The sequence below is a fragment of the Mobula birostris genome, chromosome 20 (assembly GCF_030028105.1).
Source record: "Mobula birostris isolate sMobBir1 chromosome 20, sMobBir1.hap1, whole genome shotgun sequence".
In the NCBI taxonomy this organism is placed as follows: Eukaryota; Metazoa; Chordata; class Chondrichthyes; order Myliobatiformes; family Myliobatidae; genus Mobula; species Mobula birostris.
The window spans coordinates 3,076,884-3,148,972 of record NC_092389.1 but is presented as its reverse complement, the minus strand read 5'-3'; the positions used below and the strand labels follow the sequence as shown (position 1 = coordinate 3,148,972).

Genomic DNA, 72,089 nt, shown 5'->3' with positions numbered 1-72,089 from the left:
TGGAGCAGCATGCTCCATAGAATAATGACCTAGCTTGTCTAACCCCTCCCTATAATTCAGAAGACATTGGAACAGAACTAGGCTTATGGGCCCATCAAATCTGCTCCACCATTCAACCATGGCTGATTTATTTTCCCTCTCAACCTTGATTTCCTGCCTTCTCTCCTGACTAATTAAGAACCTATCAACCTCGACTTTACAGAAACAAAACACTTTCAGATTGGCAAAGACATCTCCTCCACAATCTCCATCAGAACAGGAGCACTGCAGGGATGTGTACTGAGCCCCCCTGATCCACTCGCTTTATGCCTATGACTCTGTGGCTAAGTACAGCTCCAGCACCATCTATAAGTTTGCTGACAACACCACTGTTGTGGGCCGTATCAAAGGGGGTGATGAATCAGCATACAGGACAGAGATTGCAAACTTGGTTGGGTGGTGTAATAACAACTTAATGTCAACAAAACCAAGGAACTGATTGTAGACTTCAGGAGAGCGAAACCAGAGGTCCATGAGCCAGTAATCAGAGGATCAGAGGTGGAGAGGGTCAGTAACTTTAAATTCCTGGGTGTCACTATCTCAGAGGACCTGTCCTGGACCCATTATTTAAATATTACTGTGAAGAAAGCACAACAGTATCTCTACTTCCTCAGGAGTCTGCAGGAATTGGGGATGTCATCAAAAACCTTGGCAACCTTCTATAGATGTGAGGTAGAACATGTGCTGACTGGCTGCATTACGGCCTGGTATGGAAACACCAATGCCTTTGAGTGGAAAATCCTACAGAAAATAGGATTTGGCCCAGTACATCACGGGTAAAACCCTCCCAACCATTGAGCACATCTACATGAAATCTTGCTGTAGAAAAGCAGCATCCATCATCAAAGATCTTCACCACCCAGGCCACGCTCTTTTCTCACTGTTACCATCAGGTAAAAGGCACAAGTGCCTCAGGACTCGCACCACCAAGTTCAAGAATGGTTACTGCTCAACCATCAGGCTCTCGAACAAAAGGAGATAATTACACTCATTTAAGGACTCTGTTATATTGTTATTTCATGCTCATTATTGTTGTACGTGATGACATATATGTACTCTGATAATAAATTTTTCTTTAAACTTTGCCTTCACAGCTGTTTGTGGCAATGAATTCCACAGATTCACCCCTCTCTGGCTAAAGAAATTCTTCCTCATCTCTGTTCAAAAGGGACATCCTTCTGTTCTGAAGGTAGTGCTATTTAGCCCCAGACTCTCCCTCTGTTGAAAACATCCTCTGCATGTCCACTCTTTTAAGGCCCTTCAATAAGGCCACACTTAGATCCCCTCCAGTTCGCCTACCAGCCCCAACTAGGAGTCGAGGATGCCATCGTCTACCTGCTGAACCGTGTCTACGCCCACCTGGACAAGCCAGCGAGCACTGTGAGGGTCATGTTTTTTGACTTCTCCAGTACGTTCAACACCATCCGTCCTGCTCTGCTGGGGGAGAAGCTGACAGTGATGCAGGTGGATGCTTCCCTGGTATCATGGATTCTTGATTACCTGACTGGCAGACCACAGTACGTGTGCTTGCAACACTGTGTGTCCGACAGAGTGATCAGCAGCACTGGGACTCCACGGGGGACTGTCTTGTCTCCCCGTCTCTTCACCATTTACACCTCAGACTTCAACTACTGCACAGAGGCTTGTCATCTTCAGAAGTTTTCTGATGGCTCTGCCATAGTTGGATGCATCAGCAAGGGAGATGAGGTTGAGTACAGGGCTACGGTAGGAAACTTTGTCACATAGTGTGAGCAGAATTATCTGCAGCTTAAGGTGAAAAAGACTAAGGAGCTGGTGGTAGACCTGAGGAGAGCTAAGGTACCGGTAACCCCTGTTTCCATCCAGGGGGTCAGTGTGGACATGGTGGAGGATTACAAATACCTGGGGATAGGAATTGACAATAAACTGGACTGGTCAAAGAACACTGAGGCTGTCTACAAGAAGGGTCAGAGCCGTCTCTATTTCCTGAGAAGACTGAGGTCCTTTAACATCTGCCGGACAATGCTGAGGATGTTCTATGAGTCTGTGGTGGCTAGTGCAATCATGTTTGCTGTTGTGTGCTGGGGCAGCAGGCTGAGGGTAGCAGGCACCAACAGAATCAACAAACTCATTCGTAAGACCAGTGATGTTGTGGGGCTGGAACTGGACTCTCTGACGGTGGTGTCTGAAAAGAGGATGCTGTCTAAGTTGCATGCCATCTTGGACAATGTCTCCCATCCACTACATAATGTACTGGTTGGGCACAGGAGTACATTCAGCCAGAGACTCATTCCACCGAGATGCAACACAGAGCGTCATAGGAAGTCATTCCTGCTTGTGGCCATCAAACTTTACAACTCCTCCCTTGGAGGGTCAGACACCCTGAGCCAATAGGCTGGTCCTGGACTTATTTCATAATTTACTGGCATAATTTACATGTTACTATTTAACTATTTATGGTTCTATTACTATTTATTATTTATGGTGCAACTGTAATGAAAACCAATTTCCCCCGGGATCAATAAAGTATGACTATGACTATAACTAAAGATCAGATTCATTAAAGATTCAATAAAATCAGCTATATTCAGGACATATAGAAGGACTCCTCCTATGATGCAATATAAAGAGATGAAAAATTAGAAGGGTGGAAAACAAAGTCCCCGTTGCAGATTGATCAGAAGATTAAGGTGCGTGGGGTCCACAGTGACTTGGTAGTTTGGTTACTAGTGGAAAGGTGTTTTTTTCTGTAGGTAGGTGACCAAACTGCACACAATACTCCAAATTAGGCCTCACCAGCGTCTTTATACAACTTCAATATAACATCCCATCTCCTGTACTCAGTATATTGATTTATGAAGGCTAATGTGACAAAAGCCTTCTTCATGACCCTATCTACCTTTGATGCCACTTTCAATGAATCATGGACCTGTATTCCCAGATCCCTTTGTTCTACCATATTCCCCAGTTCCCTACCGTTCACTGTGTAAGACCTACCCTGGTTGGTCCTACTGAAGTGCAATATCTTGCTCTTGTCTGCATTAAGTTCCATCTGCCATTTTTCAGCCCATTTTTCCAGCTGGTCGAGAACCCGCTGCAAGCTCTGATAGTCTTCCTCGCTGTCTACTTGATGTCATCCGTAAATTTCCTGATGAGTTAACCACATTATCATCCAGATCGTTGATATTGATGACATTTTGCCTTACCTCTAGACTGTGTCCGTCTTCTGAGTAAATAAAGATGGAAAAAATGCATTTAGGGTCTCCCCGATCTCTTGGCTCCACAAGTGGATTACCATTCTGATTTTCCAGAGGACTAATTTTATCCCTTGCAATCCTTTTGTTATTAACATATCTGTAGAATATGTTATGATTCTCCCTCACCTTGTCTTCTAGGACAACCTCATACCTTCTTTTAGCTCTCCTGATTTCTTTCTTAAGTGTCCTCTTGCATTTCTTATACTCCATAAGCACCTCGTTTGTTTTTACCTGCCTATATCTGCTATGCACCTTCTTTTATTTCATAACCAGGGGCTCAATATCTCTTGAAAACCAAGGTTCCCTACATATGTTATCTTTACCTTTTATTCTGAAAGGCACATAAAAGCTTTGTACTCTGAAAAATTCACTTTTGAAGGCCTCTCACTTACCAAGTACACCTTTGCCAGAAAACATCCTGACTCAATCTACACTTGCCAGATCATTTAATAATAATAATAAGTACTTTATTGATCCCAGTGGAAAATTCTTTTGTTACAGCAGCAACATTTAAAAACACACTTAGCAGTGTGCTGGTTTAACTAATAAAGTACAAAATAATATACACAATATACCAATGTGCAATAATAATGTACAAAATAAGAAAGCAGAGACTATTGTACTATGATGTGGGCTCTCCATTCGCACGGAGATGAACCGTTGTATATGCATTGCATTTGGAAGGAAAGATTTTTTTGCAATGATCTTTGTGACAGTAGAGCTGATTGAGTCTGTTTGAAAGGGTGCTCCACTGCCTATTCAGTAGGTCATGGAGAGGATGTGCCAGATTGTCCATAATGGATAACAGTTTGTTTAGTAACCTCCTCTCCACCTCTAACTCAAAACAGTTCGGATTGTAGTCAAGGATGGATCCAGCCTTTCTGATGAGTTTATTTAGTCTTTTTGCATCACCAGCACCAATTCTGCTCCCCCAACATAAAGCCACAAAGAAGACTGCACTCGCTACAACAGACTGGTAAAAGATCTGGTAAATTTCTGATGCCATCAAGATAGACTTTCCTTTAATTTAGAATCTCAACCTGTGGACCAGACCTATCTTTTTGCATATTTACTTTGAAACTAATGGCATTGTGGTCACTGGATGCAGTGTTCACCTCCACAAACTTCTGTCACCTGCCCTGTCTTATTCCCTAATAGCAGGTCCAGTATCACACACACTCTCTCGTTGGGACTTCAACGTACTGATTAAGGAAATTTTCCTGAACAGATTTGACAAACTCTATCCCATCAAGTCCTTTTACAGTATGGAATTCCCAGTCAATATGTGGACAGTTAGAATCACCTACTATAACAACCTTGTGTTTCTTACAACAGTCTACAGTCTCTCTACAAATTTGTTCCACTAAATCCCTCTAAAGTAGATGCATCATAAAAGATATTTTAGTTCACTGATTATTTCAATGATTTGCCAATTAGTTTGAGTTGAAATTTGAGAAGTGAAGATCTCAGAATGGGTAGTTCCCTTCGATCGCTCACATACGCAAAAATAGGAGACTATCAAATTGTAGATTATTTGCACACTCTCCAACATAATTCTTCAGAGTAGAGATTCACCTTCCACAGAAGATGGTGCATATGCACCCATCATTTAAGTTAGTTCAGAGATCTACACTCTGTAACTACTTTATTAGGTAGACCTGCTCATTAATGCATTTATCAATCAGTAACTCAATGCATAAAAGCATGCAGACATGGTCAAAAGGTTCAGTTGTTGCTCAGACCAAACATCAGAATGGGGAAGATCTGAGTGACTTTGACCGTAGAATAATTGTTGGTTCCAGATGGAGTGGTTGGAGTATCTCAGAAACTGCTGACCTCCTAGGATTGTCATGCACAACAGTCTCTGGAGTTTACAGAGAATGGTGCGAGAAACAAAAAAAAAATCCAGTGAGCAGCAGTTCTGAGGGTGAAAACACCTTGTTAATGAGAGATGGTGAACGCAGCAGGCCAGGCAGCATCTCTAGGAAGAGGCGCAGTCGACATTTCAGGCCGAGACCCTTCATCAGGACTAACTGAAGGAGGCCATGTATGGACATATCCGAATGGGAATGTGAAGCAGAGTTGAAGTGGGTGGCAACCAGGAGATCCTGTCTGTTGCGGCGGACGGAGCGGAGGTGCTCGATGAAGCGGTCCCCCAGTCTGCGTCGGGTTTCACCGATGTAGAGGAGGCCGCACCGCGAGTACCAGATGCAATAGATGACCCCAACAGACTCACGAGTGAAGTGTTGCCTCACCTGGAAGGACTGTTTGGGGCCCTGAATGGTGGTGAGAGAGGAGGTGTAGAGACACCCTGAATGGTGGTGAGAGAGGAGGTGTTGTCCTCCTCTACTGCCATGATGAGGCCAAACTCAGGTTGGAGGAGCAACACCTCATATACCATCTGGGTAATCTCCAGTCCCTTGGCATGAACATTGAATTCTCCAACTTCCGGTAATTCCCTCCCCCTCCCTTCCCCTATCCCTATGTCACTCTGCCCCCTCCCCCAGCTGCCTATCACCTTCCTCACAGTTCCACCTCCTTCTACTACCCATTGTGTTTTCCCCTATTCCTTCTTCATCTTTCCTGCCTGTCATCTCCCTGCTTCCCCTCCCCGACCCCTTGATCTTTCCCCTTACTGGTTTTTCACCTGGAACCTACCAGCCTTCTCCTTCCCACCCTCTCCCCACCTTCTTTATAGGGCCTCTGCCCCCTCCCTCTTCGGTCCTGACAAAGGCTCTCAGCCCGAAACGTTGACCGTTTGTTTCCACGGATGCTGCCTGACCTGCTGAGTTCCTCCAGCGTGTTGTGCGTGTGAATGATAATACTTGCAGCAACACCCAATAGGCCTTACAATAGCCATGATATAAATCATGCAACCATTAAAATTTCTTTCTTGCCTTTTTGCTGCACTCAGCAAATCATCACTCACCAGTTACAAGCTGATGTGTTTGCCTTAGGCATTTCTTTGTAGAAATCTGTGGGTTTAGACTGCGATGCCACTCACAGAACAAAGGTAAATTCATCATATTCGTAGAAATCAGTTGCAATAAACACTCAATGGAAATTCGAGGAATTTTTACGCAACATGTTGCTTGGAAGCAGCAACCATGTGGTCTTTCTAGAACCTGAACGGCAAGAACAGAGGGAGTGAAAACATAACCACTTTAAAAAGAAAGCATTGCCAAGATACTTGACAATTTCATACAATTAGATTTAAGGCTTTGACAGCTAGCTCAGGATCAACTCTCAATTAATGACAAACTACAAGCTGCAAAGAAGGTTCAGAAATTAGGTAGTGCTTACAAAAGTAAAGTTCCTGATTAGACACAGATTTTACAATTTCCAGTTGATTGCATGGAGCCGATTGCATAACTCTTGTTACTTACATTGCTAATGTGTTCATTGGTGTTAAAGTACCAGTCAGCCAATGCTTTTTGAAACTAACTTCAATTATTTTATGTATAATAGATGGACGGTGGTGTCAGAAGAACAATGAACTTTACCCTGTGGCACATATTTTTCCATTTGTAGAGCAACATGTCATATTATTGGGTGTCTTAACATTCAATAGTGTGAAGTACTTAATCAGCACTGAGAGAAGCCATGTTTTTTTCCTTTCCTCTTGCAAGTCTGTTGGGGCCATCTATTATAGCTGGTGCTCACAGTGCATCCTCCTCTACATCGGTGAGTCCTGATGAAGGTTGCGGGATCACTTTGTTGAGCTCCTTCGTTCTGTCTACTACAAAAGGCAGGATCTGCTGGTGGCTACCCATTTCAATTTTACTTCCCAGCCCCATTCTGACATGTCTGTCATGATTAGATCAAACTCAGCGATACAGACAAATTCTTCCATGGACTCACCATACATTTGAGCAAAGATTCGTTCCCCATTCCAGATTGCTTCATTCCTGCTGGAAAATATATCTTCCCCCTTGTGGGCTCCTGGCAACTGTGAAGATTAAAAAAAGGCCTCAGGAAATCATCAGGAAAAAACACGGAGCATAGCAAAGTAAGGTCTAGAGCGGGCCATTTGGCTGCTTGGATCCTTTATCATTCAATATGGTCACAGCAGATCCTCATGACAGATTCAATATGAGCATGGCTGACTGCAAACATGAAGAAGACACACCAGTAGTTTAGAAGTTTTGGAATGTCAACAAAGACTCTTGCAAATGCCTACACAGTGGAGAGCAATTTGACTGGTGGTATCACAGCCTGGTACGGGGGCTCCAGTGCACAGGATGAGAAGATGCTGCAGAGTTGTAGATTCAGCCAGCTTCATCACTGGCACAACCGCCCCTACTACTGAGGACATCTTCAAGAGGAGGCACCTCAAGAAAATAGCAGCCTGTATGAATGGTGTTCAAGACAAGCTTTTGACTGAATTTCATTACTTGTGACAATAATAAACCAATTTCATTTCTAATTCTAATGCCATTTCCAATTTCATCCATCAATAAGGACCCACACCCAGATGATTAACATCAGGGAAGTGGTACAGGAGACTGAAAACCTACACTCAGCGATTCAGAAACTACTTTTTCCCTCCCACAACCAGATTTCTGAATGACTCAGGAACTTACACACACTACCTTGTTATTTGTTTCTTTTGCACTATTATTTATTTTATAGTAATTTATTTCTCCTAACAATTCTTATCCTAATGCTGTGGTAACTCCTGCCTGCCTGGGGTCAAAGAGACTGTGGGACGGATGGGATAAATCATTGTCAATGCTAAGGGCCCTGCTTACACAGCACTCCTGATAAATATCTCTAATGGGTGGAAGAGAGACTGCCAGACAATCCTCTCAACAGTCCCCGCAATCCTTTGTAGGGACTTGCGGTCAGATGCCTTGCAATTCCCGTACCAGACCGTGATGTAGATGGTCAGGACACTCTCAACGATGCTCCTGTAAAAATTGATTAGAATGGGGTGGGAAGCTTCACTCATCTCAACCTCCTCAGGAAGTGGAGTACTGAGGTAGTTGATTCTCAGCTGGCTCCTCACTTCAAAGCGAATTAGGGATGGCCAAGAACTGCTATTCCAAATGACATCTTTTCCCAAAGTCAGGCACCAACCTGTTCAAGTTCAGTGCTTTGGGCTGGGTGATGTCACAGATCTAGGATGCCTTGACTGTTGGCTCCATCTCAGGGCAATATTGATTGCCATCTTGAAATTCAGTTTCTTCTCACTGAGCAGCATATCACACCTCCTTTAAGCTTGTGGCATACAACAGAGTTTAACAACTCACTTTAAACCTGCAACGTTCCTCCTCTCAATTATGTATTGTTTGCAATAAAGGAGGTAATGTTGTTCAACCAGTTTAACAAACTCCTTTTTATTTCTTTGGCTGGAGCCAGCAAGGTTTTAATCAAGCCGCCAAAAATAGTGTGGACATGATTATAAAGAACGTCTTCCTTCTGCACTGCTCCTTGCAGTGGAAAAGAAAACACTCCATCTACATTCTGTGGTTACTTTATTAGTTACACCCGTCCACTTGCTTATTAATGCAAACATCTAATCAGCCAATCATGTGACAGCATAAAACCATGTTGATCTGGTCAAGAGGTTCAATTGCTGTTCAGACTAAACATCAGAATGGAGAAGAAATGTGATCTAAATGACTTTGACCATGGAATGATTGTTGGTGCCAGACAGGGTGGTTTGCGCATCTCAGAAACTGCTGATCTCCTGGAATTTTCACACATAATAGTCTCTAGAGTTTACAGAGAATGGTGTGAATAAAAAAAACAACATCCAGTGAGGGACAATTCTGTGGGTGAAAACACCTTGTTAATGCGAGAGGTCAGAGGAGAATGGCCAGACTGGTTCAAGCTGACAGGAAGGTGACAGTAACTCAAATAACCACACATTACAACAGTGGAGTACATAAGAGCATCTCTGAATGCACAACATGCTGAACCTTGAAGTGGATGGGTACAGCAGCAGAAGACCATGAACGTACACTCAGTGGCCACTATATTAGGTACAGGAGGTTACTGAGTATATGTTACACATTCAATCCTTGACTGAACTATTGCAAGAATTTAAAGTGCCAGTGTATAGCACTTGCAATACAAAATATGTGGAACCTTGTGCAAGAACTTATATTTGGTCTCCAATTTTTTCTCAATTATTAACACAAAGAGATTATGAAGTGGTTCCTCACTAACATTAGAGACCATCCAATCACGTGCTTGTTTCCCAGTGTGCTGTTTACCTAGGCAACTCCACCCCCACCCCTGCACTTTGCCCCGTTCTGTCATTAACTCTAATATATTCCCTGCATTTTTCTTTTGTGCACTCATCCCTGAAGGTGATGGTAACAGTGGGTTCATATTGCAAGTTTCCCCTGTCATTCGGAGTCTGCCATGGTTCATTTGCATCTTGAGGTTGATGCAGCTGTACATTGCTTTCCCAGGAAACGCACTGCAGATAGTTGAGACTAATCAATCTTTCTTACCTGTTAAGTGGACCATCAGAAGTATGAAATTTCATTCCCTTAAGTTGTGAATTGCTGGAGGTTTTAGAAATGGTAACAGAGGTGTGAGGCACTCCTTCCCTCCGCTAACCCATAGGTCATCCTTAGGCAAGGTGTACCACCGGTTTAGCCCTCCTCCCCACCTCACCCCGATCAGGGTCATGTGAAACCATGGGAACAGGTGCTGCATATTACAAGTCCTGGTTACGCATCCACTAATGGCAGGTAGACAATCTCTGAAGAGCACTGATGATGCCTGGGGCACCTGTCTTATAAGACACTGTCCAGAAGGCAATAGCAAACCACTTCTGTAGAAAAATTTGCTAAGAACAATAATGGTCATGGAAAGACCTCGATCTCCCACATCATGGCACATAACAAACAAACAGAGGTATTGGAAATGCTAATGGTAAATTGTTCAGTGAGAAAAACCAATTGGAGAAGTATGGATGAACTAAAGAGAAAAGTGTGGATAAAGTAAAAGCAAAAGTTAAAAAAGAGAAAAGTAAGTGTGGAGTGTAGAAAAGCCAAGTGTGTGAGAAACAAAAATTAGTAGATCTTAAAGGCACAATGAGTGTAAGGGCACTTTATCTGAATGTCCATAGTATTCGTAATAAGGTCAGAGAACTTGTGGCACAAATCCTTCAAAAGGTGAATGATTTAGTGGCCATTACAGAGATGTGGTTGCAGGGTGGAGAGGATTGGGAATTAAATATCCAAGGATATCAGGTAATACGGAAGGGTTGGCAGGAATGTAAGGGAGGTGGGGTATCGCTCTTAATTAAAGATGAGATCAGGGTGATAGTGAGAGATGATACAAGATATAAGGAGCAGAATGTTGAATCCATCTGGGTAGAGACTAGGAATAGTAAAGGGAAAAAATTACTTTTGTGAGTTGTCTATTGGCCACTGAATAATAACATTACAGTGGCACAGGCAATAAACAGAAATATCTGAGGCATGTAAGAATGGAACAGCAGTTATCGTGTGGGACTTTAACTTGCACATAGATTGGGTGATTGAAATTGGTTGAAACCGTCTTGAGGAGGACTTCATAGAATGTATCCGTGATAGCTTTCTTGAACAACATGTTACTGAACCTACAGGGGAACGTGCTGTCTTAGATCTGGTCCTGTGCAATGACACAGGTAAAATTAGTGCTTTTGTAGTTAGGGATCCTCTTGGAAAGAGTGATCACAGTATGACTGAGTTTCTCATACAAATGGAGGATGCAATAGTTCAATTGAAAACAGTGTATTATGCCTAAACAATGGAGACTACAATGGGATGAGGGAGGAGCTGGATAGGATAGACTGGGAACACAGGCTATATGGTGGGACAGTTGAGGACAGTGGAAGACTTTCAAAGAGATTTTTCACGGTGCTCAACAAAAATATATTCCAGTTAAAAGCAAGGACAGTAAGGGTGGGCAGAGCCAGCCTTGGATAACGAAGGAAATAAAAGAAGCACTGATTCTTGAGAATTTGGATAAAACAGATTTTGATTATGAAAAGAAAAAAAACTTAAATGTTACGAAATCTAAACTTATATGTTTATAGAACAAGGTCTCAGCAATCAAGCAATATTTCAGTGCAACCTCCTGATTTTGTAATTATTTCATAAAATGTGTTTTTCCTGTCATTACTCAGTTTTTGTCAACACAGTCAGACAAAATAAAAAGCTAATTATTCCTATTTATTTAGTCTTATATAGATTTAGAACTTTTAAATCAATGTGTCTACACCATAGATACACATATATGCTGTTAAATGTTGAATATTCACTGTTGTTCATTTTTATACTATTTCACGCATACTCCTTTAAAAACTCTTACATCATGCAACTTTTATCATTAGCATTAAATATACAAGATAACAATTTTGGACTAAAAACACATTTTTAATTTTAAAGAGACAGTTGCTTTAATAAATCAACTGTTTTGGAGGAACAGATTGTAAACATGTTAATTTAAAACAAAGGAAGTTCCATCTGACGGTGGTGACTAAGACCTGACGGTGGTGGCTGAGACCTGACGGTGGTGGCAGTGGCCTAATTACAACAAACAATTCCAACCTTGTCACCACTCAAGTCAGTGCTTTCTTGCTTAACAACTTTATTTAACAATTTGGTACAACAAATAACAATTTGTCATGTACATTTCATCCTTCTGTAAATATTAACAACAGTAAACAGCAAAATAAAAACTACATACAACTGCAACATTTAAGCATAAACATCAGAAAACACACCAGGAACTAAAAAAAAATTCCATCTATTTCTAGGCTTGAAAATCTTCGAAAACTTTCAGTCAGCTTTATCAGGAAGTAGACGGTTAATATGCTCCTCCTCTATGAAGTCCATGACTTCAGCAGACAGGTGGCAGATCTCCCTCGTCCTGCTTGCATGACCCGGTGATGATGGCTCCATCAGTTTGACCAGAATATCTTCAACTGGTACGAAGCAGATATCCTTTCCACCTGGTTTTGGATGGAATCGTGCGTTGGGCCCATGAGGGTGGAGAAACTTCACTTGAACATCTTGATAATGAGCATCCACAGTGACAGCCTTTGCTAACCACCAATCTTGGTCACAAATGACTGCAAGCCAACCTCCACAATTAATGAAACCAGCAGATGTATCTGGCGTATTTCTAGTTTGCTCTTGTCACCAACACTTTTTCAGTCTGTTCCTATCTTTTATTATCTCTTGAAGTTTATTTTTCAAAGCTTTCATCTCTCCCAAGTATCTCGCTCTTGTTTTCTTCCTTTCCCTTTCCCCTGCTATAGACTGGCTACTGCGAGCTGGCTCCTGTATAGTCTGATCCAATTGACTATCTGGGGCAGTTTCTGGGCGTTCTGGGCCCTTTCTCTTAGGCTCTCTTGACTCTTGCTGTCTACATTTCCACGCCTTTCTCTTACTCCTCTTTTCCCTTTCATTCAAACCACTGATAGTTTTTATCTTCCCATCTTCTACTCTCTTCTTCCATCTTTGTTTTTCCTTTCTCAGGTATTCCTCCTTTAACTCTGGCTCACTATATATTTTCTCTCTTTGTTTTTTTTGGTATTCCCCATTTCTTCTCCTTCACTCCTCCACTGATAGCTGCTGCCTAGCCATAACTTCCTAAAAATACATAAAAGGAAGGTCAGAATTTAATGGAATTACTATGAAATTGTGCAAAATTACTATGAATTTAATTATGTTTGATTTGGTGAAATTTTATAAAATGATTATGAAATGGTGCAACTAAGTTCCTTTATGGTTTTAGTCATTGGGGATACATAATAGTAAGGAAATATTGTAGGCCTGTGTGTGGAAGAAGTAAAGGGGAAATTAGATATATTATCAATAAAGAGGTTAATGAAACATTACAAGCCATATTACTATTTATTGTGACTATAAATTATATTCAAGCCTCCACTGAGGATGATTTGGATGTTTTTGTCACCACTGTCAGACAGGAAACCTGACGGCATTGACGTCTGACGGTGGTGACAAAAACACACTTTATCACACGACATGCATGAGCCATCTTATTTTCCCTCTGTTGCTAGCTGCCTCTGGCCTCTACTTAAAATGCATAAATTTATGTCATAATTTAAAATAACTCTTTCTATACAAAAGAGACAGTGTTGACACATCATGGTTGTGACAGTAGCAACATCAATAAATATGTAAAGGTTATTGAAAGAATAGCAAACTTACAGGAGCTTGTTTGATCTTGTTGCATTTAACAGATGAGGAGGGTGGAAAGGGGGTCCCCAGGAATATAGTTGACCATGTGGTTGCCTGATTTTATTGTTTTTTTTATGAATCTCTGACAGTGCTGACAAAAACTTGGGATACATTTTGAGCAACCACAAAATAAGAGTAAGTATTGTTGAAAATCTACTGCTTTTAGTCTTAAAGAGGTTTTTCACTCTACTCTTTCATCTGGCATATATTATACATTTTAAATGATTTTTTCACACTTTTTTATCAAATTGAAATGATAATCTCTTGTCTGAGGACAACTGATTTTGTGGGTACTAGGCTATCATATAATAATATAATTTATAAAATTAAAAACAAGCATATGAAAAAATGTTGCATTTGTGCAAAAGATCCATAGATGATCAACCCTGATTATCTTAAATAAGAAAATGTTATTCATTTTCAATGGAATTAGCACTTTTCTTAGTGGGACATGTTTTCGCCAAAGTCTCAAGAATCAGTGGAAGGCATCAAACTAAAAGCCGTGCATACAAAGTTGCCACAAGTAGTGGGAAAATGGAAAATCAGGAAAACTTTAAAAAGCAACAAAGAACCACTAAGCGAGCAATAAAGGAAGGGAAGCTAGATTATGAAAATAAACTGGGACAAAATATACAAATGGACAGTAAAAGTTTTTATAATTATATACAGCAGAAAAAGGGGTTAAAGTGAATATAGGACCCTTGGAGGACAAGAAGGGGGGAATTGATATTGAGTAATTATAAATTGGCTGAGGCTTTGAATGACTATTTTGTGTCGGTCTTCACAGTGGAGGACTCATCTAATATGCCAAAGAGAGATGCTATGGATGCAGTGGGAGGTGAGGAGCTCAATACAATAACTATCACTCACAAGGCAGTGCTGAGCAAACTTGTGGGCCTGAAGTTCCCTGGTCTTGATGGAATGCATCCCAGGGTACTGAAAGATATGGCAGAAGCTATAGTTGAGGCTTTGGTGATAATTTACCAAAATTCTCTGGACTCTAGGCAGGTCCGAGTGGATTGGAAGAAGGTAAATGTCACGCCACTTTTCGAAAAAGGATTTAGGTCAGTTAGTTTAACATCTGTAGTTGGGAAAACGAACATAGAAATTTACAGCACATTACAGGCCCTCCGGCCCACAATGTTGCGCTGACCATATAACCTATTCTAGAGACCGTCGAGAATTTCCTTAGCACATACCCCTCTATTTTCCTAAGCTCCATGTACCTATCTAAGAGGTTAAAAAGACCCTATTGTATCCACCTCTAAAATCACCACTGCTGGTAGTGCATTCCACACACCCACCACTCTCTGTGTGAAAAGCTTACCCTGACATCCCCTCGGTACCTACTTCCAACCACCTTAAAACTGTGCCCCCTCACATTAGCCATTTCAGCCCTGGGAAAAAGCCTTTGGCTATCCACACGATCAATGCCTCTCATCATCTTAAACACCTCTATCAGGTCACCTCTCATCCTCTGTCGCTCCAAGGAGAAAAGGCCGAGTTCACTCAACCTGTTCTCAAAAGGTATACCCTTCAATACAGGGAACATCCTTGCACATCTCTTCTGCATTGTTTCTATAGTTTCCACATCCTTCCTGTAGTGAGGCGATCAGAACTGAGCACAGTACTCCAAGTGGGGTCTGACCAGGGTCCTACATAGCTGCAACATTACCTCTCGGCTCTTAAACTCAATCCCACGATTCATGAAGGCCAATGCACCGTACGCCTTCTTAACCACAGAGTCAACCTGCGCAGCAGCTTTGAGTGTCCTATGGACTCGGACCCCGAGATCCCTCTGATCCTCCACACTGCCAAGAGCCTTACTATTTATATTATATTCTATCTTCAAATTGGACCTACCAAAATGAACCACTTCACACCTATCTGGGATAGATTATGAGAACACTCAATCCTCCTTCATTGTCATTTAGAAATGCATACATGCATTAAGAAATGATACAATGTTTCTCCGGAGTGATATCACAGAAAACAGGACAAACCAAAGACTAACACTGACAGAACCACATAATTATAACATATAGTTACAGCAGTGCAAAGCAATACCATAATTTGATGAAGAACAAACCATGGGCACGGTAAATAAAGTCTCAAAAGTCCAAGAGTCGATCGACTCCCGAGTCCCCGATAGCAGGCGGCAAAAGGGAGAAACTCCCTGCCATAAACCTCCAGGCACCATTAACTTGCCGATACCTTGGAAGCACCAGACCACAGGCGACACTGAGTCCATCCGTCCGAAAACTTCGAGCCTCCTACCAGCCTCTCCGATACAGCCTCCCCAGCGCCATCCTCTGCCGAGCACCTTCAACCTCGCCCCGGCCGCTGAAGCACATAAAGCCGAGGATTTCGGGGCCTTCAGCTCCAGAGATTCCGGTTACCACACAGTAGCAGCGGCAGCGAAGTGGGCATTTCAGAAGTTTTCCAGATATTCCTCCGTACTCTCACGCCTGTCTCCATCAAATCAGGATTGTGCACGGTCCCCTACTTGACAGATAACAGACATCACCACTGAGGTGGCCAGGCACGCTGCCGTCACACCGCCATCTTCTCCTCTTTGAAGAGGAGATGGTTAAACTCCATCTGCCACTTCTCAGCCCAGTTCTGCATCCTATCAATGTCCCGCTGTAACCTCTGACAACCTTCCAGACTATCCACAACACCCTCAACCTTCATGTCATCAGCAAACTTACTAACCCACCTTTTTACTTCTTCGTCCAGGTCATTTATGAAAATCACAAAGAGGAGGGTTTCCAGAACAGATCCCTGCGGAACACCACTGGTCACCGGCCTCCATGCAGAATATGACCAGTCTACAACCACTCTTTGCCTTCTGTGGGCAAGCCAGTTCTGGATCCACAAAGCAATGTTCCCTTGGATCCCATGCCTCCTTACTTTCTGAATGAGCCTGGCATGGGGAACCTTATCAAGTGCCTTATTGAAATCCATATACACTACATCCACTGCTCTACCTTCATCAATGTGTTTTGTTACATCCTCAGATAATTCAATCAGGCTTGTAAGGCACAACCTGCCCTTGACAAAGTCATGCTGACTATTTCTAATCATATTATGCCTCTCCAAATGTTCATAAATCCTGCCTCTCAGGATCTTCTCCAACAGCTTGCCCAGCACTGAAGTAAGACTCATTGGTCTATAATTTCCTGGGTTATCTCTACTCCCTTTCTTGAACAAGGGAACAACATTTGCAACCCTCCAATCCTCCGGTATTTCTCAAGTCCCTGTTGATGATGCAAAGATCCCTGCAAGCTGTCTCTACTTGTGCTGCAACCTCCCCATCCTCTGCCTCTTCACATTGGTTCCCACTCCCCTGCAAACCTAAGCTTAAGCCCTTCCCAATAGCCTTCACAAACTTCCCCTCCAGGATATTGGTCCCCCTCGGATTCAAGAGCAACCCATCCTTTTTGTACAGGTCACACCTGCCCCAGAAGAGGTCCCAATAAATCAGAAATCTGAATCCCTGCCCCTGGTCTAATCCCTCAGCCATGCATTTATCCTCCACTTCATTCTATTCCTATACTCACTGTCACGTGGCACAGGCAGCAATCCCAGAATTGCTGCCTTTGAGGTCCTGCTTTCCAGCTTCCTTCCTAACTCCCTGTATTCTGCTTTCAACACCTCCACCCTTCTTCTACCTGTGTCGTTGGTACCAATATGTATCACAACCTCTGGCTGCTCACCCTCTCATTTCAGGATATTGTGGACATGCTCAGAAAGATCACGAACCCCTGGTACTTGGGAAGCAAACTACCATCTTTTTTTCTTTTTTGTGCCCACAGAATCGCCTATCTGACCCCCTAACTATAGAGTCCCCTATCAATGCTGCCATCCTCTTCCATTCCCTACCCTTCTGAGCCACAGGGCCAGACTCTGTGCCAGAGGCACGACTACTGTTGCATCCCCCAAAATCACTCAAAATGCTTGAAGCTATCATGAAAGAAGAAATAGCAAGGCGTCTGGAAAGGAGTGGATCCATCAGGCAGACGCAATGTGGATTCAGCAAAGGTAGGTCCTGTTCGACAAACTTACTGGAGTTCTTTGAGGATATAATGAGTGCAGTCGATAGAGGGGAACAGATGGACGTTATTACCTGGATTTCTAGAAGGCATTTGCTAAGGTGCACATAAAAGACTTATCCATAAGATAAGGATGCATAGAGTTGGGGGTGATGTATGAGCATGGAGAGAGGATTGGTTAACTGATAGAAAGTAGAGAGTCGGGATACATGGATGTTTCTCTGGTTGGCAATCAGTGGTGAGCGGTGTGCTGCAGGGGTTGGTGCTGGGCCCACAACTGTTCACAATATGCATTAACGATCTGGAGGAGGGGACTGAGTGTAGTGTATCTAAGTTTGCTGATGACATTAAATGAAGTGGAAAAGCAAATTGTACAGAGGATACAGAGAGTCTGCAGAGAAATATAGAAAGGTTGAGTGAGTGGGCAAGGGTCTGGCAGATGGAGTACAATGCTGGTAAATGCTGGATCATCCACTTTGAAGGGTAAATGGAAGATCAGATTATTATTTAAATGGTAAATGATTGCAGCATGTTTCTGTGCAGGAGGACTTCTGAGTGCTTGTGCATGAATCGCAAAAGGTTGGTTTGCAGGTGCAGCAGCTATCAAGAAGGCAAATGGAATGTTGGCCTTGAATTTAACAGCAGGGACGTCATGCTGCAACTGTACAGGGTACTGGTGAGGCCGCGTCTGGAGTACTGTGTGCAGTTCTGGTCTCCTTATTTGAGGAAGGATATCCTCCACCATCAACTCTGCTCTCAAACGCATCTCCCCCATTTCACCCACATCTGCTCTCACTCCATCCTCCCGCCACCCCACTAGGAATAAGGTTCCCCTTGTCCTCACCTACCACCCCACCAGCCTCCGGGTCCAACATATTATTCTCCGTAACTTCCGCCACCTCCAACGGGATCCCACCACTAAGCACATCTTTCCCTCCCCCCCAGCTTTCCATAGGGATCGCTCCCTCCGTAACTGTCTTGTCCATTCGTCCCCCCCATCCCTCCCCACTGATCTCCCTCCTGGCACTAATCCTTGTAAGCGGAACAAGTGCTACACATGCCCTTACACTTCCTCCCCTACTACCATTCAGGGCCCCAAACAGTCCTTCCAGGTGAGGCAACACCTCACCTGTGAGTCGACTGGGGTGATATACTGCGTCCGGTGCTCCCGATGCGGCCTTCTATATATTGGCGAGACCTGACGCAGACTGGGAGATTGTTTTGCTGAACACCTACACTCTGTCCGCCAGAGAAAGCAGGATCTCCCAGTGGCCACACATTTTAATTCCACATCCCATTCCCATTCTGACATGTCTATCCACTGCCTCCTCTACTGTAAAGATGAAGCCACACTCAGGTTGGAGGAACAACACCTTATATTCCGTCTGGGTAGCCTCCAACCTGATGGCATGAACATTGACTTCTCTAACTTCCGCTAATGCCCCACCTCCCCCTCGTACCCCATCTGTTATTTATTTATTTTTATACACACATTCTTTCTCTCTCTCTCCTTTTTCTCCCTCTGTCCCTCTGACTATACCCCTTGCCCATACTCTAGGTTTCCCCCCCCACCCCTTTCCTTCTCCCTGGGCCTCCTGTCCCATGATCCTCTCATATCCCTTTTGCCAATCACCTGTCCAGCTCTTGGCTCCATCCCTCCCCCTCCTGTCTTCTCCTATCATTTTGGATCTCCCCCTCCCCCTCCCACTTTCAAATCTCTTACTAACTCTTCCTTCAGTTAGTCCTGACGAAGGGTCTCGGCCTGAAACGTCGACTGTACCTCTTCCTAGAGATGCTGCCTGGCCTGCTGCGTTCACCAGCAACTTTGATGTGTGTTACTGGCTTTGGAGGTGGTGCAGAGGAAATTCACCAGGTTGATTCCAGAAATGAGGGGTTAGACTCTGAGGAGAGATTGAGTCGCCTGGGACTGTACTTGCTGGAATTCAGAAGAATGAGAGGAGATCTTATTGTACGGGGTCAAATTATGAAAGGGATGGATAATATAGAGGCAGGAAAGTTGCTTCCACTGGTAAATGAGAATAGAACTAGGGGACATAGCCTCAGGATTTGGGGAAGTAGATTTCGGACGGAGATGAGGAGGAAATGCTTTTCCCAAAGAGTGGTGAATCTGTGGAATTCTCTGCCCAATGAAGCAGTGGAAGCAAACTCAGTAAATATATTTAAGACAAGGTTGGATAGATTTTTGCATAGTAGGGGAATTAAAGGTTATGGGGAAAAGGCAGGTAGGTGGAGATGAGTCCATGGTCAAATCAGCCATGATCTTATTGAATGGTGGAGCAGGCTCGACGGGCCAGATGGCCTCCTCCTGCCCCTATTTCTTATCATTGGATATCATTCCCTTCATTCATTGTTTCCAGTTCATCCTGTCAGTGGGGGCAAAATGGTTTAACAGCCAGAGTCACATCAATTATTTTTAGAAGATGGCAAATGATGACAAATTGAATTACAAGATACTTGGTGTTGCCAAATGAATTAAATTTTGCCAGGTGAAGCCATGTAGTTAAAAAGGAAAATCAAGTTCTGAGATTTTGACAGCTGATGGTTTTGAATCCAAGAAAAACATTCATTACTGATGCTTAACTATGTTAGCCCATGATGTTGTAGATAAACAGTATGAATCTTTCTTCAGACATGTGCTTCAGCAAGATTTCTGCCAGAGTATTTGCACCTGTTAATTCATTATCAATCTATTGAGATCATTAAAGTATCATAACTCAATAGGAAAAGTAAGAAAAATCACTCACATCATTCCCCACATTTCCAAAACTGTTTTAAGTGACTAAAAGCATATTTCAACATTATTTCATTCACAAGTTACCTTTCGAATGTGTCGGTTAAAACAGTGTCTACAGCAATTAATTGTCAGTGGCCAAGACTTTCCAAATCACCCATGAGTCAGTTTGCAGCTACTTTTCCTTATTTATTTTATTGCCAATTATTTTTGTTACTTATTTTTCTGAGTTTTTTGTTCTTTTAGCCTGTTGAAATTTTAATTTAAAATGTTAAGTAAAGTGACAAATAGCTGAAATTATTTTGCTCTCAACTCCGTTTTCCTGGCAGTGCCTAAGATCCTGAAGCCCTCTCTAACTCCACAAAGCTACATTGCAGGAAGGGGCAACAGAAACAGATAATTGGTTAATGATTAAAGGTTAAGGCTTAGCACATGTACATTAAAGCTTAAGTGAAATGCATCATTTGCATCAATGACCAACTCAGTGTGGCAAGGGAAGCCTGCAAGTGCCACCGTGCTTCTGGCGCAAACAAAGCATGCCTCCAATTTACTAACCCGAATCTACATGTGGTTGGATTGTGGGAGGAAACCGGTGCCGTCATGGGGAGAATGTACAAATGTCTTAAAGTCAGTGGTGGGAATTGAACCCCGATCTTCTGATTGATCGTTGGCACTGTAAAGTGTTATGCTAACTGCTAAGCTACTGTGAGCTTATATTTAATCTGTGGCTCAACTCTATTTATTACATTTGGTTTCCAAGTATATTTCTCATTTTGTTATGATTATGAGCTATCACTTCACTAACATCCAATCACATGCATGTTTCCCAGTGTTTTCCCAGTGGGAAATTGATATTGGGTGATAAAGAAAAGGCTGGGGCATTGAACGACTATTTTGTGTCGGTCTTCAAGGTGGAGGACACGTCTAATACGCCAAAGAATGATGCTATGGACGGAATGGGAGGTGAGAACCTCGATAAAATCACTGTCACTAAAGAGATAGTGATGAGCAAACTACAGGCCTGAAGGTAGATAAGTCCCCTGGTCCTGATGGGATGCATCCCAGGGTGCTGAAGGAATTGGCAGAGGTTATAGTTGATGCATTGGTAATCATTTATCAAAACTTTCCAGACTCTGGGCAGGTCCCGGCGGATTGGAAGACAGCGAATGTCACGCCACTTTTTAAAAAAGGATGTAGGCAAAAGACGGGCAACTATAGGCCAGTTAGCTTAACATCTGTAGTCGGGAAAATGCTTGAAGCTGTCATTAGGGAAGAAATAGAGAAACATTTATAAAGGAGTAGTTCCATTAGACAGATGCAGCATGGATTCAGAAAGGGCAGGTCCTGTTTGACAAACTTACTGGAGTTCTTTGAGGACAGAATGAGTGCAGTGGACAGAGGGGAACAGGTGGATGTCGTATACTTGGATTTCCAGAAGGCGTTCGATAAGGTGCCGCACAAGAGACTTATAAATAAGATACGGATGCCTGGAGTCAGAGGAAGTGTATTGGCATGGATAGTAGATTGGTTAACTAATAGAAGGCAGAGAGTTGATATAAATGGGTGTTTCTCCGGTTGGCAGTCTTTGGTGAGTGGGCTGCCGCAGCTGTTTACCATTTACATTGATGATTTGGAAGAGGGAACTGAGTGTAGCATAACAAAATTTGCTGATGACACTAAACTGAGTGGAAAAGCAAATTGTACAGAGGATGTGGAGAGTCTGCAGAGGGATATAGATAGGTTAAGTGAGTGGGCCAAGGTCTGGCAGATGGAATACAACGTTGGTAAATGCGAGATCAGCCACTTTGGAAGGAATAATAGAAGAGCAGATTATTATTTAAATGGTGAAAGATTGCAGTATGCTGGTGTGCAGAGGGACTTGGGAGTGCTTGTTCATGAATCGCAAAAAGTTGGCTTGCAGGTACAACAGGTTATTAAGAAGACAAATGGAATGTTGGTCTTCATTGCTACAGGGATTGAATTCAAGAGCAGGGAGGTCATACTGCAACTATACAGGGTACTGGTGAGGCCGCACCTGGAGTACTGTGTGCAGTTCTGGTGTCCATACTTGAGGAAGGATATACTGACTTTGGAGACAGTGCAGAGGAGGTTCACCAGGTTGATTCCAGGGATGAAGGGGTTAACCTATGAGGAGAGATTGAGTCACCTGGGACTATACTCTCTGGAGTTCAGAAGAGTGAGAGGGGATCTTATAGAAACATACAAAATTTTGAAAGGGATAGATAAGATAGAAGTAGGAAAGTTGTTTCCATTGGTAGGTGAGACTAGAACTAGGGGACATTGCCTCAAGATTCAGGGGAGAAGATTTAGGACAGCGATGAGGAGAAACTGTTTTTCCCAGAGAGTGGTGAATCTGTGGAATTCTCTGCCCAGGGAAGCAGTTGAGACTTCTTCACTAAATATATTTAGATATAGTTAGATAGGATTTTACATAGAAACATAGAAAACATACAGCACAATACAGGCCCTTCGGCCCACAAAGCTGTGCCGAACATGTCCCTACCTTAGAAATATCTAGGCTTTACACATAGTAAGGGAATTAAGGGTTATGGGGAAAAGGCAGGTAGATGGAGCTGAGTTTACGGACAGATCAGCCATAATCTTACTGAATGGCAGGGCAGGCTCGACGGGCCAGATGGCCTACTCCTGCACCTATTTCTTATGTTCTTATGTTTTGCTAACCTAGGAAGCCTTTCCTCTTCAAGGCACTACCTTGTTCTGATGTTAACACTATTATCTTCCCATCACCCCTCCTGCCCTCTTCAAGATTATTTCAACTCTAATTTCAGTTTATAACCCCTTTTTACTGTCAGCTTGCTGAAGTGACAAAGCTGGAGGCTTTTGCAGTGCAATCTCCTGAGAACTCAAAGGACTCCCTTTTGCAAGCTTGTGGTCCCAATGGGCCAATATGCATACACCAAAATCTGACAAGCCTGCATTTGATGTGAGTTCAGCTGTGAATTTGCAGATACTGCGTTTAGGCAACAAGAAACAAGCTCCAAGTTGAGGTGCACGCACATTGACCCCAAGTTCAGTGACACATACACAAGCCCCAGTTTCAGACTTGCACCTGCATACTCTGATTTCAGTTCATATGCAACACCCAATACTGTGTGCAGACCTGAGCTTTGTAACCAAGTCCTCAGAAACATGGTAACCTTCCTAACTTCCCAGAGGCTCAAAGCCCAGACTGGTGAGTTTCCAGGTGTACTAGCCAGTATTGCACATTTTCTCTTCGGCTACCACCCATAAAAATCTTTCAAAACCACAGTCACTTTCCTTGTCAATTTTATGTCCTTTTACACTTCAATCCAAAACAGAACACATTAAATAAAACAATCAGTGAGTACCTGCAGCCTATGGATCCTTCGTGGCCACAGCACTCTCCAAATTGGTCATGGTCAGATGTATCTGCAAGAATGAAAGTGGATTTGTTGGCAATGTTGGTATTGGGTTACTATTGCCATATGTATGACAACACAGTGAAAAGCTCATTCTTCTCAGGGTTCATTAATTTATTATTGTTAGTTTTGTGATTCTACTTGCATGCCATCCGGATACATAACTATGGTGAAGTAGTGCAAAAGTAAAACTAAACTGAATATAGAATATAGTGTTACAGCTACAGAGAGAGTTCAGTGCAGGTGGACAGAGATGGTGCAATGGCCACAATGAAGAAGATTGAGAAATAAAGCATTCATCTTTATCAAATAAGCAACAGTAGAGGAGTAAGTTTTTTATTAACGATTCAACGTAGCATGTTTTTTGAACAATCATGCCTTTCATAGATCCTGGGTGATTATCTGCATTGGAGGGTTCACATTAGTTAGTTAAGGAATTAACTTTAAAGACTTTAACTCTATACTCTAAACCTGTTCCCCTGATGAAGCCAAATGTCATGATGATGACTCGAATGAAATAGCTAACACAAAATGAAAATGGAACAGTACCAGTAAGCACTAGTTAAGCACCTTCTAAGCTTCTTCTCTCAACACTAAAAAGGCATGTGATATCCCTGACAGGTCTGTACTTAATGTCTTTGAAATTGAGCATTTCAATGTTTCGGATTAGAAGGCAGCAGATGATTTGAAGAAATAAATCTGTAAAACATTAGTAACAAATAGCGTGGGCAGCAAACTATTAACCTCTGTGAAGAATAGAGCACTGCCAATAACAGCCCTCCATGAAATAAGAAGCAAGACGTACCTTGTTATAACACATCAACTTCTGAAACAGAGGCAGGTTTGAACATTCAAAATGAGGATAATACTTTGTGAAAACCATGAAAGCTCAGGCTGTATGGAAAAATAAAAGAGTTGCACCTTCTGTAACATTTTCAAATCAAGCGAGCACTGAACAGCAGGTGAGGCAATGTTTAAAAGTGTGGTTTCTGTTGTAAGAAACTCAACCAAATGAACATAGCAAGTTTTCAAAAACAGCAATGTTGCATTGGCGAAGAGAAAAAAAATTAGTGAGCACATTAAGAATAGTTTCCCTGACTTTTTGAATTGAATTGACTTTATTGCTTTCATCCTTCACATACATGAGGAGTAAAATATCTTTACGTTAAGTCTCCGCCTAAATGTGCAATTAATAGTAATTTGTAATAAATAGTATGTACAACAGGACAGTCAATATAACATAGAAATACAATTGTATTGGCGAGAGTTAATCAGTCTGATGGCCTGGTGGAAGAAGCTGTCCCGGAGCCCGTTGCTCCTGGCTTTAATACTACGGTACCGTTTCCCAGATGGTAGCAGCTGGAACAGTTTGTGGTTTGGGTGACTCGAGCCTGCAATGATCCACTGGGCTCTTTTTACACACCTGTCTCTGTAACTGTCCTGAATCATGCGAAGTTCACAACTACAGATGCACTGGGCTGTCCGCACCACTCTCTGCAGAGTCCTGTGATTGAAGGAGGTACAGTTCCCATACCAGGCAGTGATAGTTTTTTTTAAGGAAAAAAAACAGCTGATGAGACCAGAACATAAAAAACATAGAACAGTACAGCATAGTACAGGGTCATTGGCCCAAGATGTGATGATAACCTTTCAATCTACTCTAAGATCAGTCTAACCCTTCCCTCCCACATAGCCTCCATTTTGTTTTGATTATCCATGTGTATATCCAAGAGTCTCTTACATGTCCCTAATATATCTCTCTCTCTTCCACCACCCCGGCAGTGCTTTCCACACACCCTCCACTCTGTGTAGAAAACCTACCTCTAACATCCCTCCAATGCTTTCCTCCAAACACCTTAAAATTATGCCCCTCGTATCAGCCATTTATGTCCTGTGAAAAAGTTTCTGGCTTTCCACTCTTTCTATGCCTCTTATCATCTTGTACACAGCTATCAAGTTGCCTCTCATCCTCCTTCGCTCCAAAGAGAAAAGCCCGAGCTTGAGAACCAGTGGTGAAAGCTTCAAATTTTAGAACTGAGATAAGATGAAATCTCTTTATTATTGGGTTGTGAATCTTTGGAACTCACGACTCCGGTGGAAGAACAGGCTCAGTTATTTATTGTAGTGGAATCTGAGACTGATAAATTTCTGGATATTGAGCTTTAAGGAGATAGGCAAAAAAAAAAGAACAGTACTGAAATAAAAGATTAGAATAAAAGACGGGACTGAGTAGCTCACTTGTGCAACTATTCTTGTGTTCTTATGTTTTCTGATGAAACAGTTCCCTCTTTGACAAATAAACTCTTTTCCGGCTTCCAGCCGGGTACAGGTATCGATTATATCTGACATTTCGATGACAAACTCTGCCATCTTCTTGAGGGATCCTTGTATGTAATCGATGATTGTATGTACTTTGACAACAAGGTAACACAAATACTGTAAGGGACCAACCACACCAAATACAAAAATGAGAAATTGTCAGAATTAATTTAACAATTGGAAGAAATTGATGCCAAAGTCACAAGAATAAAAATAATTGTAGTCTTTAAAACTGCAACACACACAAAATGCTGGAGGAACTCAGCAGGTCAAGCAACATCTATTGAAAGGAATAAACAGTCAACGTTTCGGGCTGAGCTCTGTCATCAGGACACGAGTACAGATAAAGAGTCTCGGGCCAAAACATTGATTGCTTATTCCTCTCCACAGATGCTACCTGACCTGCTGAGTTCCTCCAGCATTTTGTGTGTGTTGCTCTGGATTTCCAGCATCTGCAGAACCTCCTGTGTTTAAAACTGCAAAATGTTTGGGAGGAAACAAAGAATCATTTGAGATACCAAACCATAATTTATTCATGGAATAGGGTCTTGTTACATGATTAACATAAGAAATCCAACCCAACTACAGTCTACAATTAGTGGATTTGATGAATCAAGGACAGGGGAAGCAGACAAACCTGTGGTCTTTGTTTCCCCTCATGTTCTGCACTCTGAGCTGATCCTTGCTCTGGGATAATCTAATCAGAGCAATTGAATTTCGGGTAATGACCTGCTAAAGCTGAGACAATTCTTAGAGGAGTAGCTACTTATTACTTAAATGCCAGACCTACCAAAGAAGCAACTTGTAATCTCATTAGACTTTGTCTGGGTCGTCTTATTTGACTGGTTTGGACCAGTTGGAGTTGAAAGGACAGAGCCATGAAACAATGTTGGCTGTAGCCCTAGACAAGAACCAGTAAGAAGGTGACCCTGGTAGGTCAGGTGACCTTGAGCCAATGGGATGGAGATCCACTAGTTCAACTGATGAGGAACACTATAAGAGTCAGGAGCTCCAAATACGCAGGGGTGATATTTCTCCAGTAGCTAGAGACCAACCATCGCAGATAAGGATGACCCTACGGATACGTGGAGATCGGGACCACGAGGAATGCCTGGCCAGCGTAGGCTCCTTTCCTGGGTAATAACTTTTTTCTCTTCATTGACTGTTCGTGGAGGGTCAGGAATCCTAGTGGGTACACACAGGTAATTAGTTTGTGAACCCACGTGCTTTTTAGTTGAGACAATAAAAGTTACTTGTCGGTAAATATGGATTCTCTGTGCCTCACTGACCATTACTACAAGGAAGGGATTCTTGTAACGTGCTGAGTATCTAAAATCAAAGGAGAAAGTGCGGGAAATGATCAGCAGGTCAGGTGTGGGGTAAATAGCAAAGCTGATACATTAGGTGGAAGACTCTTCGTAGGAACTTGGAAGGATTTAAAAGAGACAGTAGCGTGGTTGGGGAGGGTGTTATTTCTGTTTGGGGGGATAAAGTGGGGTGACCATGGAGTCAATGAGTGAATGGGTGAAATGGACACTCTGCCTTGAAGCACTCAGTGGGTTAATCAGCATCTGGGGGAGGAAAGGACTTGTTGACATGTTGGGCCGAAACCTTGGCTAAGGAGATCAGGACATCAGACCAGAAACATTGACAATTCCTTTCCTCCAACAGATGATGAGTTCCTCCAGTGGATCGCGTGTTGCTCCAGATTCCAGCATCTGCAGTCTCTTGTGTCTCAATGCATGAATGGCAGCAGTTAGAGAGCGGCAACACAGACAAAAGAGAAATATAAGAATGTTGGAGCTCTGAAATATGAGAAGACATACCAGGCAGATTATGATGGACATGCCCTCTGGTCCTAGAGAATAAAAAAGAAACAAACAGAAAAGAAGTCTTACAACCCATTGTATCCCGCACCTCGGCACTGAGACGGAGTCTGCTGGTTCCACATTGGCCATCTCAGAGCCCAGAGAAAGGGAGCTTCTTGGCACATTAAAGGTGCAAGAGAAGATTAAAGATTAGAATGAGTAAGAGGGTGGAGTGGAAAGAGCACAGGAATCCTAGGGTGAAATAGGGATAGAAGAGGGTTTCAGAGATAAAGGGAGGCATGTCCATGGGAGATTTAAGACAGAGTTTTTTAAATGAAATTGTTGCCCTTCTATCCTGAGGCTGTGCCTTCTTGTCCTAGACTCTCCCACCATGGGAAACATCCTTTCCACATCTAATCCATCTAGGCCTTTCAACATTCAAAAGGTTTCAATGAGATCCCCCCTCATCCTTCTAAATTATAGCAAGTACAGACCCAGGTCCATCAAACGTTTATCATGTGATAACCCTTTCATTCCCAATATCATCCTAATGAAACTTCTCTGAATCCTCTCCAATGCCAGCACATCTTCCCTTAGATGAGGAGCCCAAAACTGTTGACAATACTCAAAGTGAGGCGTCACCAGTGCCTTATAAAGCCTCAGCATCACATCCCTGCTCTTGTATTCAAGACCTCTTGAAATGAATGCTAACATTGCATTTGCCTTCCTCACCACCGACTCAACCTACAATTTAACCTTTAGGGTGTTCTACACAAAGACTCCCAAGTCCCTTTGCATCTCAGATTTTTGGATTTTCTCTCCATTTAGACAATAGTCTTCATATTTATTTCTTCCAACAAAGTGCATGACCATGCATTTTCCAATATTGTATTTCATTTGCCACTCTCTTGCCCATTCTCCTAATCTGTCCTTCTGTATCCTACCTGCTTCCTCAACACTACCTGCCCCCACCGATCTTCGTATCAGCTGCAAACTTGGCAACAAAGCCATCTATTATTCCATCATCTAAATCATTTATATACAGCATAAAAAGAAGTGGTCCCAACACCGACCCCTGCGGAACATCACTAGTCACTGGCAGCCAAACAGACAAGAATCCTTTTATTCCCACTCGCTGCCTCCTACCAATCAGCCAGTGCTCTAACCATGTTAGTAACTTTCCTGTAATATCATGGGCTCTTAACTTGGTAAGCAGCCTCATATGTGGCACCTTGTCAAAGGCCTTCTGGAAGTCCAAATATACAACATCCATTGCATTCCTTTTATCTATCCTACACGTAATTTTCTCAAAGAATTCCAACAGGTTCGTCAGGCAGGATTCACCAAGTACTCCATCACCTCATCCCTAACAATTGACTCCAACATCTTCCCCCACTGGGATCAGGCGAACTGGTCTATAATTTCCTTTCCTCTGCATTCCTCCTTTCTTAAAAAGTGGAGTGACTTTTGCAATTTTCCAGTCTTCTGACACAATGCCAGAATCCAATGATTTTTGAAAGATCATTTCTAATGCCTCCACAATCTATAACGCTACCTCTTTCAGAACCCTAGGGTGTGGTCATCTGGTCCGGGTGACTTATGTACCTTAGGTCTTTCAGCTTTTTGAGCGCATTCTCCCTTGTCATAGTAACTGCACCCACTTTTCTTCCCTCACACCCTTTAACATCTGGCACACTGTTAGAGTTTTCCACAGTGAAGACTGATGCAAAATTCACATTTAGTTCATCTGCCATCTCCTTGGCCCCCATTATTATTTCTCCAGCTTCATTTTCTAGTGGTCCTATATCCATTCTCATCTCTCTTTTATTTTTTACATATTTCAAAAAGGTTTTTCTATGATATTGTCTTTCACTTTGATATTGTTTGCTAGCTTGCTTTCATATTTCATCTTTTCCCTCCTAATGACTCTTTCAGTTGCTCTCAGTAGGTTTTTAAAAGCTTCCCTATCCTCTGTCTTCCCACGAATTTTTGCTTTGTTGCATGCCCTCTTTTGCTTTTACATTAGCTTTGACTTCCCTTGTCAGCCACGGTTGTACTATTTGTCACTTGAGTATTTCTTTGTTTTTGGAATACACATGTCCTGCACCTTCCTCATTTTTCCCAGAAATGCACACCATTGCTGCTCTGCTGACATCCCTGCCAGCAGCTCCTTCCAATTTACTTTGGCCAACTCCTCTCTCATACCACTGTAATTTCCTTTACTCCACTGAAATACTGCTATATCAGACTTTATTTCTCCCTATCAAATTTCAAGTTGAACTCAATTATATGGTGATCACTGCCTCCTAAGGGTTCCTTTACCTTAAGCTCCCTAAAGGAGGAGGAGAAGATGGCGGCACGACGCAGCTAGCAGCAGCCACTCCGGTGGTGATGCCTGTTATTTGTCAAGTAGGGTGCCGTGCACAATCCTGATTTGATGGAGACGGACGTGAGAGCATTGAGGAACATCTGGTGAAACTTCTGAAGTGCCTGCTTTGCTGATGCTGCTACTGTGTGGTCCAGAATCTCCGGAGGGGAAGGCCCCGAGTCCTCGGCTTTGCTTGTTGCTCGGCAGCTGTGGCAGGGTTGAGGCGCTTGGCAGAGGATGGTGCTCGGAGAGGCTGTGTCGGAGGGGCTGATCGAAGGCTCGAAGTTTTCGGACGAACTCAGAGTCCGCTGCGGTCGGGTGCTTCCAATGGTGCTGCATCGGCAAGTTTGCGGCGCTTGGAGGTTCATGGCAGGGAGAGTTTCTCCCTTCTACCGTCTGCGTGAGATGATGAGGCTATCGGGACTTTGAGACTTTTTTTTACCGTGCCCATGGTCTGCTCTTTATCAAATTACGGTATTGCTTTGCACTGTTGCAACTATATGTTATCATTATGTGGTTTTGTCAGTTTTAGTCTTGGTTTGTCCTGTGTTTCTTGTGCTATCATTCTGGAGGAACGTTGTATCATTCTTTAATGCGTGCATTTCTAAATGACAATAAACGAGGACTGAGTGTCCTCATAATCTAATCTAATCACCTCCAGTCCATTACATAATATCCAATCCAGTATAGGTGATTCACCAGCAGGCTCAATGACAAACTGCTCTAAAAACCCATCCCTTAGGCATTCAACAAACTCACTCTCTTGAGATCCATTACCGACCTGATTTTCCCGATCAACCTGGACGTTGAAATCTCCCATGGCATTGCCCTTTTGACGTGCCTTTTCTTTTTCCTGTTGTAACCTGTGGTCCACATCTCAGCTACTGTATATAACTGACATCAGGGTCCTTTTATCCTTACAGTTTCTTAACTCAACCCACGAGGATTCATCATCTTCTGTTCCTGTGTCACAACATTAGATAAGAGGTGGGTATCTGTTCTGGAACCTCATGATGTAGGACCTACGGCTCCTGTACCACCTTCCCAGTGGTAGTAGTGGGAAGAGAGTATGGCCGGTATGGTGGGGATCCTTGATTGTGGATGCTACTTTCTTGTGGTAATGCTCTTTGTAGATGTGCACAATGGTAGGGAGGGCTTTGCCTGTGATGGATTGGGCTGTATCCCATGCTCTCTTCTCAATGCTGCTATCAGGCAGAAGGTACAAAGGCCTGAAGACCCACAACACAAGGTTCAATTACAGCTACTTCTCCACTTTTGTCTAGTTTACGACTGTATTTCTTTTCTCTCTCCCTCAACTTGCGCTGATGTTTTTAATCGTGCAAGTTATGCATAATTTATGTTAATTTATCATAACTTATTTACAGAGCATTTTTCATACAGGTGATGCAGTTCAACCTGGTAAAGTGCATGTACAGCAATAGATTGTAACTAACATTCCACAATCCTTAAAATTTTGCCACTTACCTTGAGTGTTGCAAAGCAATGACCAACAAAACAGAAGTAGTATTGTGCTGGCAGAAACCCTCCAAGTCAGCTCATAGTGCTCTGCTCCTGCCACCATCTCACTTATCTTCATTTCTTCTAGAAATTCTGCTTCATTGCAACCAGTTACTATGAAATGTACATCACTAAGTCAAATAAATTTTGAGATGTGCTATATCATCAATGCTGAGCTACAAGTTTCTTCTGCGGAACTGAGGACTTGCACTTGGGATCTGACCTCACTGACTGCCTTTAATCAGCTTTATTAACTATTCATTTCAGCCTGGTGTGAAATAACAAACGGTTTACATTCACGTTTCTTTTCCAGAGGAACATCAGGCTGGTGAATTATTTTACACTGAATTATACTATTTGAGATCATGAGCTGCATGGAGATTTTGTCTTCCAATGGGGTGAAAGGAAATTTTGACAGAGTAATTCCTAAGAATGAATTCCAAAGGACCCGTCCCTGTTCTGTTCTATGTTCTAATGCACGAGTTCCTGGTCCCCTCACTTAATGGTATTGGTCCATGATATAAAAAAGGTTGGGAACCCTGTTCTATTGGCTAATGATTCATAATGGAGGAAGGTGGATTGTGGTGCTTCACTGATGGACTAACAATTTACATTAATGAATTACACACAGGAATCATGGCTGACAATAAACGAGAGGGGTTTTCACCAGTGAGAAAGATGCAACATTAAAAGGCTTGCAGAATAAGGCAAATAATTATCAGATAAATATGAGTTGGTACATTTTGGTAAGAAATATAGAGAAATCACATTATATTCAGAAGGTAAAGTTAGGTTGAGGAATGAGGTAAGAATACAGCAACTATTAAAAGATGTGCAGAGATTACAGAGGCTGTAAATAAAGCAGCTCGGGACATCAGGGCTTGGAGTTGAATTCCGGTGCTCTTCTGTAAGGAGTCTCTGTACGTCCTCCCCATGGAATGCATGGGTTTTCCCCAGGCTCTCCGGTTTCCTCCCACAGTCCAAAGACATAACCGGGTAGGTCATTGTAAACTGTTCCATGAATAGGTTAGGGTTAATCGGGCTTGCTGGGGCCAGGGGGGCCTACTCCGCGATGTATTGCTAAATTACACAAATAAACAAAGCATACCACCCTGTTAGAAACAGACACAAAACGTTGAAGGAACCCAGCATGTCAGAAGATGAATTAATCTACTGACCCGTAGATCTTTGGAATGTGGGAGGAAACCGGAGCACCCGGAGGAAACCCATGCGGTCATGGGGAGAACTTACAAACTCCTGACAGACAGCGGTGGGAATTGAACCCAGGTCGCTGCCATTGTAAAGCATTACACTAACCATTACATTACTCTGCCACTCCTCTGTGGTAAGAAAGAAAGAAAGTGAGGCAAGGATATACAAGCCAATCAGCCACTGTGAGTTTTGAAAATGACCAAGCATTCAAATCAAATTAGTTTGATGGTCATTTATCAAGTCATTGCTCGGTGCCTCGTGAAACATTTCACCTATCGAAACAAATCAAACGTTTTGATGTCACTCCTGAAGAACAATAATAAAAACTGCTTTCTGAACCCATAGAGACACAAATACAATATGAGTGAAAGGAGTTTAATTGCAACCAAAAATAGGTGAACTACCAAAGGAGTAATCATGCTCAGAAAAAAAAGTCAACATAATTGTACAGAGAAACAAGGGGGAAAGTCATAAGAAACCATTTATTGACACAATATATACAGTGCAATTGCTAGACAATATAACCAATAGAAGAAGCTTCAGAGAAACCAGCTCATTTGCAACCACAGATTCCCATATAACCTGAAAAGACCAGAAGCCAAAATTGAAATTGTTTGTTTTAATTGGTCAGTAATAGAAGTAGAAGAGTCTTATTTTATTTTTTCTCTTTCTCTTAATTGATATAACATACTAATTTGGCAATGAATAACCCCAAGAGAATGCAAACTCAAATGATTAAGGTCAACTCAGTTCAGTTTGGTAGGGTTAGTGACACAGATTGTAGGGGGATACCTGTTATACCCGTCTCGTCCAGCTGCTGCAGTGAGACATTCCATCCACACACATAATCTGTCCTATTTAACAGATTTTGAACAGAAGACAACAATTTTGACTTTGCAATCAGTCTAAGGACATGTTTACTTCTTTTTAGGTATATGTGCAACTCTTATAACTAAACACGAGAGACTCCAGAGCAACACACACAAAATGCTGGAGGAGCACAGCAGGTCAGGCAGCATCTATGGAAATGAATAAACTTTTGAGGTTTCAGGCCGAGACCCTCCTTCAGAACAGGAAAGGAAGACACCCAAATAAAAGGGTGGAGTGAGGCTAACTAGAAGATGATAGGTGAAACCAGGTGGGTAGGAAAGGCCGAGGGCTGGAGAAGAAGGAATCTGACAGGAGAGCAGAGTGGACCATAGGAGAAAGGGAAGGAGGAAGGGACCCAGGGGCAGTAATAGGTAGGTGAGAAGAGGTAAAAGGTCAGAGTGGGAAATAGAAGAAGAGTTGGGGGGGGTGGGGAGAGTAAAAAATTTGTTTACCGAAGAAGAAATCAATATTCATGCCATCAGGTTGGAGGCTGTCCAGACGGAATACAAGTGTTGCTCCTCATCTTGGCACAAGAGGAGGCCATGGATCGACATGTCAGAATGGAAATTGGAATTAAAATGTTTGGCCACCTGAAGTCCTGCTTGTGGTGGATGGAGCGGAGATGCTCAATGAAGTGGTCCCCCAATTTACAATGGGTCTCACCAATGTTGAGGATGCCACATTGGGAGCTCTGTACACAATAGACAACTCCTGCAGATACGCAGGTGAAGTGAAGTCTCACCTGGAAGGACTGCCTTCTAACTCTAGTTGTGTTTTAATATCCTTTACGCAGTTGGTGCAAGGGAACATATCCTTGCACTAATTTTGAGTAATGCCTTCAAAAATGTTCAAACATGTATTTTGGATCGTCATTTATTTATAATAATACTCAACTTCATTTATAAAATGCTTTTATTGCATATTATTTGTTTTTCACAATGATTTTGAACTTAATAAGCAATTTGAGTGTTTTCTCAAAATGCTGGATGAACTCAGCAAGTCAGGCAGCACATATGGAAATTACTAATTATTTTGATGTTGAATAAACAGTTGATATTTTGGCTCGAGATCTTTCATCAGGATTGGAAAGGAAGGAGGAAGAAGCTAGAATAGGTGGTGGAGGGAAAAGAGTACAAGTTGGTGATAGGTGAGGGGAAGATAGGTGGGTGGGGGAGGGGGATGAAGTGAGAAGTTGGGAGGTGACAGGTGGAAGAGGTAAAGGGTTGAAGAAGGAGGAATCTGAAAGTGGAGGAGAATGGACCAGGGAAAAGGGAATGTGGAAGGGAACCAGAGGGAGGTGATGGGCAGGTGAGAAGAAGGGGTAAGGTGAGGGTTCTCAGCTCAAAACGTCAACTGAGTATTGTACTCCTTTGGATGCTATCTCATCTGCTGAATTCCTCTTGCATTTTGTGATTGCTGCTTTAGATTTCTAGCATCTGCAGAACCTTGTTTTCTTGCTCACAGGTTGAGGATATTGATGACTAGTGTTTATTTCTATCGCTGAACTGAGGAAGTTGCTAGGAGCAGTAGGCTCACAAGAAGATTGGCACATTTCTTTTTGTGTAGTTTAACAGCTTTTATTTAGGGCTTCAGAGCTATTTAATAGTTTCACAGTTACCATTTCTGGGAATAGATTTATAAACATTAAAGAAAGATGAGCTTTATTTGTCCAATGTATATTGAAACAGAGTGAGATGTGTTGTTTTACATCAAATCAATCAGTGAGTATTGTGCTGTGATCACACCTCTGGCACCAACGTAGCACGGCCACAACTCACTAACCCTAACCGTTCGTCTTTGGAAGGTACAAGGAACCTGGAGCACCTGGAGGTAAGCCACGCAGTCACAGGGAGAACATAAAAGTCCTTACACACTGCAGTGGGAATTGAACTCCGATCAGTGATCACTGGTGCTGTAAAGTGATCTGTTAGCTGCTACGTTAAATTCCAAATTTATTTAATTACTTGAATTTAAAATTCCACATTTGCCAAGGTGGGATTCACATCGGCTGGACAAGTGGCCCAGAGTTCTGCCAGTGACTTAACTACTACATCACCATCCACTCATGTGCATGTCCAAAAAGGCAGTGGCTTGACATTAGCCGTAGCTCATGTTCCACATTGACCTTTACTTCTCATTTCCTTAACCTTCTCACTGATCTGGCAGAGTCCCTGTAAAAAGAAAACTCATTCAATTTTTTTCATCATTTTGGGAGGAATTTTTGCATGAATGTTTCAGACTTAATATCAGTTACAATAATTTAAAATGACTTTCTATTTTCCTTAAAGAAAGTTGTCTCTATGTGAATTTTTACTCACCTTGTGGCACATTGCTAGGCTGCTTGTAGCTTTTACAAAGAGGCAGTTCAGAGGCTATCACTAGGACCTCAGCTTTCTGATACACTGAATCAAGTACTGCATTAGAGCCAAGTTCCTATAGAGAGGCAAAGTCCAACATTAGTAGTTTCACTGAGTTATATTTATGTCAGAGGGGATGGGTGAGCACTAGGCAGGACATCCTGCTCACTTAAGGAAGGTGAAGCGTTTTCCATAGCCTCTCCTTTCCAGGCGTGGTGACTGCAGACCTGTATATACCAGAATGCTTGTTGGCATGGAGATGGCCTGTTTCTATGTTGGATGACTCTTTGACTGAGGCTCTCACAAGGGCTGAACAAGTCACTAGTTTATTTGTTAACAGTTGCATTTCCACTGATTGGGCTATGGGGATGTCAAATAACCTATGTCAGTGCCTAGTGACACAGTAGAATTCTATTCTAGTATACGGTAGAATTTAAATATATACAGTATGTCAGTGAATGTGTGTTACTAATCTATGTGCCTTACATTTAATTAAGGAACAAGATCATAAAACATAGGAGCAGAATTAGACTATTTGGCCAATCGAGTCAGCTCTGTCATTCCATCATAGCTGATTATTATCCCTCTCAGCCTAATTCTCCTGCTTTCTTCCTGTAACCTTTGACACCCTGATTAATCAAGAACCTATCAACCTCCAATGACATGTCCTGCACAGCCACCTCTGGTAATGAATTCCAGATTCACCACTCTCTGGTTAAAGAAACTACTTCTACTTCTGTTCTAAATGGATGTCCCTCTATTCTGAGGCTGTGACCTCCGGTGGTCCTGGACTCCCCCACTATAGGAAACATCCTCCCCACATCCATTCTATCTAGGCCTTTCAATATTCAATAGGTTTCAATAAGATAACCCCCCCACCCATTTTTGAGGCCCAGAGTTATCAAACATACATTAACCCTTTCATTCCCGGAATCATTCTCATGAACCTGAGAATGTAACTCTTATTTAGCTGATGGTAAAATTCTTTTGCAATAAAGAATATTAAAATACTAAGTGTGAGATAACAAAAGTTTTCAGCTAAATAACGACACTAAATTTCATCAAGTGTTTCTGCTCTGGTTTTATTGAATATAACATACCTTGTGAGCAATGGTTTTCATTTTACCAATATGGTCATAAAGCAAATTCAGGACTTCAGTGTCATTTTCTTCCTCTGCCAAATGGATGATACTTTGTCCATTCATGTCCTGCAGGGAAAGAAGACATCATTCAGATGAGTGACATTCCTTAATGGTTTCCCTTTTATCCCTCACCTCGTCTCCCAAGGGTGCTGGCCGGTTTTCCATTTGGGTACTAGCAATTTGCATATTGTCACTAAACTGCGACACCATTTATATCAGAAGCCAGTCTGCTTTGCACACGACACCACCCTGTCAAGGTCTGCAGAGGACTAGAATATAAAAGCAAGGATGTAATTCTGAGGCTTTATAAGGCATTGGTCAGACTGCACTTGGAGTATTGTGGGTAGTTTTGGGCCCCTTAATCTTAGAAAGGGTGTGCTGGCATTGGAGAGGGTTAAGAGGAGTTTAATAAGAGAGATCCCAGAAATGAAAGGGTTAATATATGAATGTTATTCAATGGCTCTGGGCCTGTACTCACTGGAGTTTAGAGGAATGATTGGAGAATCTCAAAGAAACCTATCAAATATTGATAGACCGAGATAGAGTAAATGTGGAGAGGATGTTTCCTATGGTGGGGGAGTCCAGGACCAGAGGGCACAGCCTCAGAATAGAAGGACAACCATTTAGAACAGAGATAAGGAGGAATTTCTATAGCCAGAAGGTGGTGGAATCCATTGCCACAGGCAGCTGCAGAGGCCAAGACATTGCCATATTTAAGACGGAGGTTGATAAGTTCTCAATTAATCAGGATGTCAAAGATTACAGGGAGAAGGCAGGAGAATGGGGTTGAGAGGGAAAGTAAATCAGCCATGATTGAATAGTGGAACAGACCTGATGGCCAAGTGACCTAATTCTGCTCCTGTTTTACAGCCTTCTGCTTGCAATCTTGCTGCCTGTGCACGTTTCTTTTATGTAAAACTGTATTTCTGGCATGGCTCTATTCACAATGAACTGAAATAGAATGCATGCTATTGGGCTTCAAATGCCTTTATGCATCCAATTAGCAGTCAGATCCAGTCGAGTTGAGCTTATTGTGATGTGTACAAGTACGGTGAGGTACGAGTATGATAAGGTACAGGTACAATGAAAAACTTGCTTGCAGCAGCATCACAGGCATGTAGATCCAGACAGAAACACAAAAATACAAATTATACAAGACAGTGAAAAGAAAAAGACTGCAAAACAAGATCTTTTGCAAATAAAGTGGACGGACAAATCCATGGTAGTGCAAGAGATGGTCCATAGTTGGTGATGTGAGATTAGGGTTGTGCAAGTATCTGACGGTTGTCGGGCAGGAATCAAAACAAGAAACAAAGGGTTTATTTCCCAAATCCATTAATCAGAATCATGTTTATTATCACTCACACATTGTGAAATTTGTTGTTTTGCGACAGCGGTACAGTGCAATACATAAAAAATTACAAGAAATTACAATGAGTGTTACAAAAAATAATTAAGTAGTGTAAAAAGAGGAAAATTGTGAGGTAGTGTTCATGGACCGTTCAAAAATCCAATGGTGGAGGGGAAGAAGCTGTTCCTAAAATGTTGCGTGTGTCTTCAGGCTCTTGTACCTCCTCACTGATAGTAGCAATGAGAAGAGGGCATGTCCTGGATGGTAGGGGGTCCATAAAGATGTATGCCATTTTCTTGAAGTATTGTCTTTGGAAGTGTCCTCAATGTTGAGGAGGCTCGTGCCCATGGAGCTGGCTGAGTTTACAACTTTCTGCAGCTTTTTCCGATCCTGTGGAGTGGACCCTCCATACCGGTCAGTGATGCAACCAGTCAGGATGCTCTCCACGGTATATCTGTAGAAATTTGTGAGAGTCTTTGGCGACATACCAATTCTCCTCAACCTCCTAATGAAATATACTTACTGGTGTGTCTTGTTCATAATTGACCCCACCTGTAAGACTGTTTGAGACAACTTATTTTTTATTCTTTCTTACTTCTCTTCAAATATTTGTATATTTGTGCACTTGTAATGCTACTGTGACACTGTAATTTCCTTTGGGATCAATAAAGTTTCTATCTATCAATATGTTGGTTTCAAATACTGGACATCAATATATGCTCCACAAGCACAAAAAGGTAAAATTTTGTTTTTTTGTCATTGTCCAATCGAGATCTACAAGGCCTAGTTCCTTGGGTCTCCCATTACTTTTCTGTCTCCTTTGAAGAACCCCTTAAAAACTACCCTTTTAGCCTGTTTTCTAGTCCTACCTCATGTAGAGGGATGTAAAATTTTGTTTGTATGCACCTATGAAGCATCTTGGTAAGTTTACTGAAATACAAGGTGTTATATGACCTACTTTCCAGCTGTTAAGGTACTATTCATAAAGTGTAAAATTACATTGATAACCAATCCCAAATTTATTGTTAAATAAAAATCATAATAGATGAAGCTTAGACTTGACTTCCTGAACATAGGTGTTGACACTGATCCGTCCCATCAGATTTTGTATGCCGACTCCGGAGGCCTGTTTGGGGTTCAGCGACTGTCTGTGCATGTGAGTGGAAGGGGGCTTGTTTTGCCCTGGTTGTGTTCTGTTGTTGTTGCTGCTGCTGCTCGTGTTGCTCTGCTGAACATTGTGGACGTGCCAGGTTGGCACCGGAATGTGTGAAGGCACTTGCGGGCTGCCCCCAGCGCATCCTTGGGTTTGTTGGTTGTTAACACAAAAACGTATTTCACTGGATGTTTGGATGTACGTGTGATAATTAAGTGGACTTGAATCTAGAGAATAAACTGATATGGTTTCTTGCTCCTGCTCCGGCCCTGTTATATATTCAATGATAAGCTACTTCTTGAGAATCCAATGAAATACAATTCTGAGAACTTTCAGTTAAAATGCCACAATGTGGTACCTTCCGTACCTGCAAGGAAATAGAGGATCCCATCCTCAGCAGGCATCTCAACCCATCCAGGAGCTGCTCCTTTCTCAGCGCCATGAACCTCTGCATGTCACTGCCCATCTCCGAGTTCTCAAACTCCTTTACTGTTGCAATGTGAGCCAACATTACATAGTGTAATGGGGTCAGATCTTTAAACCAAAGACAACAGCTTGTTACTCACACTTACTGAAATTAGTCATACCTAGAGTCTTTGGTGATATACCAAATCTCCTCAAACTTCTAATGAGCTTGCATGCCTTCTTTCTAATTGCATCGATATACTGGACATCAATACACTGTCCGTGAGCACAGTAAGCTGCAGCTGGAGTCCCCAGCACAATCCTCACTGACCTGATTTGATGTACATGTGACCAATGCTTTATTAGGTACACCAGTACACCTGCTTGTTAATGCAAATATCTAATCAGCCAATCATGTGGCAGCAACTGTTGTAACGTGTGGTTATTTGAGGTACTGTCACCTTCCTGTCAGTTTGAACCAGTCTGGCCATTCTCCTCCGACCTCTCTCATTAACAAAGCGTTTTCACCCACAGAACTGCTGCTCACTGGATGTCTTCTTGTTTCTCACACCGTTCTCTGTAAACTCTAGAGACTGTTGTGTGTGAAAATCCCAGGAGATCAGCAGATTTCTGAGATACTCAAACCACCCCGTCTGGCACCAACAATCATTCCACAGACAAAATCACTTCCGGAAGAGGATGGTGCCAGTGAACAATGCTACCATGGCGACATTCTCCAGATGACCCATGAACTGTTTTTTTCCCCCACTTCTTTTATATCTTCTTTTTCTTTTAGCTGTGGTCCTGATACCATTGGAGCCTGTGATATGCAGTTTGATGGTGTGTTTTCAGGCTGATTGAGTGATCTTGCATTTTGCTGCCTCCAAGAAGGTTCCTGGAGGTGAGTGGCCTCGAGGCTAAGAAGCTTAGAGATGGGGCACGAGCCCCTGATCAACTTAATTCTCACTGATCAAAATGTTGAGGAAGATTGAAAACATTGAGGTGAGTGTGAAAGCGAGCAAATGTTCAGGGCTGTCTAACAGCCTGTCGTTTGCTGCTGCCAGTGGAAGGTGTCTGCGTGTGATGGTCTCAGTCTCTCTCTCCCTGATGCTGTCGGAGGATGGTACAGAAGTTCTGGGTCTGCAGTTTGTGGATTGGGCTGTAGCTCCTGGTCACTCCTTTTTTTTGTTGCTATTTTGCTAAATTTGGGTGACTTTGAATCAGAGCAGCCTGCAGCTGAACTGAGCTGAAATGAATGTGGACTCTTTCGATGTTGTATTTTATACTCTGTAATTTCGCCCTTTCTTTCTTGTTGCTGTTTGCACCATTTGCTTTTTGCACGAGGGGGGGTTGATGCTATTGTTGCTGTTTGCGCGATTTGTTTTTGCACGGGGGGGGTTGATGCTATTTTTGCTGTTTGCGCGATTTGTTTTTGCATGCGGGGAGGGGCTGATGTTCTCATTGTCGTTCGCGCGATTTGTTTTTTCGCACGGGGGGGGTTTGATGTTCTTGTTTCCATTTGTGTGATTTGTTTTCTTTGTGTGGCGGAGTTGATTTTGTTTCTTTGAACAGGTTCCATGCCTTTCTTTGTTTCGTGGCTGTCTGCGGAAAGACAAAGCTCAGAGTTGTACACTCCATGCATACTTTGAACATAAATGTACTTTGAATCCTTTTGAGTCACATTTCTTCCCGATTCTGATGTTTGGCCTGAACAAATGAACTTGAACTTCATGACCATGTCTGCGTGCACTGAGTTGCTGCCACGTGGTTGGCTGATTAGATATTTGCATTAATGAGGTATGCAGGGGTACCTAATAAAGTGGCCATTGAGCGTAAAGCTAACCTTATTTTAAGCATACATAGATTATCACATTCAACACAGTTGGCAAATTTAATCCAAGCTGACTAGAAATTATATCACTGAAGATACACAGATCTAAAACTTACAATTATTGTCCCTGGCATCAATGTCAAAATCTGTTCCATTCTTCAGGGTCTTCTCTATTACCTGCAATAATCAATAATAATGTCATTGTTGGATAAGTGTAGCAGAGGTATTAGCTAATCTGGAGTCATGAGGTTTGCCTGGGGATCACATAGGAGCGTAGTGGCTAGAGTAACACCTTATTACACTGGTGATCAGAGTTCAATTCCCACTGCTGCCTGTATGTTCTCCCCCGTGACTGCTGGGTTTTCTCCAGGTGCTCCGGTTTCCTCCCACATTCCAAAGACATACAGGTTATTGTTAGTGAGTTGTAGGCATGCTACGTTGATGCTGGAAGCACAGCAACTTGCTGGCTGCCCCAGCACATCCTCATACAGTGTTGGTCATTGACCTCAACGACACATTTCACCGGATGTTTCGATGTACGTGTGAGAAATAAAGCAAATCTTTCATCTTTAACTGCAGACTTCCTGCTGATATACCTGTAATACTTGGAGGAAGCCATTCTCTGCACACAGATGTATAGGAGTCTTCCCCAGAAAGTCCCTCTCATTGATCTGGGCTCCCAGTGAAATAAGATCATTGACCATCAGGTGCTGGTTTCGTTCCGCAGCTAAGTGTAGTGCAGTCTACGAAAACAATACGAGGAGAATCAGTACACTCCAAGCTCTGAATGACCTCCCCCTTCTGATGAGTTCCCATTTCTCTCAATTCCAAGACATTGTTGTTTCAGTGGCCTCTCTTACAGAACTTGTTAAGAATTGAAATATTTTCATGATTGTGTTAACACACTTGTAAATAGACCTGAAGCCCAGAGCCCACCCATTTTAATTCTACTTCCCATTCCAACGCGTTGGTCCACGGCCTCCTTGACGGCCAGGGTAAGGCCACACTCAGGCTGGAGGAGCAACACCCATATTCCATCTAGGTAGTCTCCAGCTTGATGGTATGAACATCGATTTCTCCAACTTCCTTTAATTTCTCTCTCCCCGCCCCCCCCCCCTCTCATTTTCAGTTCGCCATCGTGGCTCCATTCTCTCCTCCTCACCTGCTTATCATCTGTTTCTCCCACGGTCCACTCTCCTTTCCTAACAGATTCCTTCTTCTTCAACCCTTTACCTCTTCCATCCATCACCTTCCATCTTCGTACTTCACTCCCCTTTCCCTACCCACCTTCCCCTCACCTGGCTTCACCTATCACCTGCCAGCTTGTACACCTTTTCTTCACCCTCGTCTTCTTAATCTGGCACCTTCCCCCTTCCTTTCTAGTCCTTATGAAGGGTCTCATCCGAAACGTTAACTGTTCATTTCTCTCTGCAGATGCTGTCTGACTTGCTGAATTCCTCCAGCATTTTATGTGTGTTAAGATGAAGGGGATAATGTGCAATTTGGAAAATAGATTTCATTTAACACACAAGATATAATGTCTCTGTTTATCTTTCAAGTTTAAATTGGGTATTACAAAGCTGTATGGCTCTTTTTAAGCTGATTATCAGTCTTCAATGAAGCTGAGTATTAGATTGCAGTAAGCTTTAGTTTGCAGGAACAACTATGGTTACACTGTGATATTTACTGAAGGAATTAAGCATATTGTAAGGTTCAAGGTGCAATTATGCCTTTACAGATTAGTCCACTTTTCATTTATGCCCTTTTTTAAAAAAAAATCTCGAGACATTAATACAAAAGGAGCCCTACAAGCTCTTTCTGGAAAGGTAAATTAAAATATTACAAAACTTTTCAAAATCCTCAATCACTTACCTGATCAAGTTTTTCCCTCCCTCATTCCCTCTTCTATTGCCCATTCTAGCTTCCTTCTTACCTCTTCTCCTCACCAGCCTATCATCTACCCCTGGTTCCCCTCCTCCTTTCACTTCTCCCATGGTCAACTCTCCTCTCTTATTAGATTCCTTCTTCTTTAGCACTTTACCTTTTTCCACCTATCCCCTCCCAGCTTCTTTCTTCATCCTCCCTCCCCCCACCCACCTGGCTCACCTATCTTGTACTCCTTGCCCTCCCCCCTCCTCCTTATTCTGGTTTCTGCCCCCTTCCATTTCCAGTCCTGCTGAAGGGTCTTGGCCCGAAATGTCAACTGCTTGTTCATTTCCATAGATGCTGCCTGACCTGCCGAGTTCCTCCAGCATTTTGTGTGCGTCACTTACCTGACCTCTGGAATCCTTTGTATCAATGCTACTCAAGTCAGACATCCGACAAGCTAACCCAAAAGCGAGAGCTCTCTTCCCCTGAATGACAGCATAATGTAACAATCTATGAAAGCATAAAAAATAGGGTAGTTGGTTAGCAGGGTGACAAAGCACTGAAATAAGAAATACAGCGATTCAAATAAAGTAGTTTTTCTGCAATTAGTATGTAAATTCCAATGATATGTAAATTGGAGTAAATTACATAGTAACATGCAAAAGGCTGGAGGAACTCAGCAGGTCAGGCAGCATCTGTGGAGAGGAATAAACATTTCAAACTGAGACCCTCCATCAGGACACCTGATGAATGAACATTGGCTCTTTATTCCCCTCCATAAATGTTGCCTGAGCTGCTGAGTTCCTCCTGCATTTTGTGTGTTACTGCTCTGGATTTCCAGCATCTGCAGAACCTCTTGTGTTTAGTAAATTTACATGTTTGGCAATTTTTTTTTGTTACAATACTGCTAAGTATATCTTGTGGTAGATGAGTCACTCATTTCCATTGAGATTATCTTAAATGATCATCAGGTACACTGGTATTGACTTATCTCTTTTTTTAAAATGTTATGCACAAAAGCATAAGGAGAATCAGATTTCTTGGAAGAAAAGGAATGCATCCAACTCATGCTTATTTACATTCCTTAGAAGTCACACAATGACTACTGTTCCACACCCTTACCACCCTCTGAGTAAAGAAGTGCCCTCTCATTTTTCCCTTAAACATTTCACCTTTCGCCCTTATCCCATGACCTGTAGTTGTAGTCCCACCCAACCTCGGTGGAAAAAGTCTGCTTGCATTTACCCTATCTATTATCATCATCATCAGGTGCCGTGCCCAGTTTGAGCTTTGACTGCCATGGCCCACACACTCCTGTTTCGGGTCAAGTGGATCAATTCATTGGTATTCATTTCCAGTTCTCTGGCTGCTGTCTCCATCATTATTTGTCTTTGTCTTCCTCTTGCTTTCTTCCCTTCAATCTTTCCCATAATTACCATGCATTCTAACTCCTCTTTCCTAATCACATGTCCAATGAAGTTATGTTGCCTTTTCATGATCTCATACATTATCTCTCTTTTTGTGTTTGCTCTGTTCATGAGATCCTTGTTAAATATTCGTTTCGCCCATGATATTCTCTGCATCCTCCTCAATAACCACACCTCTGCTGCTTCAATTCGTTTCCTCATGTTACTAGATATTGTCCAACATTCTGATCCACATAACATAACTGGATAAACATAACATTTCAATACTCTGAGGCGGGTTGTCATACCTAGTTTAGTATTGGTCAGTATACTCTTCATTCTCGTAAAGGTGTCTTTTGCCATCCCTATTCTTCTTTTGATGTCCATGTCACACCTGCCATCTGATGTCACCCAGCTTCCTAAGTAGCAAAAGTTCTGTATTTGTTTTACGTCTTCCCCGTTTATTCTCAGCCTGCAGATAGGATTCTCCTTCTTTTTGGATATCACCATACATTCTGTCTTTTTGCAATTGATAGACCCATTTTTGCACTTTCTTCAACAATTATATCAATTAAGTTTTGTAGTTCTTCCTCCGTACTTGCAATTAACACAGTGTCATCCGCATATCTGAAATTACTGATGTTTTCACCGCCAACTTTGATTCCCAAGATGTCTCTTATTTTTTGTAATATTGTTTCACTGTACACTTTAAATAAATCAGGGGAGAAAACACACCCTTGTCTAACACCTCTTGATTTTTGTAAACTGACTCACTTCTCCATCTATTTTTACAGCGGCAGTTTGCTCCCAGTACAGATTTCTGATTAGGTGGAGGTCTTTTGAACCTAGATCTAGAGCTTCCTGTAATATTTCAAATAACTTACTGTGCTTCACTTTATCAAATGCTTTTGTGTAGTCGATAAAACAAACAAATCTTTTTGCACTTGAATAGCTCGTTCTGATAGTATCCTTAACATCAACATTGCATTTCTTGTACCTTTGTCTTTCACAAAACCACATTGTTCTTTACCTATTTCAGCTTGTATCTTACTTTTAGTTCTTGTCATCAAAATTCTTAGAAGTATCTTGGTGATATGACTCATTAAACTTATGGTCCTATGTAATTCACATTCTGTTGCTCCAGCTTTCTTAGGAAGAGTGATAAATACTGATTTTTTTCATCTCTTCTGGTATTATTCCAGTCTCATAAATGTCATTGATTAGGTCAGTAAGTTTTTCGAGTCCATAATCTTCAAGGGCGATAATTTATACCCCTATCTATACCCCTCATAATTTTGTCTACCTCTATTAAATCTCCCCTCATTCTCCTACACTCCGGGGAATAAAGTCCTAACCTGTTCAACCTTTCCCTGTACATCAGGTCCTCAAGTCCTTGTAAAATTCATCTGTACTTTTTCCAATATTATTAGTACAAAGAGGAAACGGATTGAAGCAAATCCCCAGCATTGTTGTTGGATTTTTTAATGGGACAGCAAGTGGGGTGCTTTTCTGAAGAGTGCTACCCGTCAGTTTCTGATGTACCCTGGTGGCAAGCGAAGGTCCTCTCGACCTACTTCTTAGGAAAATCTGAATAACTGGCATGTGAGCAAGGCACTCCCCCAGATGAAAATCAACAAACTACGGTTCTCTGTAGGACAGCAAACAAGGAAATCAACCTTAATCTAAATACAAAGAGACAAAATTAACTTTTATTTAGGTCTAACTGTGCCAGAATGGTAAATGTACAACATAAGGGTCAAATAATGAGCACAAGAGATTCTGCAGATGCTGGAAATCCAGAGCTGCCTAACCTGTTGAGTTTCCCCAGAATTTTGAGGGTCAAATAATATCCATCTTAAAATTCACATTAGGGAAGTCTGTATTACTTGAATGGCATGGCAAAATTATTTATAAATAATTATGATATTCAACTGTAATATTCACTAACAATAATACCCATTCCATAACCTTTGTACTAGGCTAGACAATAGATATTTTTATTGCATTATATTCTGGTCAAAGAAGGAAGAAGGGAGTTGGTGTGTGCTCAGGAGTAGGGCAAATGTGCTTACGTAGATTCAGAATGCATTCAAAAACTTTAACAAGCATCTATACCACAGAGATGTTGCATCACAGCCAGGTATGGACACACCAATGCCCAGGAATGGAAGAGTCCACAGAAAGTGGTGAATGTGGCCCAGTTCATCACAGGCAAAGCCCTCCTCACTGTTACGCGGAGCACTGCCACAAGAAAGCAGGATCTACTGTCAAGTACCCCCAACATCCAGACCATGCTCTCTTCTTACTGCTGCTTTGGGCAGATGGTAGAGGAGCGTTGGGTGTCACACCACCAGTTTCTGGCCCTGAGCCAGCATAGATTACTCCACTCACCTCAACTCTAAATTGATTTCACAACCTATGGACTCACTTTCAAGGACTCTACAATCATGTTTTCAGTATTATTTCTTTCTTTCTTTTGTTTGCACGTGTGTTTTATTTTGCACATTGGTTATCAATCTTTATGAATAATTTTTTGTGAGTTCTATTGTGTTTCTTTATTTTCCTGTAAATGCCTGTAGGAAAATGAATCTCAAGGTGACATATACAGACTTTGATAATAAATTTACTTGGCTTGACCTTCAGCTGAATGTTTTTATCATTCATTGTCTTCCTGTCACCTGGATCTGACTGGCGTTACAGTAGTGTAGGGGTTAGCATGATGGCATTACACCTTGGGGCACTGAAGTTCTGTATGACCTCCCTGCAAAACGTGTGGGTTTCCTCTGGGTGCTCCAGTTTCCTCCCACAGTCCAAAGACGTATGGATTAGTGGGTTAATTGGTCAATGTAAATTGCCCTGTGATTAGGCTACGGTTAATTTGGTGGGTTGCTGGGCAATGGCCAGAAGGGTCTGTACTACACTGTATCACTAAACAAAATAAAATAACAGCTGTTGCTTAACTTACGTGTTGCCATACTTGTCCACTGACAGGATGTCCTCAGGTGACAAGGCAACAAGGCTGCTCTCGATCTGCTGCAGTTGAAACTGGAAGAAAGACAATGCGGAGCTTTCTGGAAGATATTGCTGTTGAGAAACTTCCAATTCCAGAGTGGATCTGCTGCTCTGGGATTCACTCGACGCCGCCTGCCCCAACACTTTTGGCTTTGGCAGTGGTGACTGAGGATGTGACAGATATCTGGTATTGTGAGGATAGCACTGATGCAGACAGAAAAGTTTGCCTTCCTCAGAATTGTCCACACAGCACTCTCGGGCAAAGGCTGCCAACCAGCCTGGTGAACGGTACCAAGACTCACATTCTGAAGCTGAATACGGTTTGCACGATGGAGATACCAGATCCAGGTGGGCTGCATCATTCTCATAGAGGTAACCCACGTTGTAGTGGAAGGCTGGGTTGTTAGCTTGTAGAACAGGGTGATGGTTTCTAGAGTGCAGGTCTCTGAGGCTGACAGGACAGCCCATGTAATACCTCTGAGGACAATTAATTCCAATTTGTCCCTGATGGGGTTGCAGTCCCCCTTGCTTCAGATCTGTCTCCAAAACTTCCACCAAATCTTCCAACAAATCTTCAACATTTTTTGGAGGACAAACATTCACCTTTTTTGTCTGGAAAGGTAAACAAACGAGGAAGCCATTTGTTGATTCAGGAAATCTACAAGATTTAACAATTTTAACATATCTTTGACAAAACGAGGTGTTCAATAATGATGCAAATTATGTTATTAACATGAATGCAAATATCGTACAAATAACACATTGTGTTTTTCACTTCCTAGAAACAATTATGGGGTTTCAAATCTCACTAGGGTAAGTAAAACATTTGCATACAAGTTATATAAAAAAAACAGAAAATAATAAAAAAGAGGCAGTTAACTTGCTGATGAGTTCAAAGTAAATTTATTATCAACCATACACTAACTTGAGATTCATTTTCTTGTAGGCATTCACCATAAAACAAAGAAATATATTAGTAACATTGAAAAACTACACACAAAGACAAACAACCTACGTGCCGAGGGAGACAAAATGGACAAATAAATGAACAAACAAGTAAATAATGCTGAGACCATGAGTTGTCGAGTCACTGTTCACCAAGATGGTTCTGGCGACACACAAGGTTTTGCGGGCCATTCACAAATCTTCGAGATGGAGCATAACATAAGTTCTTGTTCTCTCACTACAGGGGTTGCCTGACTGCTTTGGTACACAGATTGCTGCTAAACCCTTACCCTGATGACACATGCCGAGTTACCATGAGGAACAAAGGGTTACATGATGATAAGTTGAGCAAAATACTCGACTATAGAAAGAATTAACTGAAGATATTGTTATGCAGTCAAACACAAGCTAAGACTTTTCTCTTTGGAGGCATGGACAGAGTGGACAGCCAGAGACTTCTCCAAGGGATGGTAATAGCTAGTATGAAGGGGTATAATTTTAAGATGATTGGAGGGATGTCAAAGGTAAGTTTTTTTTTAAATACAGAATCAGGTTTAATATTATTGATATGCTATGAAATTTGTTGTTTTGTGACTTGATGCTTAATGTCACCAAAACCAAGGAGATGATCGTCGATTTCAGACGGTCTCAGCCTGAGCACACACCCCTCAGCATCAGCGGCTCCACAGTGGAGAGAGTGGAAAACATCAAGTTCCTTGGGGTGCAGATCTCGGACAATCTCACCTGGTCCAGGAACGCCACTGGGATTGTGAAACGGGCCCAGCAGAGATTGCACTTTCTGAGGAAGCTTAAACAAGCATCACTCCCCACTAACATCTTAACCACACTCTGCAGAGGTGTGGTTGAGAGTGTGCTGATCTTTAGCATCACAACCTGGTACTCCAGCTGCAGTGCTGTCGACAAAAAAGCCTTGCAGAGGGTGGTTAGGGGAGCAGAGAAGGTTATTGGGGTCTCCCTACCTTCTGTCCAGGACCTCTTTCAGAGTCGATGCCTCCAGAAGACACGGTACATCATTAAAGACCCCTCACACCCTCTCCATGAACTGTTTGTTCTTCTGCCATCAGGCAAACGTTACAGGAGCATCAAAACTAAAACCACAAGGCTACTAAACAGCTTCCTCCCACAGTCAGTCAGACTGCTAAATAGCTGCTCTACCTGACTCTGCTTTGGACACTTTTAACTTGCACTGGACACTTATAACTTGATTTTAACTGACATGTGGCTGTTGTGTTTTACTATTTATTGTTATGTTTATTATTTAGTGTTGCGTTTGTTATGTTATGATTGCACTGCTCCTGGGAAACGCTGTCTCATTCTGCCCTGCAGAGCTGATGTAAGGTTAGAATGACAATAAAGTTTTTTGAATCTTGGATCTTTGAAATACACTTTAAACTTTGCAGAAATATATTTAAAAATTAAATTAAATAAGACCATAAGACATAGGAGCAGAAATAGGCCATTTGGCCCATCTAGTCTGCTCTGCCATTCAATCATGGGTGATCCTTTTTTCCCCTCCTCAGCCCCACTCCCCAGCCTTCTCCCATAACCTTTGTTGACATGTCCAATCAAGAACTTATCAAACTCTGCCTTAAATACACCCAACAAACTGGCTTCCAGCTGCCTGTGGTAATAAATTCCACAAATTTACCACCTTCCAGCTAAAGAAATTTCTCTGCATCTCTGTTTTAAATGGACGCCCTGCTATCCTGAGGCTGTGCCCTCTCGTCTTAGACTCCTCCACCATGGGAAACATTCTTTCCACATCTACTCTGTCTAGGTCTTTCAACTTTCGAAAGGTTTCAATGAGATCCCCCCTCAAGCTTCTGAATTCCAGCACGTACAGACCCAGAGCCATCAAATGTTCCTTGTATGATAACCCTTTCATTCCTGGAATCCTCCTTGTGAACCTCCTCTGAACCCTCTCCAAAGCCAGCACATCTTTTCTTAGATAAGGAGCCCAAAACTGTTCACAATACTCAAGATGAGGCCTCACCAGTGCCTTATAAAGCCTCAGCATCACATCCCTGCTCTTTTATTCTAGACATCTTGAAATGAATGAACATGGCATTTGCCTTCCTCACCACCAACTCAACCTGCAAGTTAACCTTCAGGGTGTTCTACACAAGGACTCTCAAGTCCCTTTGCATTTCAGATTTTTGGATTTTCTCCCTATTTAGAAAATAGTCTGCACATTTATTTCTAATACCAAAGTGCATGACTATACATTTTTCAACATTGTATTTAATTTGCCACTTTCTTGCCCATCCTCCTAATCTGTCTATGTCCTTCTGCATCCTACCTGTTTCGTAAACACTTCCTGCCCCTCCACCAATCTTCGTATCATCTGCAAATTAGCAACAAAACCATCTATTCCATCATTTAAATCATTTATATACAACATAAAAAGCAGTCCCAACACCGACCCTGCGGAACACCACTAGTCAATCAGACAAGGATCCTTTTATTCCCACTCGCTGCCTCCTTCCAATCAGCCAATACTCTAACCATGCCAACAACTTTCCTGTAATACCATGGGCTCTTAACTTCGTAAGTAGGTTTATGTGTAGCACCTTGTCAAAAGCCTTCTGAAAGTCCAAATATACAATATACACTGCATCCCCTTTATCTATCCTACTTGTAATCTCCTCAAAGAATTCCAACAGGTTCATCAGGCAAGATTTTCCCTGAAGGAAACCATGCTGACTTTGTCCTATCCTGTCCTGTGTCACCAAGTACTCCATAACCTCATCCTTAACAATTGACTCCAACATCTTCCCAACCACTGAGGTCAGGCAAACTGGTCTATAATTTCCTTTCTGAAAGAGTGGAGTGATATTTGCCAGAGTCCAATGATTTTTGGAAGATCATTACTAATGCCTCCACAATCACAACCACTACCTCTTTCAGAACCCTAGGGTGCAGTTGATCTGGTCCGGGTGACTTATGTACCTTTAGGTCTTTCAGCTTTTTGAGCACCTTCTCCCTTGTCATAGTAACTGCACTCACTTCTCTTCCTTCACACCCTTCAACACCTGGCATGCTGCTAGTGTCTTCCACAGTGAAGATTGATACAAAATACTCATTTAGTTCATCAGCCATCTCCTTGTCCCCCGTTATTATTTATCCGGCCTTATTTTCTAGTGGTCCTATATCCACTCTCATCTTTTTTTTTTATTTTTGACATACTTGAAAACACTTTTACTATCCACATTGATAATGTTTGCTAACTTGCTTTCATATTTCATTTTTTCCCTCCTAATAATTCTTTTAGTTGCTCTCTGTAGGTTTCTTAAAAGCTTCCCAATCCTCTATCTTTGCACTATATTTTGTTTTGTTGTATGCCCTCTTTTTGTTTTGCTCTTGCATTAGCTTTGACCTCCCTTGTCAGCCACAGTTGTACTAAAGTGGTGCAAAAAAACAGCAAACATAGTGTGTCCGTGTTCATGGGTTATTGATTGTGCATTCAGAGTGGTAAGTGCATTGGTGCATTAGATACATTAGGGATATTTACAAGACTCTTAGATAGTCACATGGATGAAAGAAAAATGGAGGGTTATAGTCTTTGTTGGGTGGGGGGGGGGAGTGTTAGATTGATCTCAGAATAGCTTAAAAGGTCAGCACTATGTTTATGCTTCTTATCTTGTCTTCAAGTTCCATCAAGTTACCTCTCATCCTCTTTCGCTCCAAACAGGAAAACCCTAGCTCAGTCAACCTATCCAAATAAGGGTCTAATTGAGACAGCATCCTGGTAAATCTCTTCTGCATCCTCTCTAAAGCTTTCCCAACCTTCTTATAATGAAGTGACCAAAACTGAACACAAGATTGCAAGTCTAACCTGAGATTTTTTTAAAAAAAGAGCTGCAACATTACCTCGTAACTCTTGACTCAATCTCTTGATTGATGAAGGCCAACACCCCATACACCACCCTAACCAACCTAGCAATTTCTGCTGGAACTTTGAGGGATCTACGGATGTGAACCCCAAGATCTTTCTGTTCCTCCACACTGCTAAGAATCTTGCCATCAACTCTGTATTCTGCCTTCAAATTCAATGTTCCAAAGTGAATCACTTCAAACTTTTCTGAATTGCACTTCATCTGCCACTTCTCAGCTCAGCTCTGCATTTTATCATTGCTCCATTGTAAGCTGCAACATTGTCTACACTATCTACAATAACACAAACCTTTGTGTCATCTGCAAATTTGCTAACTCACCCTTCCACTTCCTCATCCATGTCATTTATAAAAATCACAAAGAGGAGGGGGTCCCAGAACAGATCTCTGCGAACACCACTGGTCACTGACCTCCAAGAAGAATACACTCCATCTACTTCTACCCTCTGCATTCTGTGGGCAAGCCAAGTCTAAATCCATGTAGCCAAGCTTCCCTGGATCCCATGCCTCCTGACTCTCTGAATGAGCCTGCCACGGGGAACCTTATCGAACACTTTACAAAAATCCATATACACCACATCCACTGCTTTACCTTCCATCTTCAACGATATCCACCATCTAGGCCATGACATCTTTTCATAGCTACCATCGGGCAAAAGGTCCAGAAGCCTGAAGACCCACATCACCAGATTCAGGGGCAACTATTTAATTTTTTTTTAAAGACTGCTTATTCCTCTCCATAGATGCTGCCTGACCTGCCACGTTCCTCTAGTGTGTTGCTCTATCTTCATCAATTTGTTTTGTCACTTCCCTAAAGAATTTAATCAGGTTCACAAGGTACAACCTGCCCCTCACCAGGCCACTACTGTGCTTATGATAATGAACTCGATTTGAAACTGTTATCAAAACCCAGTTGGTTAATTGACGAAAGACGTTGATGGCTGGAACTCCTTTCTGCTTTTTGCAACATTCCTGGTCCTGTATATGGTCCAACAAGTGGTATCATACAACTTGGAATAAAACCCGACTAACGCTTCCCCAGGCAGGGGCAAGATTTAATTCCGTCATGACAATCAAAACAACTGTTGATATTCAGAATCTGAAACAAAACAGCAAAAGCTGCAACAGTTTGGCAGAGGAAAGAGAAATCTCTGCCAAGTGCTTCCAGCATTTCAAGTTGAAAAAAAAATCACTTTGAAACTGAAGGAGATCCAAAACAAACAAGTTACTTTAGATTGCTGAGATACTTGGAGAGGGATAGTCAGAACAAAGGTAAAATCACTGAAATGCCTGGGAGGCATAAGCTATTGATGGGTTAATAAAGGAAAATGGAGACAGAACACAGAGAAGCAGATAAGACTAGGAAGTTCAGGTCAGAAATTGTAGAAAAATGCCCAGTAAAATTACTAGAAGACAAAGTTGTCATAAGGGGGGCGTTGGGAGCAGACCCAAATGCAAGACACAGACACTGAAGTACTAGGAACAGGACTTGACTAGAGAGCTGGGACAAGACTTAGGACATTGACTAGGCAAGCGGGACCAGGACAAGGAACTGGGAACTAGGAGCCTGGGCTTGGACTCCGAGCCAGAGACTGGACAAGGACCCAGAACCTGGGTCTTGACTTGGGCTCGGACCCCGGAACTAGGCAAGGACATGACGTGGCTACAGGACTGGACATGGCTTAGGTTCCTCAAGGCGAGGACATGACAAGGCTTGGGTTCCTCGAGGCGAGGACATGACAAGGCTTGGGTTCCTCGAGGCGAGGACATGACAAGGCTTGGGTTCCTCGAGGCGAGGACATGACAAGGCTTGGGTTCGGACTCTGAGCTAGAGACTGGCCAAGGACCCAGAACCTGGGTCTTGATGCGGGCTTGGACTCTGAAACTAGGTGAAGACATGACATGGTCTTGGGAGACTGGACAGGACACAGGGCACTCCTGGACAGAACGAGAACATGAAACCTTGACTTGGTACTCAGGAACAGCCAACTGGACTTGGGACGGCAGGAACATGGAACACAGAGCCGGGACCCCTCCTTGGGAACAGGACATAGGGCCGGGACTCATCACAGAATGCTGAACATGACGGGATAGTTCTAAACACTAGGTAGCAGCAAACGGCCAGACCTACCTAGCAAAGGCGTGGACACAGAGACAGTTCCCAACACTAGGTTGCGGCAAACAGCCAGACCTACCTAGCGAAGGCGTGGACACAGAGACAGTTCCCAACACTAGGTTGCGGCAAACAGCCAGACCTACCTAGCGAAGGCATAGACACAGAGACAGTTCTCAACACTAGGTTGTGGCAAACAGCCAGACCTACCTAGCAAAGGCGTGGATACAGAGACCGTTCTAACTCAACAATAGACAGTTCCTTATCTTGATACAGCAAGGCTCCGGTCTTGCTCCGGTAGTTGAACTTGACAAGGTTGCAGGGCAAGGCTCCAGACACAGGTTGCAGGCTTCAGAAGGAAGGGGAAGGGAAGGGAAGGGAACAGGCCAGCCTCAGGGTAACGGCAAAGACAGCCTGGCTTACCCAACAGAGGCAAGGACAGGATAGTGACAAGACAAACCAGCAACCACACTTGAACCAAGGGCCACTTATATTCCCAACCCCAAGACGAGCATCAGGTGCCTATGATTAAGCCCAACTGAAACAAGGGACAGCCGGAAGGCCGGAAGACCCGGAGTCCGGAGTCCACGGACCAGACCGTGAACCGGAACGCGGACTTCATGGACCGGACCATGACAAAAGTAGAATTATAAAAGTTGAATATTGTGCTCCAAACAAAAGGGTATAGGTTTAAGATCAGAAGGAAGAGAATTAAACAGGATATCAGGGGCAGTTTGAGATAATTAGCTAGATAATTACATGGATAGGAGAGGTTTAAAGGGCTATGGGCCAAATGTAAACAGATAGGATAAGGCTGAGATCACAGCCAAGTTGTTTGTACAGATACACAGTTCAGAAAATTTATCTGAAGAAGGGAGAAGGAGAAGGGAAAGAACAATGAGTCAACACCCAGGTGTGTTAAACAGGAGGGAAGAAATAGATGATATAATTGATGATCCATTTACATTGGCAGAAATGGTGAGAGCAATAAAGAGATCGAGACCAACCTCCCCAGGGAAAGATCTGATATGCTCTGTGATGCTAAAAAATCTAGGAGAAGGAGCGCTCTTGAAGTTGCTGCATTTTTATAACAGAGTGTGGGAGGAGGGAAGATTACCAAGTGCATGGAAAGAAGCAGTAGTAATTCCAATAAGGAAACCTGGCCAGGATCCATCAAAACCCACTAGCTACAGACCAATAGCATTAACATCAAATATATGTAAGATAATGGAAAGGATGATAACAGAAGGTTATTGTATGAGCTTGAGAAGAGGGGAAGCTGGCAAGTTATCAGAGTGGTTTTTTGGAAGGGAAGGAATTCCATGGACTTAGTGATAAGGTTAGAGACTGAAATAAGAAAGGCCCAAGCAAATAAAGAGTCAGTAGTTGCAGTGTTTTTTGACATAGAAAAAGCCAATGATATGATGTGGAAGGAAGGATTGTTAATTAAACTGCACAAGATGGGGGTTGGTGGGAGAGTTTTTAATTGGATTAAAGGTTTTTTGTTTGGTAGAAAAATTCAAGTTCGGATTGGATAAGAATTATCAAATCAGTACATAGTGAGAAATGGCACACCTCAAGGTAGTGTGATTAGCCCGTTACTTTTCATCATTATGATCAATGATGTCTTCACAAAGGTACCAGTGGATATAGGTAGGTCACTGTTTGCGGATGATGGGGCCTTGTGGAAAAGAGGCAGGAACATGGACCATATAATCAGGAAACTACAAGAAGCAATTGATGAAGTGGTGGAGTGGGGTTATGATTGGGGATGTAGATTTTCAGTAGAAAAAACTCAAAACTGTATTTTTCACCAGGAAAAGAATTGAGGTGGGGAAGAAGTTAAGGATGTATGGGATTGAATTAGAAAGGGTTGGATCATTTAAATTTCTGTGAGTTATATTTGATTCACAATTAAGATGGGCAGACCATATCAGGAAAGTTGAGGAGAAATGTAAAAAAGTAATAAATGTGTTGAGATGTTTGATTGGTAGGGAGTGGAGAGCAAGTTGTTCAGCATTGAAGAGAATGTATGTGGCTTTAGTAAGATCTGTGTTGGACTATGGAAATATAGTATATGGATCAGCAGCTAGGTCTCTTATAAGGAAACTGGATGTGATTCAGGCTCCGGCTTTGAGAGTGTGCAGTGGGACTTTTAAAACATCACCAGTATCAGCCCTACAGGTAGAAATGTGAATAATGCCTTTGGAACTAAGAAGGATGCAATTGATGGCAAGCTACTGGGCTAATTTGCAATGATTCTCACCCTGCAAAAGGAGTGTTGCAGGAGTGCTGGGAAAATGGGAGGTTTCAGAGGGATAACTTTAGTCAGGTAGGGAATGATATTGCTAAAGAATGTGGAGTGTTTGCTCTAAGGATAAGTCCTTCAGTAGTTTATCTGGTTGTAGCTCCATAGAAGCTTGTATGGCCTGACATAGACTGGCATTTGTTAGAGGTAAAAAGGAAAGGAAAGTATAAAACTGATTTGGTAAGTGCATTTAATTGTCATGTGATGGAAAAGTATAGTGATTATACTCAGATTTATACGGATGGTGCTAAGGAACCTGAAATAGGAGTGACAGGGTTTGGGGTGGCTATACCAGCAAAAGAAATTGGAATCAGCAGAAGAACATCTGATAAGTTAGGGGTGTTTACAGTGGAGATGCTGGCAGTGTTGGTTGCGTTGCGATGGGTGGAGAAAGCTAGACAAGTCAAAGTGTTGATATGCTCAGATTCATCCTCAGTTCTAGCAAGTTTAAGGTCTTTTCACTCAAACAGTCGGCAAGATGTACTTTATGAAGTCCTTCAGTCAGTCACAAGAATTGCAAATCAGGGGGGTCAGGTAACATTTCTATGGATTCCAGCACATGTAGGGGTGAAGGGGAATGAGAGGGTGGATGAGTTGGCAAAGAGAGCGTTAAAGAAAGAAATATAGAAATGCACATTCGTATCAGTAAAGCAGAGGTTAAGTGTGTAATCTGGGAAAAAAAAATCAAGCAAATGTAGCAAGAAAGATGGGACAGGGAGGGGAAAGAGAGGCATTTATATGAAATACAAAAGAGTGTTGCAGTTACTAGGGTAGGTAATGGAAACAGAAGAGAGGAAATTGTGTGGACTAGGTTAAGGCTGGGCCACTGTGCATTAAACAAAACATTGAAAATGATAGGGAAACACCAGACAGGATTGTGTGAGGAATGTCAGGAAGAGGAGTCAGTAGAACATGTAGTTCTGAGTTGCAGGAAGTATGGGATACAGAGAGAGATGATGAGAATCAATCTAAGGGAATTGAGGGTGCAGGAATTCACATTAAAAGGGTTGCTGGGCAAGGGTGAGAGAGCACAGGTCAGGGTATTCTTAGCTTTCTTAAGGAGTACAGGGTTTTTTTTTATTGGATATGACGGATAAACAGGAATACGGTACTAGGATGGCCAAGGATGGGAGGATAAAGTGTAGGTTGGTGTGTGTGTGTGAGAGAGAGAGAGATTGGGTGAAGGGATTTAGAATCTAAGTCTGTTGCACACTCTGGAGCAGAAGGTGGCGGTAATGCACCATTAAGCTGGGTGCCAACCGCCGTAAAACAAGATGGAGAAGAAGAGCAGTGAACAGATAGGACTAGCTTGCTTTCATGAGTTGGGCCAAAGGGCCTGTTTCTATACTGTATTGCTCTATGAATAGTTTACAGAATAGGCCATAAACAGATAAGGAGAGCTGCAGAGATCAATATTAAATCTGGAAGGCTGCAACACATGCAGTGCAAGATGAGATGCTATGCCTCAAGATCACATTGAGCCTCATTATAACAGTGTAAGAAACCACGTAGAGCTCACAGTGAGAGCGGAAGGGAAAAGTCAAGTGACTGGTAACTCTGATCTGTGATTCGTTTCACTAATATTGTACATTAAAAAAAAGCATTATGAGCACTGGATGCAAACCAGTGGCCTAGAAGGAATGAAAATGATTTGCTGTTTCACTTGGAAGGATTGTTTGTTCCCTGAGAGGTGACAAGGGAAAAGTTGACAAGATGTGAATTCCATTTCCTGTTGTGTGTATGGTTACAGATAGATGAATGCTACAGGGTGTGGCAAAGGGAACAGTGCTATCAGAATGCTGAAAGGGAGGGTATGAGAAGATGTGTCTGCTGCTGGAATCTCACTGAAGATAATAGATATTGTGAAAGATCATCTACTAAATGCAGAGGCAGGTGAGGTGGAAATGAAGGCCGGGAAACTCAAAGCCAAAGTCAAATTCGAGTTTATTGTCAAATGCACTTGTGCATGTATGCAGAGGTGCAATGAAAAATTTATTACAGTGCATGACAGGCAGATAGCTCCATTCACAAGGAAAAAACATAAATTAAAGCATAAACATAAATAGGGGTCAGCAATACTGGATTGACTGTTATGTAATGAGTCAGAGGAGATTAGAGAGCTTAAGGTGAAAGAACCCTTCGGAACCAGTGATCACGATATGATTGTGTTCAACTTGAAATTGGATAGGGAGAAAGTAAAGTCTGATGTAGCAGTGTTTCAGTGGAGAAAGGGAAATTACAGTGGTATGAGAGAGGAGTTGGCCAAAGTAAATTGGAAGGAGATTCTGGCAGGGATGTCAGCAGAGCAGCAATGGCATGAGTTTCTTTGAAAAATGAGGAAGGTGCAGGATAGATGTATTCCAGAAACAAAGAAATACTCAAATGGCAAAATAGTACAACTGTGGCTGACAAGGGAAACCAAAGCTAAAGTAAAAACAAAAGAAGGGCATACAACAACACAAAAGTTAGCGGGAAGATAGAGGATTGGGAAGCTTTTAAAAACCTACAGAGAGCAACTAATAAAATCATCAGGAGGGAAAGATGAAATATGAAAGCAAGCTAGCAAACAATATCAAAGTGGATAGTAAAAGCTTTTTCAAGTATGCAAAAAATAAGAGAGATGAGAGTGGATATAGGACCACTAGAAAATAAGGCCAGAGATATAACAATGGTGGCCATGGAGATGGCAGACGAACTAAGTAAGAATTTTGCATCAGTTTTCACTGTGGAAGACACGAGCAGTGTGCCAGGTGTTGTAGTGTGTGAAGGAAGAGAAGTGGGTGCAGTTACTATTACAAGGGAGAAGGTGCTCAAAAAGCTGAAATACCTAAGGGTACTTAAGTCACCTGGACCAAATGAACTGCACCCCTGGGTTCTGAAAGGGGTAGCTGTAGAGATTATGGAGGCATTGGTAATGATTTTTCAAAAATCATTGGGCTCTGGCAAATATCACTCCACTCTTTAAGGAAGGCAGCTGAAAGGAAATTATAGACCAGTTAGCCTGACCTCAGTAGTTGGGAAGACATTGGAGTCAATTGTTCAGGATGAGGTTATGGAGTACTTGGTGACACAGGACAAGATAGGACAAAGTCAGCATGGTTTCCTTAAGGGAAAATCTTGCCTGATGAATCTGTTGGAATTCTTTGAGGAAATTACAAGTAGTATAGATAAAGGGGATGCAGTGGATGTTGTCTATTTGGACTTTCAGAAGGCCTTTGACAAAGTGTCACACATGAGGCTGCTTACCAAGTTAAGAGTCCATGGTATTACAGGAGAGTTGCTAACATGGTTAGAGCATTGCCTGATTGGTAGGAGGCAGTGAGTGGGAATAAAAGGGTCCTTGTCTGGTTGGCTGCCGGTGACTAGTGGTGTACTGCAGGGGTCAGTGTTGGGACCACTTCTTTTTATGTTGTATATAAATAATTTATATGATGGAATAGATGGCTTTGTTGCCAAGTTTGCAGATAATACGTAGATTGGTGGAGTGTTGAGGAAACAGGTAGGCTGCAGAAGGATAGACAGATTAAAAGAATGGGCAAGAAAGTGGCAAATGAAATACAATGTTGGAAACTGTATGGTCATACACTTTGATAATAGAAATAAATGTGTGGACTATTTTCTGAATGTGGAGAAAATCTAAAAATATGAGGTGCAAAGGGACTTAGAAGTCCTTGTGCAGGTTGATTTGATGATGAAGAAGGCAAATGCAATGTTAGCGTTCATTTCAAGAGGTCTAGAATACAAGAGCAGGGATGTGATGCTGAGGCTTTATAAGGCACTGGTGAGGCTTCACCTTGAGTTTTGGGCTCCTCATCTAAGAAAAGATGTGCTGGCATTGGAGAGGTTTCAGAGGAAGCTCACAAGGATGATTCCAGTAATGAAAGGGTTATCATACGAGGAAAGTTTGTTAGCTTTGGGTCTGTAATCACTGGAATTTTGAACGATGAGGTGAGATCTCATTGAAAACTTTTGAGTGCTGAAAGACCTAGACAGAGTAGGCGTGGAAGGGTGTTTCCCATGGTGGGGGAGTCGAGGACAAGAGGGCACAGACTCAGGATAGAGGGACATCCATTTAAAACAGAAATATGGAGAAATTTCTTTTGCCAGAGAGTGGTGAATTTGTGGAATTTTTTTTTTACCACTGATGGCTGTGGAGGCCACGTTGTTGGGGTATATTTAAGGCAAAGCTTGATTGGTTCTTGATTGGATATGGCATCAAAGGTTACAGGGAGAAGGCAGATGAATGGGGTTGAGAAGAAAAAAGATCAGCCATAACAGAATGGCGGAGCAGACTCGATGGGCCAAATGGCCAAATTCTGCTCCGATGTCTTATGGTCCAAATGGAGGAAAACCACACAGTCACGGTTGATTGTACAAACTCCTTGCAAACAGTAGCGAGAATAGAACAGAGGCCACTGGCGTTGTAATGGTATTATGCTAGTTACCTCACTATCATGCACCCAATGTTCCAAGCAGGAATGATTTCAGCCAGGGGAATGTGTATGTTGGTGGAGAAGAACTGGCTGGGTCTCTAATGAAGCAAGAAACTGAAGGTACCCGGACCAGCTCCAGCTCTTGTCATGTCTAATCTGCATGTTTTAGAAGCTGCATAATACTCACCTGTTTGCTCCCTTTAGCAGAACATGGGTGACCTTGTAGTGTATCCCTGACAGCACGTTTTCTTTCTGAAAAAGAACCATCAAAAATGACAATGGACACCATCATAGATACTTAAAAGAAACCTAGACAATTTCTATAACAAAATCATTTAAATCTCTTACTGTTATTTAATTTCCAGGCCACATCTTCCTGTAGGGGGAGAAAAATAATACCTTAATCATCCTTACTTAAAACAAATGTTAAACAATAAATCTATAAACTTTAAGCATGAAATTCCTTATCAGTTTTACAAAACCATTTTGAAGAGAATCTGATAACACAATTCAGGCATTGATCGTGAGGATAGTCAGAGGTTTTTTTCCCAGGGCTGAAATGGCTAGCACCAGAGGGCACAGGTTTAAGGTGCTGGGGAGTAGGTACAGAGGAGATGTCAGGGGTAATTTTTTTACTCAGAGAGTGGTGAGTGCATGGAATGGGCTGCCGGCAACAGTGGTGGAGGCGGATACAATAGGGTCTTTTAAGAGACTTTTGGATAGGTACATGGAGTTTAGAAAAATAGAGAGCTATGGGTAAGCCTAGTAATTTCGAAGGTAGGGACATGTTCGGCACAACTTTGTGGGCCGAAGGGCCTGTATTGTGCTGTAGGTTTTCTATGTTTTTCTAATTCTCCCTGGCTTCTTGTGTTACATTTCAAATATGTTGCATGCTTAAATTTTATGGACTTCCCTGAAGAAATGCTTTACTTGAAGCTGGAATGGAGAAAGGGGCACCTGGAAGTCTTTTAGCTCTTGTCCTTTGGCTTTGCGGTAATTACGGAGGAGATCTCGGACAGGCAGACGAACTCTTACTCCCAAATACTTCTCGGATTCTGTATTCGTTTGATGATTTGCACCCAAGGGAAAAGAAAGTTAGAGAGAAAAGTTAACTTTATTTGTCACACGTACATCAAAACATGGCAACATAGAGTGAAATGTGTCATTTGCATCAAATCAAATCAGCAAGGGCTATGCTAAGCTGCTAGCAAAGTAAAAGACAGAAGTTACTGGTCATTCATAGAGAAATGTTTGTGCTTGCATATTACTTTATACCTCATTAAAATCCTTTGAATGTTGCTGTAGTGCTAATTAATAATCTTCCCTGGTGACATATAATAAGTGAACATTTAAGTCACAGAGTCACATCGTCATACAGCGCATAAACAGGCCCTTCAGCCCATCTAGTCTGTGCCAAACTTCTATTCATCCTAATTCCATTATCCATTGCCCTCCATATCCCTCCCAGCCATGTACATAACCAAACTTCCCTTCTGCTGGCAGCTCATTCCACACTTGCACTACTCTCTAAGTGAAGAAGTTTCCCCTTAAATATTTCACCCTTAACCTATGACCTCCAGTTGTAGTCTCACCCAACCTCAGTTGAAAAAGCCTGCTTTCTTTACCCCATCTATACCCCTCATAATTTTGTATACCTCTATCAAATCTCCCCTCATTCTGCATTGCTCCAGGAATTAAAGTCCTGTTCAACCTTTCCTTATAACTCAGACTATGTTGAGACCTTCATCTGGTTATGAAATTATGAAATACAGACAGGATCAAAAGGGAATGTTAATGAACTGATAAAGTTGAGTCTAGACATTCAAGTTCTCATCATATATTTAATAGATTCACAACTCCAAAGAATTGAATAGACTTTTAATTCCAAAATTTGCTTAATTAATTGACAGTTACTCTTGTGGAAATTGAACTCATGTCCATGGATAATTAGCTCAATTAACACAGCATTTTAAACTCAATACCATTGCTCTCCTCTCCCTCTGTAGTTTGTCATTCAATCATTCATTGATACATAGGATGATTGAAGAAGGCCATTCGGCCCTTCAAGTCTGCTCTGCTATTCGTACACACAAGAGATTCTGCAGATGCTGGAAATTTAGAGCAACACACACAAAATGCTGGAGGAACTCAGCAGGTCAGGCAGCGTCTACCAAGAGGAATACACAGCTGATGTTTTGTACTGAGACCCTTCATCAGGATTTCAATTCCAGTTGGAATGGTATCACTTTTTCCATGGTCCCTACAGAATGTGACTATACTTCCTAGCACTCTACTCCTTGTAAACATTATCCTGCCTCCCAGTGTCTCCTTTTCCACCTCTTTTCTAGAAGTTCCACCATCCATTGAGTTCTTTCAAAATGTCTTCCTTTTCAATTGATGGGGGATTCCCTTCTATTGTGGCTGATGAAACCTAAAACTGCTCACTCTATTTTCCACACTTTGCCTGGATGTCCTGTCTCCTCAGCCCAGAACCACAACAAAGTTTGCCTTCACTTCCATCTTACCAGCCTTCACATTCAACACCAACCAACTTCATCTTACCTACCTCTTTTCCATTTCAGCATCTTAACCTATTCTAATCCTCGAAACATCTCCTCTTCTTGCCCTTTATTTCATTCCATTCAGGGACATACATGGGAACTTACTTAGAAAAACTTTTGTCAGTACATGTTAAACCGATGCATATCATGCATTAGTGAATCCTTGGTAGTCTGTGCAGAATTGAAAGCCTGTGTTATGCCTCTGCTGCCTCTTCTTCATCCAGAACCTCCTCTCTGTGTCACAGTAATTTGCTTGCATAGCTTACTTATCGCTTCATCGCACACCATCTACTGAATTAAGTTGGAGTGATCACTCTGTGGAACATCTTTGTTCTGTCTGTGAAGGCAACCCAAGTTTCCATTCACTGGTCACTTTAATTCTCTGATCCATCCTAACTCTGAACTTTTTTTCCTTGGCTCCTCAATCTATTCCAATACATCTCAATATGGAAAATAATGCCTCATCTCCCCAACTCAACATTCACCCATGGAGCTCAACAAATCCAGACAGTAATCCACCCAGGAACCTCCCTTCCATGGACTCTGTCTATACTGCCTCAGTAAAGCAGCCAGCAAAATCAAAGACCCCACCCACCCCAGACATTCTCTCTTCTCCCCTCCCCCACAGGAGGGAAGATACAAAAGTCTGAAAGCAAGGGTCATCTGGCCCAAGGACAGCTTTTATCCCTCTTGTATGATTAAATGGACTCTTGACCTCACAGTCAATCTTGTTATGATCTTGCAGTTTAACATTTATCGACACTGCAATTTTTTTAGTAACTGTTCCACTTTATTCTGCGTTCTGTGATTGTTTTACTTTGTTCTATCTCAATGCACTGTGTAATGATTTGATCTGCATGGACAAGTTTTTCACTAGACACGTGACAATAATAAACCAATATCAATACCATAGCCGTCTATACTTTATAAACACAACAGATTCTAGAGATGATGAACTGCAGAGTACACACTCAGCAGGTCAGCACCATCTATGGAGAGGAATAATGATTCGACGTTTCAGGACGAGACACTGAATCAGAACCATTTTCTTTTGTTTATCTAGATGACCCCTGCCACTTTGCTGAACACAACTGGTCACTTTGTTTGCTCCTGCCTTCCATTCAATCACACACCTGCTGAAATCCTTTAACCTGCTGCGATGAACAATCATGAGACTGAAATGCTAATCAATTCAGTCAGCATGCTTGCTACTTCCAATGGTTACCACATAGTTTCATCCTCTGTAGCTTTTCACTTCTAGATCTTTACCCTGTACCACTGGATCTGGACTTCAGAGATCAAGAGAGGGGAACTGCCCCAGCACAAAGGCTTTTCCAGTTAAAAACCTCTCCCGCATAGGTGACCAGCCATTGCTGGATACGAAGGTCAACTGACCATCGTCACTCTGTCAAATGGCACTGACTCATAGAAACCCTTGAAAGCAAATAATAAAGCAAAGCCAAATTGAATTCACAACTTCCTTTATGTCAGACCTTCGATACAGTTAAATGTCCCAATGTGTCCTGTAGGAAAATTTTCAGTGAGCTGCACAAGAAAGATCTCAACACGGAAACCCAAGTGTCTGGTTGAAGAAATTTTGGTGTTTTCTTAGACAAGAGGGAGGTGGAGACAGAGAGAATGTAAGGGAAAATGTATTTAGCCAGAGGGTGTCACAGATGCCTGTGACGGCCAAGTCATTGGATACACTTTAAAGCACAGGTTGATAGGTTCTTGATTAGTCAGCGTGTCAAAAGCTATGGGGAGAAGGCAGGAGAATGGGGTTGAGAAGGATAATAAATCAACTATGATAGAATGATGAAGCAGACTTGATGGGCTGAATGGCCCTATTCTGCTCCTATGTCTTATGGTCTTTTGGAAAGAATTTAGAATTTGAGCTGTTGGCAGGTAACGATGAAACAACTCTGAGAAGAGCCAAGAACATATCGGGTAGTTGGAGGGCTGTGGGTGGGGTGGGTTCCTGACCCAAAGGACATGCAGAGACTGTGGTCATGATTAGACTTGTTAATGGAATTTTCCACACTTGGGTGTTCATGAAGTGGGAGGCGATGTAAGGAAGGTGTGATCTAGGTGCAAGTTAGGATGGGGTAGCAGAGTTTACAACAAGCTTTCAAAATGCAGAATAAGCTATACTGACCAGGGTGCACCAGAACATCAGCGCTGGAATGACAAGGAGACACTAAAGTTTTAATAGAGTATCTGGTTCAGGTAAGCTGGATTAGTGATGTGAAAGAGGTAGACAGAGGTGGATGCACAGATACATGACCCTACTCTCAACATGATAACACTCTGAACAACCCGAACAAAAAAAAACAGAAATGCTGAAAGAACTCAACTACGCAAGCAGCTTCTATGGAAGGAGAAGCCAGTTAACCTCCTAACCCCTCCTCACCAACTATAAACAGAAAACTTTGCAGCTTTTATTACCACAACCTCTTATCCCTCTTAACTCCATTCAACTGCCTTCTCCCTGGAACCTTTGACGTCCTAATCAGGAACTCTTCAACCTCTGCTTTAAATATACCCAATGACTTGACATCCACAGCTGTCTGTAACACTCCACAGATTCTGGCTGACAAAATTCCTCCTCACCTGAGTTCTAAAGGGATACCCTTCTATTCTGAGGCTATGTCCTCTGATCTTAGACTCCCCCAAAATAGGAAACATCCTCTCCACATCCACTCTATAGGTAGGTTTGATAGGTTTCAATGAGGTCACCCTGCATTCTTCTGAATTCCAATGAGAAGAGGCCCAGAGCATTAAACACTCTTCATATGACAGCCATTCAATACTGGAATCAAATTCGTGAACCTCCTTTGAATCATCCTCTATCTTAGCAAATCCTTTCTAAGATAAGAGGCCCAAACCTGCTCCCAATACTCCAAGTGAGGCCTCACCAGTGCTTTATAAAGTCTCAATATTACATCCTTGCTTTTCTATCCCAGTCCTCTTGAAATGAATGCTAACTTCACATTTGCCTTCCTCAACACCAGCTCAACCTGTAAATTAACCCTCAGGGAATCCTGCACAAAGAGTCCCAAGTTTCTTTGTTCCTCTGAGTTTTGAATTTTCTCTCCATTTAGGAGATAGTCTATACTTTTATTTCTTCTACCAAAGTGCAAGACTATACACTTCCCAACACTGTATTCCATTGGCCACCTCTTTGCCCATTCTTCTAATCTGTCCAATTCCCTCTGTAGCCTCTCTACTTCCTCAAACCTACCTACTCCTACACCTATCTTCATATCATTTCCAAACCTGATCATAAAGCCATCAACTCCATCATCCAAATCATTGACATATAATGTAAAAAGAATTGGTCCCAACACAGACCCCTGCAGAACACAACTAGTCACCAGCAGCCAACCAGAAAAGGCTGCCTTCATTTCCACTCTTTGCCTCCTGCCAAAAAGTCACTCCTTTTTCCATGCTAGTATCTTTCCTGTAATCCAAGTAAACAACATCCACTAACTCTCCTTCATCTATCTTGCCTGTTATTTCCTCAAAGAATTCCAACAGATTTTATCAGGCAGGATTTATTTTAAAGGAAACCATACTGACTTTGGCCTACTTTACCATGTGCATCCAAGTATCTTGGAACCTCATCCTTAATAATGGACTCCCAACATCTTCCCAGCCACTGAAGTCAGGCTAACTGGGTGATAATTTCCTTTCTTTTGTCTCCCTCCTTTCTTAAAGAGGGGAGTGACATTTGCATTTTCCAGTCCTCTGGAACCATTCCAGAATCCAGTGATTCTTGAAAGATCATTACGAATGCATCCACAATTCCTTCAGCTACATCTTTCAAAACCTTGAGAGGTAGTCCATCTGGTCCAGGCGACTTATCTATCTTCAGCTTTTCAGCTTCCCAAGCACCTTCTCCTTAGTAATAGCATCAACACTCACTTCTGCCAACGACCCTCTCAAATTTCTAGCATTCTGCAAGTGCCTTCCACAGTGAAGACTGATGCAAAACACTTATTTAGTTTGGCCATCATGTCTTTGTCCCCTATTACTACCTCTCCAGTGACATTTTCCAGAGGTCCAATATCCACTTTCACCCCTCTTTTACTCTTTATACATTTGAAAAAACTTTTGGTATCCTCTTTTACAATACTGGCTAGCTTACTTTCATAATTCATCTTTCCTCTCTTTATGGTTTTTCAGTTGCCTTCTGCTAGTTTTTAAAAGCTTCCCAATCTTCTACCTATACATATTAAATAATATATATAGAAAGTAGAAGATTGGGATATATATAAAAACTTCTTCATCTTTGGGATGTATCTTTCCTGCGCCTTCCGAATTGTTCTTAGAAATTCCAGCCATTGTTCTGCCATCATCCCTGCTCATGCCCCCTTCCAATCAGCTTTGGCCAACTCTTCTCTCATGCTTTTGTAATTCCCTTCACTCCACTGTAACATTGATACATTTGACTTTATCTTCTTCCTCTCCAATTGCAGGGTGAATTCTATCATATTATGATCACTGTGTCTCAAGGGTTCCTTTACCTTAAGCTCCCTTTTTCCTAGTGGGTTGAATCTCAAGTTGCTCTAAAAAGCCATCGCATAGGAGTTTCAAGAATTCCCTCTCTTGAGATCCAGCACCAATCCAACTTTCCCAATCTAACTGCGTATTGAAATCCCCCATTACTATTGTAACATTGCCCTCTGTACATGCCTTTTCTGTCTCCCATAGTAATTTGTATCCCACATCCTGGCTACTGTTGAGAGGCTTATATATAACTTCCATTAGGATCTTTTTACCCTTTCATTTTCTTAATTCTACCCACAACGTTTCTACATCTTCCTATCCTATGTCACCTCTTTCTAAGGGTTTGATTTCATTTTTTTTTTACCAACAGAGCCACCCCACCTCCTCTACCTACCTGCTGTCCTTTCCGTACAATGTGTATTCTTGGATGTTAAACTCCCAACTATAATCTTCTTTCAACCACGACTCATTGACACCCACAATGTTATACCCGCCAATCTCTAACTTTGCTACAAGATCATCTACCTTATTCTGCATACTGCGTGCATTCAAATATAACCTCTTCAGTCCCGTATTCATCACCCTTGTCGATTTTGTCCCCATGTTACACTGCAACTCATCCCACTGATTCCAATTTCCCCCCCATCATCTGCTTCCTTCCTGACAGTCTCAATCTGAACCCCTGTCCCCTGCACCAGTTTCACAGTCACACAGTCACCTGCCAAATTATCCTATTCTTACCCTCACTGCCACGTGGCACAGGCAGCGATCCAGAGATTACTACCCTGGAGTTCCGACTTTCCAGCTCTCTACCTAACTCTCTCTATTCTCTCTTCAGGACTTCCTCATTTCCTATCAATGTCGTTGGTATTAATATGTACCACGACTTCTGGATGTTCAAGTTCCCCCCTTAGAATGCTGACTGCTGTGGATCCGATCCGAGACGTCCCTGACCCTGGCACCTGAGAGGCAACATACCATCCGGATGCCTTTTAGATATGCACAGAATCTCCCGTCCGCTCCTAATTCTGGAATCCCCTATCACTACCGCACTCTTCCGGACCAGAGGCAGGATCACTGCGGTTCCCCCGGTAGGTTATACCCCAACCCCAACAGTATCCAAAGCGGTAAACTTATTATTGAGGGGAACAGCCACGGGCTACTCTGCACTGGCTGCCTATTCCAGTAATTAGCTCAAGGTACTGTATGTCTGATGTAAATGTTTAACATTCAGAAGTTCAAAGTACATTATCAAGGTATATATCCTGTGCACAGCCTCGAGATTAATCTTCTTACAGGCAGCCACAAAAACAAAGAAAGCCAACAGAACACATTTTAAACAGACCATCAAACACCCAATATGCGCAAAAAAAACATCGTGCAAACAATAAAAAGTACACAAATAACACTCAGAACTAAAGTTGTTGACGAAAGTGAGTTCACGTCACTGCAGCCGGTACTAGGAGTCCGTTAGTTGCAGCCAGAGTTTCATTTCAGCGCAGAGACTCGTAAACTTTGTGGAGCAGCTTAACACCGGTCCGGCACTGACATCCAGACCTTTTCAATCTGGCCCGGCACTGAAATGGGTCAAACACCGACTCGTTCCTCGCTCTCGAGCCAGGGCCCCACTGCCTCGATTAGGCTCGTACCCGACCTTTTTAATACCTGGAGACCCAAACCACAACCCATACTTTACTGCCATACTTACTACAGTGGAGGTATCTTACCACCTTGGTTCTTGCTCGCCGCTTCTGGCCTGGTCTTTCGTTCCTGCTTGCAGAACCGGGAGACTGTCGCAGAGGGAGAACGGGGACTCTGCAGCGTGCAGACGCCGGGAATGGTTGGCACTTCTCCGGCTGGAAGAGGCAGGTCGTTCCCCTGGAAGCAGCAGTCTATCTCACTGTCATTGCTGCTCTGATCGCGCAAGTTATCTGGACTCAGCACTTTGCACAGCATATCGTGTCCTAATATGGCCGGGCCAACGCAACGTCAGGTGTATCGTGCAACACCCGGGGACATAAGAGCCTGAAAAGCTCTGCCTCCACTGCTCACTACTGATGTACGACAGATATCAATCCTGACTCTTGATGGGGTTTTTTCTTAAAAGAAAATGAACGGGCACATTTAAGAGGAAGGATTTGAAACATGATCCTTTGACGGTCGGACTTGCGTCAATTCCACTGATTGGTGCATTTGTCAATCGCAGCTCGACCAGCTACTTCGCAATCCTTCACTTCTACTGAACGTGACACGTTTTTCTTCAAACTTATTTTGCAGGAGTTGAAAGTAAATATAGAGGAGGATTTGAAGATGCAACGTAATTCTGTTGCTTTTTGTCAGCGTTTTCATAGACTCATTGGATCATGCCCCTCACTAAACTCATGTTTTAGCAGCAAAATTTCTTCGTCATAAAAATGTAGGATTTGCATTTGTGTTCCTAGCACTTAGTTTAAGAATATTGATAAGTGTGTCATGGAATCTTGAACCTCTACGTGACACCCATCAGGCTCCTGAACCAGCGTGGATAACTTCACTCACCATAACACTGAACTGATTTCACAACCTATGGACCCTCTCTCAAGGACTCCACAACTTATGTTCTTGATATTATTTATTTACTATTTATTATTATTTGTTTTTGTATTTGCATAGTTTGTCTTCTTTTACATATGGGTGGTTTGTCAGTCTACGAAGTTTTTCATTGATTCTCTTGTATTTCTTGTTCTACAAGAATGCCCACAAGAAAATGCATTTCAGGGTAGTATATTGCGATGTATACAGTCTTTGATAATCAATTTACTTTGAGGGGGGCATAGCTTTAAGGTGATTGGAGGAAGGCATAAGGGGATGTCAGAGCAGGTTCTTTACACAGTGTGTGGTAGGTGCATGGAACGCTCTACTTGGTGTGGTGGTGGAGGCAGATACACTAGGGGCATTTAAAAACTCTTAAATAAGCACACGGATGAT

At 42.3% G+C, this 72,089-nt stretch overlaps 1 protein-coding gene across 1 annotated transcript; it reads right to left on the bottom strand.

Annotated features, from left to right (window-relative positions):
- Nucleotides 1–33,394: 33,394 nt before the first annotated feature.
- LOC140185431 (uncharacterized) lies at nt 33,395–71,272 on the bottom strand. The gene is made up of 12 exons (XM_072238771.1): nt 70,850–71,272; nt 63,010–63,107; nt 62,401–62,428; nt 62,240–62,304; nt 48,293–48,951; nt 44,326–44,431; nt 42,649–42,795; nt 42,169–42,229; nt 40,184–40,350; nt 37,271–37,378; nt 36,132–36,246; nt 33,395–35,984 (listed from the first exon to the last, which is right to left on the bottom strand). Exons 1-12 carry the CDS (start codon nt 71,076–71,078, stop codon nt 35,965–35,967), a joined length of 1,803 nt encoding a protein of 600 aa, XP_072094872.1. The 5' UTR covers nt 71,079–71,272; the 3' UTR covers nt 33,395–35,964.
- Between the last annotated feature and the right edge of the window lie 817 nt (nt 71,273–72,089).

Coding starts and splice junctions, on each gene's coding strand:
- LOC140185431 (XM_072238771.1), bottom strand. CDS start 71,078: ATGCTGTGCAAAGTGCTGAGTCCAGATAACTTGCGCGATCAGAGCAGC. Junction 48,952..62,239: donor CTGCTAAAGGGAGCAAACAG/GTGAGTATTATG, acceptor TTACCTTTCCAG/ACAAAAAAGGTGAATGTTTG. Junction 42,796..44,325: donor CAAAGGATTCCAGAGGTCAG/GTAAGTGACGCA, acceptor TTGTTTTCGTAG/ACTGCACTACACTTAGCTGC.